General features: G+C 41.7%; 2 protein-coding genes across 4 annotated transcripts in view; both read right to left on the bottom strand.

Annotated features, from left to right (window-relative positions):
• Nucleotides 1-22,721, bottom strand: part of sycp2 (synaptonemal complex protein 2) — an 81,599-nt gene extending 58,878 nt beyond the window's left edge. For all 3 annotated transcript variants that reach the window (XM_014146033.1, XM_014146034.2, XM_014146032.2), the window contains exons 1-23: nt 22,650-22,721; nt 22,255-22,292; nt 22,003-22,137; nt 21,670-21,798; nt 20,565-20,669; nt 20,393-20,417; nt 20,156-20,241; nt 19,772-19,866; nt 19,463-19,497; nt 18,683-18,825; nt 17,012-17,064; nt 16,870-16,915; nt 16,638-16,742; nt 16,122-16,182; nt 15,687-15,832; nt 13,441-13,515; nt 10,093-10,194; nt 9,750-9,858; nt 8,249-8,406; nt 6,168-6,251; nt 4,072-4,138; nt 3,744-3,795; nt 3,522-3,604 (exon numbers count right to left, since the gene is read on the bottom strand). In XM_014146033.1, the coding sequence (XP_014001508.1) occupies nt 3,522-3,604; nt 3,744-3,795; nt 4,072-4,138; nt 6,168-6,251; nt 8,249-8,406; nt 9,750-9,858; nt 10,093-10,194; nt 13,441-13,515; nt 15,687-15,832; nt 16,122-16,182; nt 16,638-16,742; nt 16,870-16,915; nt 17,012-17,064; nt 18,683-18,825; nt 19,463-19,497; nt 19,772-19,866; nt 20,156-20,241; nt 20,393-20,417; nt 20,565-20,669; nt 21,670-21,798; nt 22,003-22,137; nt 22,255-22,281 (1,921 nt within the window). In that variant the 5' untranslated portion in view covers nt 22,282-22,292; nt 22,650-22,721. The remainder of the gene's footprint in view (nt 1-3,521; nt 3,605-3,743; nt 3,796-4,071; nt 4,139-6,167; nt 6,252-8,248; nt 8,407-9,749; nt 9,859-10,092; nt 10,195-13,440; nt 13,516-15,686; nt 15,833-16,121; nt 16,183-16,637; nt 16,743-16,869; nt 16,916-17,011; nt 17,065-18,682; nt 18,826-19,462; nt 19,498-19,771; nt 19,867-20,155; nt 20,242-20,392; nt 20,418-20,564; nt 20,670-21,669; nt 21,799-22,002; nt 22,138-22,254; nt 22,293-22,649) is intronic.
• Nucleotides 22,722-31,569: 8,848 nt separating this feature from the next.
• Nucleotides 31,570-60,533, bottom strand: LOC106572290 (NACHT, LRR and PYD domains-containing protein 12; the record flags this gene model as incomplete). The annotated part of the gene is made up of 11 exons (XM_045696100.1): nt 31,570-31,816; nt 34,115-34,186; nt 34,397-34,570; nt 34,833-35,006; nt 41,454-41,627; nt 46,903-47,076; nt 47,407-47,580; nt 47,783-47,956; nt 51,176-51,343; nt 52,440-54,222; nt 60,500-60,533. Coding segments are annotated over 11 exons (3,111 nt in total), but the record flags the coding sequence as incomplete, so codon positions are not given.
• Nucleotides 60,534-62,393: the final 1,860 nt, after the last annotated feature.

A 62,393-nucleotide genomic window follows, 5' to 3' on the forward strand; every position in this document is an offset into this window, starting at 1 on the left:
TCTCCCAAGAGAATTCTCATCGGTTATAGCCACGGCCGTGTATATCCCCCCTCAAGCTGATACCACGACAGCCCTCAAAGAACTCCACTGGACTTTATGCAAACTGGAAACAACATATCCTGAGGCTGCAATTATTGTAGCTGGGGATTTTAACAAAGCACATTTGAGAAAAGGGAAGCCAAAGTTCTATCAACATATTGACTGTAGTACACTGGCAATACTAAAGTGCCTATAAGAACATCCAATAGTCAAAGGTATATGAAATACAAATCGTATAGAGAGAAATAGTCCTATAATTCCTATAATAACTACAACCTAAAACATCTTACCTGGGAATATTGAAGACTCATGTTAAAAGGAACCACCAGCTTTCATATGTTCTCATGTTCTGAGCAAGGAACTTAAACGTTAGCTTTTTTACATGGCACATATTGCACTTTTACTTTCTTCTCCAACACTTTGTTTTTGCATTATTTAAATCAAATTGAACATGTTTCCTTATGATTTTATTGATGTATTATATTAAGTTAAAATAAGTGTTCATTCAGTATTGTTGTAATTGTCATTATTACAAATAAATAAATAAATCGGCCGATTTAATCGGTAGCGGCTTTTTTGGGCCTCCAATAATCGGTATCGGCGTTGAAAAATCCTAATCGGTCGACCTCTAATACATAGACTTGAAATCACTGGCCACTTAAAATAAATGGAACACTAGTGACTTTAATGTCTACATATCTTGCATTACCCATCTCATATGTATATACTGTATACTATTCTAATGTATCTTATTCCATGCCGCTCTGACATTGCTCGTCCATATATTTTTATATTCTTAATTCCACTCCTGTACTAGATGTGTGTATTGGGTATATGTTGTGTAATTATTAGATATTACTTCTTAGATATGACTGCACTGTTGGAGCTAGAAGCACAAGCATTTCGCTACACCCGCGATAACATCTGCTAAACACGTGTATGTGACCAATAAAATGTATTTGATTTGATAAAGCAAATATCTAACTTTTATTATTCAAAACATAAAATACTGTCATACCGTCCATATTTACTTTTTTAAATACCATAATATTATATTTGGGCTATACCGCCCAGCCCTAGTTCAAATCAAAAGGCCTGATTAACATGACATCAATAACGCAGCCACATCCAGAGTCCCCTGATATATATATATATATATATATATATATATATATACAGTCGTATGAAAAAGTTTGGGCACCCCTCTGAGGCGGCATAATAATTTACTCTGTCGTCACAGAAAATGATCACAGTGGCATGCCATTCATTTTCTAATAAAAGCTGAGTTCTGGGGTATTGTCCAGACAAAGATTTTTAGTGTAGCAATATTAAGTTGTATGAAATTAAATCAGATGTGAAAAATAGGCTATGCAAAAATTTGGGCACCCTTGTCATTCTGTTGATTTGAATACCTGTAACTACTTAGCACTGATTAATTGGAACACACAATTGGTTTGGTGAGCTCATTAAGCCTTGAACTTCATAGACAAGTGCATCCAATCATGAGAAAGGGTATTTAAGGTGGCCAATTGCAAGTTGTTGTTCTCTTTGACTCTCCTCTGAAGAGTGGCAACATGGGGGCCTCAAAACAACTCTCAAATGACCTGAAAACAAAGATTGTTCAACATTATGGTTTAGAGGAAGGCTACAAAAAGCTATCGCAGAGATGTAAACTGTCAGTGTCCACTGTGAGGAACATAGTGAGGAAATGGAAGGCCACAGGCACAGTTCTTGTTAAGGCCAGAAGTGGCAGGCCAAGTAAAATATTGGAGCGGCAAAGGCGAAGGATGGTGAGAACGGTCAAAAACAGCCCACAGACCACCTTCAAAGACCTACAACCTCATCTTGCTGCAGATGGTGTCACTGTGCATCGTTCAACAATTCAGCGCACTTTGCACAAGGAGAAGCTGTATGGGAGAGTGATGCGGAAGAAGCCTTTTCTGCACACACGCCATAAACAGAGTCGCTTGAGGTATGCAAATGCACATTTGGACAAGCCAGCTTCATTTTGGAATAAGGTGCTGTGGACTGATGAAACAAAGATTTAGTTATTTGGTCATAACAAGGGACGTTATGGATGGTGGCAAAAGAACACAGCGTTCCAAGAAAAACACTTGCTACCCACAGTAAAATTTGGTCGGGGTTCCATCATGCTGTGGGGCTGTGTGGCCAGTGCCAGTACTGGGAATCTTGTTAAAGTTGAGGGTCGCATGGATTCCACTCAATATCAGCAGATTCTTGGGAATAATGTTGAAGAATCAGTCACAAAGTTGAAGTTACGCCGGGGCTGGATATTTCAACAAGACAACGACCCACAACACTGCTCAAAATCTACCCGGGCATTTATGCAGAGGAACAAGTACAATGATCTGGAACGGCCATCCCAGTCCCCAGACCTGAATATCATTGAGAATCTGTGGGATGATTTGAAGCGGGCTGTCCATGCTCGGTTACCATCAAACCTAACTGAACTGGAGATGTTTTGTAAGGAGGAATGGTCCAAAATACCTTCATCCAGAATCCAGACACTCATTAGAGGCTATAGGAAGCGTCTAGAGGCTGTTATTTTAGAAAAAGGAGGCTCTACTAAATATTAATGTGATTTTTTTCTATTGGGGTGCCCAAATTTATGCACCTGTCTAATTTTGTTTTGATGCATATTGCACATTTTCTGTTAATCCAATAAACCTCATTTCACTACTGAAATATTACTGTGTCCATCAGTTATTTGATAGATCAAAATGAAATTGCTGATCCAAACACCCAATTATTTATAAATGGAAATCATGGAAATTGTCAGGGGTGCCCAAACTTTTTCATACGACTGTGTGTGTGTGTGTGTGTGTGTGTGTGTGTGTATGTTGAGTATATATATATATATATATATATATATATATATATATATATATTTTTTTTTTTTTATTTAGTTTAAAAGCTCTGACGAAGACCAAGAGAACAATAAACACTTTCAATGAGAAAACAGAAATCCACTTTGAGTAAAACATTTTTTTTTTCTGTTTTCAAAGATGTAGCATACGTACGATGCAATACTTGTGATAATTTTAAGGAGAACAAAAACGACTTAGCCTACATTTGAACACCACCGCAAAAGCTGAACATGGTCGGTCAATCAACAATGGCCGCAGAGTGAATAAGGTCTATTGGAGACACTGTGCATACATGGTTCTCATGAGACATTTCAGTAATAGCAGCAGCTGTTATGAGTCTTTTGATGAGTGTGGATTTAGTAAGGCGATTACTAAAGCTTACCTAACTACCTACTCATAAATGCTCATAAATCTAAATTCAGTTACATACTGTATTCCTACCAACATTTTTATAATTCTAAAAGTATTAATTTAAAGTCTAACTTAAAAAAAAAAAAAATTATTTTTTTTACTAAATAGGTCCTGTACATGTTGTGAAAATAACTCTAGAATACTGTAGGAGATTGGGAGGAGGAAGTTCTTGGGGAAGATTACCTGGTTTGGGCAGTGCCTTCTGGAAGCCTCTCTGTACCGGCAGCAGCATCTCAGATACAGACACTTTCCTCCAGTGGGAGAATCTGTTCGAACAAACAAAGATGCATGCACACGCACACACACACACACGTGGTCTAAAAGCTCCTCCATGTGTAAACATGTCTGATTCAAAATCAGATTTTAAATAAATTGTGATTTCAATGACAGAGACCATGTACTTACATAGTTCTCTCTGTTTTCATGGTAGGCTGGGTGTCAGGGACAATGCTGCTGTCTGTTAGATGGAATGAGGGTAAAGGGAAATAAATGGTGTGTTTACAGACTGTTAACAGTCATTACATTTATGTTACATCTATGGGAGATGTATTACAGAGAAAATGTGAATGCCCAAGTGACTGTCACAACCAATCTACATTCATTTTTAAATTACATGTTGTCATTAAGCAGACACTTATCTAGAGCAACTAAACAGTCAGTGCATTCAATTGAGTTAGGACAACCACATATCACAGTCATGGTATACAGTATATAAAGTGTGAAGGAACTGTACCAAGAAGCTCCTCTTTCTCCGCCTGGTCAGTTTGGACCATCTCCACCACTTTGTCCACTGGGATGTGCTGCAAGACGAGTACCGGTACAATAATTAAACTACTGCTACTACCTCCTGCTACTACTCCTCTTTAGTCAGCTACAACTAATAATGATAGACTATAGAATTACCACTACAGATGCTACTACTACAACCATAGCTATATATCAGGGTTTCCGTTAGGGAAATGTGGTGCCGGACAACTTGACCGGGAAGATTTTAATTTACAGGCCATTTGAGGAATTTACCAAACCCATATGCATTGGGTGCATAACTCATTATGGCATCCACCCACGGTGCTCCGAATGACAGAAATCTGATTTAGATGATAATGCATCTTAACAAAACAAGGAAGGAAGCAGCCACTAAATGCAATTTGCGGGAATTCAGCGCACCGATAGCGGTTCCATATGTGAGAGAGATGCAAATCTCTGTTAAACTTAGAAAGAGTGGGGTGTGAGTATAATTTTTTTAAATGTTAAGACAAGAAGGGGTGGGGTGTGTGGTGAAGATATAAGCAAGTCTCTCCAGAATGGCTCAGCTGTCTTCTGCCAATTCTTGCTCATTTATTGTTTCATTGTGTGAATCGCTTGCCCTTAGATATATATATATATTTTTTTTGCAATTCCCCATTACATGTCACCTGTAGTAAATGTACCCATCATTTGGTTATATACATTTCTGTTAGTGCATGTATTAATTACAGTCATGTATTGTTCTCACTCTCGGAGTGGAAACGTTGTTTGCAGAGTTCACAACCTGCTACACTTGTGAGAAAGAAGTTTTAGTTTATTTCATAACCATAATTTACGAGATCTTTTTTTTGTTTGTTTGGAGTGCTCCATGTAAGCAATGAGCATGTCTGGTTTCTCTGTCCTGATTATTTCGAGGGAGCGCAAGCGCCTGAGTACGCATAGAAGTACCTCGCCTGCTGCACAGAAATGTAGGATTTAGTATTTTATTTTTACATCCACTGCAAATTAAAATATATATATTTTTTATATATATACACAGTATATATTTTGGGGGGGTATTTTATCCCCTTTTCTCCCCAATTTTGTGATATCCAATTGCGATCTGGTCTTATCGCTGCAACTCCCTAACGGGCTCGGGAGAGGTGATGGTCGAGTCATGCGTCCTCCGAACCATGACCCGCCAAACTGCGCTTCTTAACACCCGCCCGCTTAACCCAGAAGCCAGCCGCACCAATGAGGAAACACCGTTCAACTGACGACCAAAGTCAGCCTGAAGGCGCCCGGCCCGCAACAAGGAGTCACTAGAGCGTGATGAACCAGGTAAAGCCCCCCTGCTAAACCCTCCCCTAACGACGCTGTGCGCAGCCCTACGGGACTACCGGTCACGGCCGGTTGTGACACAGCCTGGGATCGAGCCTCAAGCACTGCGATGTAGTGCCTTAAACCGCTACTTGGGAGGCAAATAATAATTTATTAAATCTATAGTTTCTCACCGTAATCTATTTGAAAAATCTTTCCAACAATCTCCCCCTTGATAATCACCAATCCTCAGTATGAAAGAGAAATTAAAGTTACAGAACTAATGCTCCATTGGCCTATAGGCTATGACTTCCATGCGCCCATTTCTTTAGCAGCCAATGGATCACAGTGTATTAATTTCCATTAATGAATAAAAAGCATTATTTTGCAATGGGATTTTCTTCCTCCCGGTCATTTTGCCCGGCAACAGTTCTATTTGTCGGCTTTTCATTTATTTTTTGGGGGCCAAAAGCCGGTAATTGCCGGCTAACAGAAACCCTGCTATAAATGTATAATAATTACTCCAATATTACTATTGGTGGAATATCACAATGTCACTACTATTAGGACAGTACTGTCCAGGCGGTGTACTTGTACATAAAGCTGACGCACGCTACAGAAACAGGAGATTGGCCCAGAGGACAGGAGCCTTTCTGGCACGGACAAGGCTACCTAGAACTTACTTACTACTACTATTGCTACAGCTACTAGTACGATTATCAATGAAAAACTGCTATCCGTTGTACTACCACTCCTATCAGTTAGGAGAAAGACCAGACCAACCCTGCGGTATTTCTCTGCCACAGGTCCAGCTCTGGTGTCCTGCTTAGTAGCTTTGCTCTGTGATAGAGCAACCACCGCATCCATCTGGGGAAAAAAAAAAAGTAACTCTTAGAAGCAAATCCTAACTTCCACTCTGTCATATATGAGATATTTCAACTGGTGTTGAAGTTAGGATTTCCCCCTCAGTGCTGCTGCCTATGCTACGGGAGGGTTTAGCTTCCATCTAGTCTCAAGTGCATTACTCTAAGGGACAAATCTTTACTTAAATTTAAGTTGAATTTTCACTTAGTCTCCCATTGGTATCAATGTGTTAGGGTTAGTCCCGAAGTGAGAATTGCATTATCTATGTAATGACAAAGTGCATCTGTAATTTTCACTCAAATCTCCCATTGACAGTGAGAGATTGACTGTCAGTTACACAAAATAGTTACACACATCTCCAGTTAGAATTGGGCCACTACTGAGTAATACAGTAAATACAATAAAATAGAAAGCGTACAGTGCATTCGAAAAGTATTTAGACCCCCTGACTTTTTCCACATTGTGTTACGTTACAGCCTTATTCTAAAATTGATTAAATTGTTATTTTTCCACATCAATCTACACAAAATACCCCATAATGACAAAGCAAAAATAAAAATATGAAATATCATATTTACAGAAGTATTCAGCACCTTGTTGCATTACCTTTGGCAGCGATTACAGCTTTGAGTCTTCTTGGGTATGACCCTACAAGCTTGGCACACCTGTCGTTGGGGAGTTTCTCCCATTGCTCTTTGCGGATCCTCTCAAGCTCTGTCAGGTTGGATGGGGAGCATTGCTACACAGCTATTTTCAGGCCACTCCAGAGATGCTCGATTGGCTTCAAGTCCAGGCTCTGGCTGGGCCACTCAAGGACATTCAGAGACTTGTCCCAAAGCCACTCCTGCGATGTCTTGGCTGTGTGCTTAGGGTTGTTGTCCTGTTGGAAGGTGAACCTTCGCTCCAGTCTGAGGTCCTGCGCAATCTGGAGCAGGTTATCAAGGATCTCTTCGTACTTTGCTCCATTCATCTTTGCCTCGATCCTGACAAGTCTCCAAGTCCATGCTGCTGAAAAACATCCCCACAGCAAGATGCTGCCACCACCATGATTCATCGTAGGGATGGTGCCAGGTTTCCTCCAGACGTGGTGCTTGGCATTGAGGCCAAAGAGTTCAATGTTGGTTTCATCAGACCAGAAAATCTTGTTTCTCTGAGTCTTTTGGTGCCTTTTGGCAAACTACAAGCGGAATGTCATGTGCCTTTTACTGAGGAGTGGCTCTGTCTGGCCACTCTACCATAAAGTGCTGCAGAGATGGTTGTCCTTCTGGAAGGTTCTCCCATCTCCACAGAGAAACTCTAGAGCTCTGTCAGGGTGACCATCGGGTTCTTGGTCACCTCCCAGACCAAGGCCCTTTTCCCCCTCGATTGCTCAGTTTGGCCGGGCGGCCAGCTCTACGAAGAGTCTTGGTGGTTCCAAACTTCTTCCATTTAAGAATGATGAAGGCCACTGAGTTCTTGGGAACCTTCAATGCTACAGATATTTTTTGGTACCCTTCCCCAGATCTGTGCCTCGACACAATCCTGTCTCCGAACTCTACGGACAATTCCTTCAACCTCATGGCTTGGTTTTTGCTCTGACATGCACTGTCAACTGTGGGACCGTATATAGACAGGTGTGCGCCTTTCCAAATCATGTCCAATCAATTGAATTTACCACAGATGGACTCCAATCAAGCTGTAGAAACATCTGAAGGATGATCATTGGAAACCGAATGCACCTGAGCTCAATTTCGAGTCTCATAGAAAAGGGTCTGAGTACTTATGTAAATAAGGTATTTCTGCTAAAATGTCTAAAAGCCAATTTTTGCTTTGTCATTATGGGCTATTGTGTGTAGATTGCTGAGGAAAAACATTAATTTAATCCATTTTAGAATAAGGCTGTAACGTAACAAAATGTGGAAAAAGTCAAGGGGTCTGAATACTTTCCGAAGGCACTGTATATCTGTAATGAATGCATGACTGTAAATGTAACTCCATTTCTATGGTAAGTCCTTCTGCACCTGCTCCCTCCTGCTGTGGCTCAGTGTAATGCCAGGGGCGGCGTTGTAGTAGGGTTTGGCCGTCCTCAGCTCCCCCAGGCCCGACTGGCCTTGTCTCTCACACGACCTGACCAGCTCCATTGCCGGCTTCACTTTGGACCTGCTGCCTCCGGGAGTGGCTAAAGTAGGAGAGGGGAATCCATCGAAGAGCAACATTAAAACACACAGAGACACGCACACACACACACCATTCAACAAAGAGAAAGCAAAAAGACAAATCACATTCAACAGAACTAAATAACAAAGTACTGTTCCATTCCACTCTATTTCGGTTGAGGCAGATATTCACTACAGGCCAAAAGTATGTGGACACATTCTCGTCTAACATCTCATTCCAAAATCATGGGCATTAATATGGAGTTGGTCCTCCTTTGCTGCTATAACAGCCTCCACTCTTCTGGGAAGGCTTTCCAGTAGATGTTGGAACATTGCTGCGGGGACTTGCCTCCATTCTGCCACAAGAACATTAGTGAGGCCGGGCAATTGGGCCTAGATTGCAGTCGGCATTCCAATTCATACCAAAGGTGTTCGATGGGGTTGAGGTCAGAGCTCTGTGCAGGCCAGTCAGGTTCTTCCAAACCGATCTTGACAAACTATTTCTGTATGGACCTTGCTTTGTGCACAGGGGCATTGTCATGCTGAAACAGGAAAGAGCCTTCCCCAAACTTTTGCCACAAAGTGGGAAGCACAGTATCGTCTGGAATGTCACGGTATGCTGTAGTGTTAATATTTCCCTTCACTGGAACTAAGGGGCCTAGCCCGAACCCTGAAAAACAGCCGCAGACCATTATTCCTCCTCCACCAAACTTTACAGTTGGCACCATGCATTTGGGCAGGTAGCATTCTCCTGGCATCCACCAACCCCTTATCGTCCATCAGACTGCCAGACGGTGTAGCGTGATTCCAGAGAACACATTTCCACTGCTCCAGAGTCCAATGGCGGCGAGCTTTACACCACTCCAGCCAACACTTGGTATTGAGCATAGTGATCTTAGGCTTGTGTGCGGCTGCTCAGCCATGGAAACCCATTTCATGAAGCTCCCGACGAACAGTTCTTGTGCTGACGTTTCTTCCAGAGGCAGTTTGGAACTCGGTAGTGAGTGTTGCAACTGAGGACAGACAATTTTTATGCACTTTGCGCTTCAGCACTCAGCGATGCCGTTCTGTGAGCTTGTGTGGCTTACCACTTTGAGGCTGAGCCGTTGTTGCTCCTAGACGTTTCCACTTCACAATAACAGCACTTACAGATGCAGGTCTTCTTGGGAAGATGGCATCCTATGACGGTGCCATGTTGAAAGTCACTGAGCTCTTCAGTACGGGCCATTCTACTGCCAATGTTTGTCTATGGAGATAGCATGGCCGTGTGCTCGATTTTATACACCTGTCAGCAACGGGTGAGGCTGAAATAATCAAATCCACTAATTTGAAGGAGTGTCTACATACTTTTGTGGGGGGTACCCACATGCTGCCATAACAACGCTAAAGGGGCTGGCTCCTGTCCCCCTCCCTCCTCCGCTGCTGGTGATGAACGTGCTGGACTCAGACACCCTCCTCTTGGCTGGAGTCACTATCTGGGATAAAAAAACAGTGTGTGTGTGTATGTGTGCATTTCATTATAAGACCATACTCAGTTAGAATATCACACAAGCCACCAATGGTATTTACTAACTGGTGTTCTGCGGTCTTTGTCCACTTACAGTAGTACACTGTGCCAAGCTTTACACGGCATTAAATACTCCACACCAGCAATGATTTATTGCTAACTCAGATAACGAACTAGTTGCTTCCCAGTGGTTATCAGTCACCTCTAAGGGTCCAGAGGGGCGAGGGGGTAGCAGACAAGGGACACTGTCCCTCTCTCTCTCCACGTCACCGTCGGGGGACATCTGACTCTCGGGAACAAGAGCCTGTTTGGATATGACTGTCTGTCAGTCTCACTTCCGAACATTTCCCAGGCAATGTAATCACAGAGGGCAAATACATTGATATTCGTGATGGTTGGAAGACATTTGCTGTGTGTTGGAACGCCAACACTGTTTTATATTCAAGGAATAACTCACTCAAAACCACGAATTCCTATGATTTACATTGTTAAATAACGCAAATATGCAACAACAAAAAAATCTGCATTTTGCTGTTATACGTTAGGAAGCAACACGAAAATGGTTGTGGAAATCTGCAAAGCTCAAGTCAAATACAAAAGCTCACAATTAATTGATCTCTCTAGAAGGCCTGGCTGGCCAGGTAGTTTTTAAACACCTGTAACTGCCATTTCATGCAATCTAGAGCTAAAACAAATACCCCATTAGGGTGTAGTGCTTAGGCAAGTAAAAAAACATACAGCACCAGTGAAAAGTTTGGACACACCTACTTGTTTATTTTTACTATTTTCTCCATTGTAGAATAACAGTGAAGACATTAAAACTATGAAATAACACATATGGAATCATGTAGTAACCAAAAAAGTGTTAAACATATCAAAATATATTTGATGACAGCTTTGCACACGCTTGGCATTCTCTCAACCAGCTTCACCTGGAATGCTTTTCCAATAGTCTTGAAGGAGTTCCCACATATGCTGAGCACTTGTTGGTTGCTTTTCTTTCACTCTGTGGTCCAACTCATCCAACACCATCTCATTTGGGTTGAGGTCGGGTGATTGTGGAGGCCAGGTCATCTGATGAAGCACTCCATCACTCTCCTTCTTGGTCAAATAGCCCTGACACAGCCTGTGTTCGCTGCAGAATGCTGTGGTAGCCATGCTGGTTAAGTGTGCCTTGAATTCTCCTTTAGTAATGGTTTTCTTGCAGCAATTTGACCATGAAGGCCTGATTCACGCAGTCTCCTCTGAACAGTTGGTGTGGAGATGTGTCTGTTACTTGAACTCTGAAGCATTTAACCTCTCTAGGGGAGGTGGGACGAAGTCGAACCCACACTATTCAACAGCCAGTGACAAATCAGAGCGCCAAATTTAAAACCACAAAATGTCATAATTCAAAGTTCTCAAACATAGGACTATTTAACACCATTTTATAGATACACTTCTCCTGAATCGAACCACGTTGTCCGATTTCCAAAAGGCTTTACAGCGAAAGCAAAACATTAGATTATGTTAGGAGAGTACATGGACACAAAAAACCACACAGCCATTTCCAAGCAACTAGCATGCATCACAAATACCCAAAACACAGTTAAATGCAGCACCAACCTTTGATGATCTTCATCAGATGACACTCCTAGGACATTATGTTATACAATACATGCATGTTTTGTTCAATCAAGTTCATATTTATATCAAAAACCAGCTTTTTACATTAGCATGTGATGTTCAGAACTAGCATACCCACCGAGAACTTCCGGTGAATTTACTAAATTACTCACGATAAACGTTGACAAAATACATAGCAATTATTTTAAGAATTATAGATACAGAACTCCTTTATGCAATCGCTATGTCCGATTTTAAAATAGCTTTTCGGCGAAAGCACATTTTGCAATATTCTGAGTACATAGCTCGGCCATCACGGCTAGCTAATTTGACACCCACCAAGTTTGGGACAACCTAAACTCAGAATTACTATTAGAAAAATTGGATTACCTGACCGCACTCCCAGGACTTCTACTTCAACAACAAATGTTGTTTTGGTTCCAAATAATCCATAGTTATATTCAAATAGCTCCGTTTTGTTCGTGCGTTCAGGTCACTATCCGAAGGGTGACGCGCGAGTGCATTTCGTGACAAAAAATTTAAAAATATTCCATTACCATACTTCGAAGAATGTCAAACGCTGTTTAAAATCAATTTTTACGCGATTTTTCTCGTAAAATAGCGATAATATTCCAACTGGGCAACGTTGTATTCATTCAAAGGCTGAAAGAAAAAAATGGAGTAGTCTCGTGAACGCACATCTCAGTCTCACTGTCCCCAGGCTGACCACTAACAAATTCTGCTGCTGTTCTTTGCCCAGAGACAGCAGACACCCCATTCCACTTTCTGGCGGCTTTAGAGATCCAATGGAAGCCTTAGAAAATGTCATGTTACAGCACAGATGCAGTATTTTCGATAGAGATGCAACAGAAGGACAACAAATTGTCAGACAGGGCTCTTCCTGTATGGAGTCTTCTCAGGTTTTGGCCTGCCATATGAGTTCTGTTATACTCACAGACACCATTCAAACAGTTTTAAAAACTTTAGAGTGTTTTCTATCCAAATCTACTAATTATATGCATATTCTAGTTTCTGGGCAGGAGCAGTAACCAGATTAAATCGGGTACGTTTTTTATCCGGCCGTGAAAATACTGCCCCCTATCCCAAAGAAGTTAAGTATTTATTTGGCCTGCAATTTCTGAGGCCGGCAACTCTAATGAACTTATCCTCTGCAGCAGAGGTAACTCTGGGTCTTCCTTTCCTGTGGCGGTCCTCATGAGAGCCAGTTTCATCATAGCGCTTGATGGTTTTTGCGACTGCACTTGAAGAAACGTTCAAAGTTCTTGAAATGATCTGGATTGACTGACCTTAATGTCTTAAAGTAATGATGGACTGTCGTTTCTCTTTGCCTACTTGAGCTGTCCTTGTCATAATATGGACTTGGTATTTTACCAAATAGGGCTATCTTCTGTATACCACCCCTACCTTGTCACTACACAACTGATTGGCTGAAACGCATTAAGGAGGAAAGAAATTCCACAAATTAACTTTTAACAAGTGTGCATTCCAGGTGACTACCTCATGAAGCTGGTTGAGAGAATGTCAAGGGTGGGAAACTCTCAAATATAAAATATATTTTGATTTCTTTCACACTGTTTTGGTTACTACATGATTCCATATGTGTTATTTCATAGTTTTGATGTCTTCACTATTATTCTACAATGCAGAAAATAGTAAAAATAAAGAAAAACCCTTGAATGAGTAGGCGTGTACAAACGTTTGACTGGTACTATATATATATATATATATATATATTTTATTTATTTTTTGTTTACATAGTGGCGCAGCCAGTCCACAAGGTAGGGCAGCGCCAATCTTAGTCTTTGGGGAGAACCCTGTATGAACTATCATTACAATCTGAGAGCGCAGATTTTTCTGCCTTTCCACTGTAAAATGTCTGTCTGATTGCAAGATGAACAGGGAGTAAACTACACAGGATCCTTACCTGGGAGCAGTTGTCATCCATAACAATCTTGACTGAGGTCTTCACGACAGAGGTTCTTCTCTTGCCCACAAACGACTGACAGGAAACAAGGAAACAGGCCTTTGTATCAGTATATCGCCCCCAAGATATGCAGTCCATTTGGAAAGTATTCAGAACCCTTGACTTTTTCCACTTTGTGTTACGTTACAGCCTTATTCTAAAATGGATTAAATACATGTTTTCCCGCTTCAATCTACACACAACACCCCATAATGACGAAGTGAAAACAGGTTTAGACATTTTTTCACATTTATTAAAAATAAAAAACTGAAATACCTTATTTACATAAGTATTCAGACCCTTTGATATGAGACTCGAAATTGAGCTCAGGTGCATCCTGTTTCCATTGATCATCCTTGAGATGTTTCTACAACTTGATTGGAGTCCACCTGTGGTAAATTCAATTGACTAGACATGATTTGGAAAGGCACACAAGGTCCCACAGTTGACAGTGCATGTCAGAGCAAAAACCAAGCCATGAGGTTGAAGGAATTGTCCGTAGAGCTCCGAAACAGGATTGTGTCGAGGCACAGATCTGGGGAAGGGTACCAAAACAACGCTGCAGCATTGAAGGTCCCCAAGAACACAGTGGGCTCCATCATTCTTAAATGGAAGAAGTTTGGAACCACCAAGACTCTTCATAAAGCTGGCCGCCTGGGCAAACTGAGCAATCGGGGGAGATGGGCCTTGGTCAGGGAGGTGACAAAGAACCCGATGGTCACTCTGACAAAGTTCCTCTATGGAGTTCCTCTGTGGAGATGGGAGAGTCTTCCAGAAGTACAACAATCAATTCAGCACTCCACCAGTAAAAGGCACATGACATTCCGCTTGGAGTTTGCTAAAAGGCACCAAAAGACTCAGAGAAACAAGATTTTCTGGTCTGATGAAACCAACATTGAACTCTTTGGCCTCAATGCCAAGCACCACGTCTGGAGGAAACCTGGCACCACCCCTACGGTGAATCATGGTGGTGGCAGCATGGAGGGAAAGACGAACTAGTCAGGATCGAGGGAAAGATGAACGGAGCAAAGTACAGAGAGATCCTTGATGAAAACCTGCTCCTGAGCGCTCAGGCCCTCAGACTGGAGCGAAGGTTCACCTTCCAATAGGACAAAGGCCCTAAGCACACATCCAAGACAACGCAGGTCTCTCATGTCCTTGAGTGGCCCAGCCAGACCCCGGACTTGAACCCGATCAAACATCTCTGGAGAGACATGAAAATGTGCAGCGACGCTCCCCATCCAACCTGACAGAGCTTGAGAGGATCTGCAGAGAAGAATGGGAGAAACTCCCCAAATACAGGTGTGCCAAGCTTGTAGCGTCATACCCAAGAAGACTCGAGGCTGTAATCGCCGCCAAAGGTGCTTCAACAAAGTACTGAGTAAAGGGTCTGAATACTTACGTAAATGTGATATTTCTGGTTTTTATTTTTAATAAATTAGCAAAAATGTTTAAAAAAATGTTTTTGCTTTGTTATTATGGGGTATTGTGTGTAGAGTGATGAGGGGGAAAAAAACAAATTAATCAATTTTAGAATAAAGCTGTAACATAACAAAATGTGGAAAAAGTCAAGGGGTCTGAATACTTTCCGAATGCACTTTAAGCCTCCAACAGTTAGGCCAAAAAACACATTCATTATCATGGATTGATTTGTGAAGTCTGCAGGGAAAAAGCATGTGATATTGATTCTTTGGAACACCGTGAAATTGAATTTTGTTTCACCATTTATTTCAAATGTAATATTAGTTAATGATCCATTTAAGATGGCTACAGATTTTGAAAGTTCACTAATATCACTATAAGGCTGTCACTCAAACTTGGATGTCATTCAGAACTTCTGCTAAAGGACGAAGAGAATACTGATCCAAGACCACGGGACATAGGTGTCAGAGTAGGAGTGATCAGTTTTGTCTTGTAGTTCACAAAGAATAAGATTACATGGACAGGCTGATCCTAGACCTGCACTCCTACTGCGAGACATTACATAGGGCACCAGTTCTCAGGCTTGGGGGCAATCTTGTCTCCTGTTAGCAGGGTAGTATTCACTAGAAACCAAATAGAACACAACTTCCCGAACCAGGGAAAGACCTACCTGAACTTGTCCAATAAGAAACTGTCATTTGTGTTGGAAAACGTTCTTCGTTGCAAAATGTTTTCCTACGGTTCGCACTAATGAATACACTGCGGTAGATATAAACGCTACCTACTTTGTTCTTGTTTCCGTAGACGCTCCTAGCTGCCTGCATGATGTCCAGGGAGGAGCTGAAGTGGATGGTGAGGTGGGAGCCCTCCACCCCGCTAACACACAGCGGCTCTGTCAGCTTTAGCTTCAGCACCCTCCTCCTACCCTCCTCTGGACAGAGAGCACATGAAAGTACACAGCAGGGTGTTTTCCCAAACACACACACAAGGGAGTTTTCAGTACACACCTGGGGATTTTTAGTAATATGAAATGTGCAGAAACTTTTCAGATAGAAATGTATTGAATATAGTTGACACCATTCCCTATTTCTACAAGGCGGACAATCATATCTGTTCTATGCAACACATTCTTTCCACCCTACTAGACGAGCATTAGACGGCTAGCTTTGACTTGTGGGCTGAGAGAAAAGGTGAGTGTATGTCCATATACGTTTGGTTACCTGTGACTATGTAACTGTGGACTTCATTCTCAGGGATGCAGGCTGTGTCCCACTGACCCTCCTGTGGAAAAATTAAAATACAAATGTTTTGCTGACCTGCCAGGGTAACCAGTCCTACTACTGATTCCCCTAATTCTGAATCTATCCTATCCACCTAACACGGACTCCAGACTCTGAGGGAAAGTCAATTCCAAATATAGCATGTAACGCTGCCAATGGTAGAGTGAGGAATTGATGCATATATTATACAAGATAGAAAAAGTAAGCCATGTGGCTATGGCAACTAGATTTGATCAACATTTAGATTAGGACTCATTTCACTTTGTGCATTAGTGTACGTCAAATAAACCTTGGTGACGGTCAGTAAGGGGTGGTTTCCTGGATCCATATTAAGCTTAGCTCGGGACTTTAATCGAGATTCTCCATTGAAAATGATTTAAAATCCAGGACTAGGCTTAATCTAGGTCCGGGAAACCACCCATTAGTGTTCACAGTCATGTCAAGTGTCAGCGGTACCTGTGCATCCTCATCGGCGAGAGAGAAGTAGAAGGAGACGCTCTGACTTCCCAGGTTGAAGTCAATCCAGAACTCCTCCAGTTTCTCATCAGCGGGCATCAGCAACTAGGGGCACACATCACAGTTGACTCAATCGGCCAAATTGAACATCTCTTAAGCAACTGAAAAACATCACACTTACGCAAAAGATTTGGTTTGCATGTATTAACTGTGTGTGTATGTTGGGACTGACCTCATGTTTGTCCAGAAACACCTCCAGACAAGGGTAGGAGAACACTCTGGGGGCAGAAAAACAACAGGCATATGTTGTGATATAGCAGTAGAGCCATGTGAGTTTTACAGTGTGATCACTAATCAAATGTGTGTCTTTGTACCTTCTCCCATCTCCCTGCATCCCATTCAAAAGGTTTAGAAACTTGCGACAGTCCTGCAAAAAGACACGTTGCACATTGTCCCATTAAGCATTATAGAATAAAACGTACATAACTGAGGCAAAATTCATACAGCAACATAGACGGAATTGGCAAACACTGGGGCCTGGATTTAAACCATCTATCAGGCAGCGACAAATTGCTTTGCGTTGCTGTCAATCACTGCTCAATCATATTTTTGTTCTTGAATTAAAATTTAAAGTTGCTGTTCAATGAGTATACCAAACATTAGGAACACATTACATTACATTACATACAGGAACACCTTCCAAATATTGAGTTGCACCCCCCCCTTTGCCCTCAGAACAGCCTCAATTTGTTAGGACATTTTTATTTTAATTTTTTATTTTACCTTTATTTAACTAGGCAAGTCAGTTAGGAACAAATACTTATTTTCAATGATGGCCTAGGAACAGTGGGTTAGATGCCTTGTTCAGGGGCAGAACGACAGATTTTTACCTTGTCAGCTCGGGGAGTCAATCTTGCAACCTTTCGGTTACTAGTCCAATGCTCTAACCACTAGGCTACCTGCCGCCCAGGACTCTACAAGGTGTCGAAAGCGTTCCACAGGGATGCTGGTCATGCTGACTCCAATGTTTGCCACAGTTGTGTCAAGTTGGCTGAACGTCCTTTGGGTGGTGGACCATTCTTGATACACACAGGAAACTGGCAAGTGTTCTTAATGTTTTATATACTCAGTGTATATGGTCATTTCAATCATATGGCATTGTCTTTCACTAATTTAGACTAATTCTACCTAGTAACAAGCCTGCGGTTAAACTGCCGAATCACAGCGGCACAATGCAAAGTCAATTCAAGTGCAATCGAACTTGGCACAGATGTCAATTCAACCAGTTGTGTAAATTACTTAAGTAAAAATACTTTCAAGTACTACTTAAGTCGTTTTTTGAGTATCTGTACTTTACTTTACTATTCATATTTTTGACAGCTTTTACATTTACATCACTACATTCCTAAAGAAAATAATGTACGTTTTACTGCATACATTTTCACTGACACCCAAAAGTACTAGTTACATTTCCAATACTTAGCAGGACATGAAAATGGTCCAATTCACACACTTATCAAGAGAACATCCCTTGTCATCCCTACTGCCTCTGATCTGGCGGACTCACTAAACACAAATGCTTAGTTTGTAAATTATGTCTGAGTGTTGGAGTGTGCCCCTGGCTATCCATAAATTAAAAAATAAAATGGTGTCATCTGATTTGCTTAATATAAATATAAGAAATTTGAAATTATTTACACTTTTACTTTTGATACCTAAGTATATTTTAGCAATTAAATGTACTTTTGATACTTAAGTACATTGAAAACCAAAATACTTTTAGACGTTTACTCAAGTAGTATTTTACTGGGTGACTTTCACTTTTACTTGAGTCATTTTCTATTAAGGTATCTTTACTTGTTTTTACTTTTACTTAAGTATGCCAATTGGGTACTTTTTCCACCATTGAATTCAACATCTATTCCACGTTGGTTCAATGTAATTCAATTGAAATGACGTGGAAACAACGTTGATTCAACCAGTGTGGCCAGGTGGGATGTTGTTTGAATCCCGGCCTGGGTTTTGCTATAATGGCCAGGCTTTACCGTCTCAAACTCAGAGTCCTGAATTTTGCTGAAGGTGCTAGCAACAAACTCCATGGAGAACCAGTCATGAGCCAGCTCCTTCCTCTGGGCACGGGTGGTCATCCTGCACAGGGCTTCCATCAAGGCTATCTGCAAGTCGTAATCTACAGAGAAGAGAAAGAGAGAGAAAAGAGGGGGTGGGGGGGTAGAGAAAGTGAGCGAGAAAAAGAGAGAGTGGGCAAGAGAAAGTGTTTGTATATGTGTGTGGCCTCTAATGTAAGCATCCCACTGGGCAAACACTGTTTGAATCAATGTTGTTTCCATGTAATTTCAACAAAATAATTCAATGTGATGACGTTAAATCAGCGTGGAAAACTGATTGGATTTGCAAAAAGTAATCAACGTAAAGGAATTTAGTATTTTTTTTCACCCAACTTTTAAACTAAATGTATTTTTTATTTTTATTTAACCTTTAACTAGGCAAGTCAGTTAAGAACAAATTCTTATTTACAATGACGGCCTACCCTGGCAAAATCCTCCCCTAACCCGGACGACGCTGGGCCAATTGTGCGCCTCCCTATCACAGCCGGTTGTGATACAGCCCAGGATCAAACCAGGGTCTGTAGTGACGCCTCTAGCACTGCGATGCAGTGCCCTAGAACGCTGCGCCACGCAGGAGCCCAAAATGACATGGCCCAATGACATGGTGAAATGTTTTGCTGATTTCACATTGAATTGCTCAACATAGATTATGGTTGAAATCTAACGCATGCCAGAACAGGGCACTGGAGGGGCAATTACCTCCACCCTCTACAATTCGATTGGCCAGGTTGTTCCTGTGGAATGAAGCAGACAAACCAGTCAACCAATCAATCAACCAACAAACCAATCAATAGAATTCAATGGTTAAACGATGTCACGACATGCCTCGCTCATATCAATATCATATTGAATTATTGATATAGGTGCCCACCACTTGCTATCACCTACTGTGGGGTTCTGTTGACACAGGGCATTACAGATGGCCACAGTGAGATGATAAATAGAATACACCCATCATTTGAAGTAAAGAATTTAATGTATCAGGATACAGCCCTCTGCGTCACATACATGACATCTGAGGCCTCTTGAGACGATAAAATCTTCTTCTCCTTCTTGAGCTCCGCTGGGATCTTATCCAGAATGATGTTCAGTTTCCGAATAGCCTATGAAAAATGACATGGACTCAAGTCAATGTACCTGAAAAGCACGTTTTAAATGTCATTCAAAAATGATCTTGAAGTATAAAACCATGTCATTGAGCTACACTATCCCGTTCAGAGACTTGGGCAATGAGACCCAAGTTGGTTCATTTGCCTCAATAATGCAAACAATGATATAATCCATTATAGTAGTAACTTATACAACTGAACCCATGTAGATCACTTTATAGGACATATTCTTTCTACACTTCAGAAATGTATTTTGGTCTCCATTGAAATAACTCTCCCTCACCTCTTTTTGGATCATTATGTGGACTCTTGGGTCTGCAGCCAGCTGGCCAATGAGATGTAAAAAGCATTCAGTGACCTGATATGTTCCTAAAAAAAATTATCAGTCATAAATTTAGTTAATTTAATGTATTGGACAAGTTATCAGTTAAACACAGACATGCTTGTGTCCTAGCATGTTTTATGATAAGACAATAGGAGCAAAAACTTCAGGATAAGTTTTTAAAAAGTGCACACATACCCTCTTGACTTGATTCATGAACAACCTATTGGAGGAAAAACAAAGCTGCAGATAATGGTAGCTAAAGTGCCAAAAAATTGCTAGAAAATAAACTACTTAAGTTGTTTAACTATTTTATAAACAGCAATTGTCTGGTCAAGCACATTTGACTACTTCCACATTCAATACTCACCATTACAGAGTCAAATAAGTCTTCAGCTAGGTTCAGCAAGGTCTCATTCCTCTGTGTGCATGCCTCGATCCACAACAGCCTTGCTTTCTCAAACCACTGCACCATGTGCACACAGACAGATACTCACTCAATCCACCACTCAATATAAATATATTCACATAATGTATAGCTCATACAACAAACATTAGCCTATAAGCCTGATATAATATGGTTATAAATGTACGTTGGCCAGTTTATTAGGTACACCTACCTAGTACCGGGTTAGACCCCCCCCCCCCATTTGCATCTAAAACAGCCTGAATTCTTCAGGGCATGGAAATATTGTTCAATTGGTATCAAGGGACCTAACGTGTGCCAGGAAAACATTCCCCACACCTCTACACCACCACCAGCCTGTACCGTTGACACCAGGCAGGATGGGGCCATGGACTCATGCTACTTACGCCAAATCCTGACTCTGTCATCAGCATGACTCAACAGCAACCAGGATTAGTCGGACCAGGCTATGTTTTTCCACTCCTCAATTGTGTTGAGGATCACGTGCCCACTGGAGCTGCTTCTTCTTGTTTTAGCTGACAGGAGGCGAACCCCACTCCTGGTGTGGTCGTCTGCTGAAATCTGTGACAAGGACTGACGAGTTGCTGTTCTGGACAACCACTGTTGTACTGTGCCGTTATTTGCCTGTTTGTGGCCTGCCCATTACTTGCACGATTCTTGCCATTCTCCTTCGACCTCTAATCAACAAGCTGTTTTTCGCTCACAGTACTGCTGCTGACTGGATGTTTTTTGTTTGCAGCACCATTCTCAGTAAACCCTAGACACTGTCGTGCGTGAAAAGCCCATCAGGCTGACTGTTTCTGAGATACTGGAACCAGCACGTCTGGCACCGACGATCATACTACGCTCAAAGTTGCTTAGGTCACTCGTTTTGTCCATTCTAATGTTAAATCGAACAGTAACTGAATGAACGATGCCTATCTGCCTGCGTTATATAGCAAACAACTGCCACGTGACTCAGTGTCTGTAGGAGCAAACTGTTTTCGTAAATGGGGTGGTATACCTAATATACTGGCAACTGGGTGTATAATAGGGTTGAAATACTTATCTTTTTGACAAGACCTTGGAGTACCATCCCAGATAAGCCTTGACCCCCAGGTAAAGCCAGGTTTTTCCCAAATTTGTGCAGGATCGTGAGTCCCAAACAAGCATGCTTGACATTTCTGTGATCTAATTCCTAAACAAGGTAAGAAAATATGAACCACATAAAACACTAAACCAAAACAGGGAGGAATGTGAATAGACTGTCCTTAGCTAGCTACTTGCAAATAAAGTACATTTACTCACAAGTAACAAGTGGGATTACTCCTGGGCAAAAGCATCCAAAGAAACAGAAAGAGTGAGTTGAGCAGAAGAATGTAATGTTACAGTCCATCCTTACCCTACTAACAAGTTTGTCCAATTTGGCGAGGAATTGTTTGGAACATTTCCAAGTTGTCCCCTCATCATCTTGCAAGAAGTCACCCAATGCCTGAAAATTGCGGTTCTTAAGCACCTCATCAACCAGCTTCTCCAACTGCAAGAACAGGGTTAGCAGATAAATGTCATAGCTAGCTAGCAGATACCAAGTTTAAGTTAATAGAGCTAACGTTACAATTTTCACATACTAGACATAGTTTCAAGTTTTTTTTACCTGTGGGTCCTGAGGTGGTGCCATCATACATTCACCCACTGTGAAAGATCATTAAATTAAAGTGGATCTTCTTTACATAAGTGTAATTTTTAGCTAAAGCTGGCTAGCTTACAATAAGTGTCATGTTGTGTTGTCACTCAGATATAAGATAGTTAACGTTAGCTAGCGACGTTAGCCACCTAACGTTAACAGTTAACGTTACAGTCGTTAGTTAACGTTGACAATTCAAAACATAACGTTAGCGTGTTCATTTTCCTGTACGTTGAACATAACAACATTACACACTTCATTTGGTAAATACACAATGGTGATCGTAAATAGTGTGACTGAATACATTTAGTTTTTGAGAAAATAGATGTTATTCTAGCTTGCAGACTATCAACGTTGCTAGCTACCTGTCAGTTTTCCTCAGTGAAGTTGTGAGTCGAGTGATGGATGCTGGAGCGCGCGAAAATAATGGTAAACCCGCATGCGCACCGTGTGTCTAGTGCGCAGATACTGCACACAAGTGCGTCTCCTTTCCTTCGAAGTGTACACTCGTTCACTACTTCCCACAAATCTAAAAGCACTGGATTAGTGGAGGCATTGGCTAGCTAAACGGAGTTTCCAACATCACTATACCAGTCAAATCAGTTAAGTATCAAAAGTAAAAGTGTAATTCATTTTAAATTGCTTATATTAAGAAAACCAGACGGCCCAATTTTCCTGTCTTTATTTTATTTACGGATAGCCAGGGGCACACTCCAACACTCAGACATAACAAACAAAACATTTGGGTTTAGGGAGTCTGTCAGAGCAGAGGCAGTAGGGATGACAAGGGATGTTCTCTTGATAAGTGCGTGAATTGGACCATTTTCCTGTCCTGCTAAGCATTCAAAATGTAACAGGTACTTTTGGATGTCAAGGAAAATGTATGGAGTAAAAATTACATTATTTTCTTTAGGAATGTAGTAAAGTAAAAGTTGTCATAAATATAAATAGTAAAGTAAAGTACAGATACCCCCAAAAAACACTTAAGTAGTACTTTAAAGTATTTTTACTTAAGTACTTTATACCACTGGTGAGCAGCTTGCTCTGGCCAGTGATAGTCTGGACGTTTTAAAGTTGTTTTGGTGTTGGTAGCATTTACGGTTTTGGCGCTACAGGTGCCAGCGCAGTAGAATAATAATAAGTATGAACAGTTTCTAAAGTTGTGCTTTGCTTTCCGCAAGATCACCTAAATATTGAATGCTGATGACTCCAGGTGAGCAATCAGAGCTTTTGAGGATGACTGGGTGAGAAATAGCTATATGGGTAGTTGAGTGAGAGGGGTCATTCCACCAATTCGGTGCATTTTGAGAAGTGTAACTTGGTCAAAGAATACTTTATTTCAACTAATTTTAACAGTCTGACATAAAGAGCACATGTTCAACTTGATAAAAAAAAATGTTTTCCCTATTAAGAGATTAAATAAAATAATGATGATAGTAAGTGCCTATTAAGTGCCAAAACAAAGTAACAGGGTTGACGATTTCATCTTAAATCAGCCATAAATCCCCTTGTGACAGGGGGATGGAAGCTTGTTGTGTGCATCAGGAAGTGGCAGTTGAATGTGTAACCGATGTGAAATGGCTAGTTAGTTAGCGGTGGTGCGCGCTAATAGCGTTTCAATCGGTGATGTCACTCTCTCTGAGACTTGAAGTAGGGGTTCCCCTTGCGTTGCAAGGGCTGCGGCTTTTGTGGCGCGATGGGTAACGATGCTTCGTGGGTGTCAGTTGTTGATGTGTGCAAGGGTCCCTGGTTCGAGCCCAGGTTGGGGCGAAGAGAGGGACGGAACCTGTTACACTGTTACAAATGCAAGCTTCACCCCAAAAAATTAATTGTTAAAACATTTATTGCCTGTCTACCTATGGGTAACAGGGTTGACCTGTTATGCTCAACCTGTTCAGTTTTCCACCACAAATCACTGAAAAATGGCCAAAAAGAGTATAACCGGTCTTTGAAATGTTCTGAGAACAGAAGAGAACATTTTGCCTGTTCTAAGAACATTCATTTTTAGGTTGCAGGGAGGTTCTGAGAACGTTTTTCTATGGTTCCCTGAATGTTTTCCTGGGAGTTTTTATTAATGTTCGGAGAATGGAAATTATAGGTTATTTGAAGGTAATTCAATAATGTTCTGAGAACATTTCAATAAGACTACTAGCTTAGCTGTTTAGAACTCCAAGCAAAGGAAGGACACATGGAATTTCATTTGCTTAGGCATTAATTATCCAAACACATTGACACAGCATCAGTGAGATTTGAACCTATAATCTTCTGTTCTCATTCCATGGAATTAGTCCACTCCGCCACCAGGATATCATGTTTTTTAAATCATACAAAGCTGTTCATTTTAGTCTATTAAAACAGACCACATTTCAAAGGAAACAAGCACTCATTAAGATCAGGTGGGTGCAATTAGTGTGCACGGCCAACACACCTGAACACACGTGCAATGCCATCAGGGGTACGACAAATAAAAATGTGATTCACATTAGAAAAAATATATTATTTATTTTTATATTTTGTAAAAATAAAAAAAAATTCTTCACATTTTCAAACAGTCCATTTATATTTTCCAATGTATTTGGGTTAGTTTTTTTCTCTCGACTGAGCTGCCTCGTTTCACTGCCAAAAATAAAATTAAACCCTCTAGTGTTCAGCGAAATAACAACACAATGTCAAATACAAATAGCCAAGTCAAATAATTAACATCAAATCACATTAACTGTTACTCCAAAGGGGGAGGTGTTGCAATCTACTGCAGAGATAGTAAGATATAACTCTGCAGGCTATCTAGGTCTGTACCAAAACAATTCAAGCTTCTACTTCTAAAAATGCACCTTTCCAGAAACAAGTCTCTCACTGTTGTCGCTTGCTATAGACCACCCTCTGCCCCCAGCTGTGCCCTGGACACCATATGTGAATTGATTGCCCCCATCTATCTTCTGAGCTCGTGCTGCTAGGTGACCTAAACTGGGACATGGTTAACATCCCGGCCATCCTACAATCTAAGCTTGATGCCCTCAATCTCACACAAATGATCTAGGAACCTACCAGGTACAACCCCAAATCCGTAAACACGGGCACACTCATAGATATCATCCTAACTAACTCGCCCTCCAAATACACCTCTGCTGTTTTCAACCAAGATCTCAGCGATCACTGCCTCATTGCCTGCATCCGTAATGGGTCTGCGGTCAAACGACCACCCCTCATCACTGTCAAATGCTCCCTAAAACACTTCAGCGAACAGGCCTTTCTAATCGACCTGGCCGGGGTATCCTGGAATGACATTGACCTCATCCCGTCAGTAGAGGATGCCTGGTTATTCTTTAAAAGTGCCTTCCTCATCTTAAATAAGCATGTTCCATTCAAAAATTTAGATCCAGGAATAGATATAGCCCTTGGTTCACTCCAGACCTGTCTGCCCTTGACCAGCACAAAAACATCCTGTGGCGTTCTGCGTTAGCATCGAATAGCCCCCGTGAAATGCAACTTTTCAGGGAAGTTAGGAACCAATATACACAGGCAGTTAGGAAAGCTAAGGCTAGCTTTTTCAAACAGAAATTTGCATCCTGTAGTACAAACTCAAAAAAATTCTGGGACACTGTAAAGTCCATCGGAGAGTAAGAGCACCTCCTCCCAGCTGCCCACTGCACTGAGGCTAGGAAACACTGTCACTACCGATAACTCCACAATAATTGAGAATTTCAATATGCATTTTTCTACGGTTGGCTATGCTTTCCACCTGGCTACCCCTAACTTTGTCAACAGCCCTGCGCTCCCCACAGCAACTTGCCCAAACTTCCCCCACCCAAATCCAGATAGCGGATGTTCTGAAAGAGCTGCAAAATCTGGACCCCTACAAATCACCCGGGCTAGACAATCTGGACCCTCTCTTTCTAAACTTAGCTGCCGAAATTGTTGCAACCCCTATTACTAGCCTGTTCAACCTCTCTTTCGTATCGTCTGAGATTCCCATAGATTGGAAAGCTGCCGCAGTCATCCCCCTCTTCAAAGGGGAGACACTCTAGACCCAAACTGCTACAGACCTATATCTATTCTACCCTGCCTTTCTAAAGGTCGTTGAAAGCCAAGTTAACAAACAGATTACCGAATCATTTCGAATCTTACCGTACCTTCTCCGCTATACAATCTGGTTTCAAAGCTGGTCATGGGTGCACCTCAGCCACGCTCAAGGTCCTAAACGATATCATAACCGCCATCAATAAGAGACATTACTGTGCAGCCGTATTCATCAACCTGGCTAAGGTTTTCGACTCTGTCAATCACAACATTCTTATTGGCAGACTCAACAGCCTTGGTTTCTCAAATGATTGCCTCGCTTGGTTCACCAACTACTTCTCCGATAGAGTTCAGTATGTCAAATCGGAGGGCCTGTTGTCCGGACCTCTGGCAGTCTCTATGGGGGTGCCACAGGGTTCAATTCTCGGGCCGACTCTCTTCTCTGTATACATCAATGATGTCGCTCTCGCTGCTGGTGATTCTTTGATCCACCTCTATGCAGACGATACCATTCTGTATACCTCTGGCCCTTCGTTGGACACTGTGTTAACTAACCTCCAGATGAGCTTCAATGCCATACAACTCTCCTTCCATGGCCTCCAACTGCTCTTAAATGCAAGTAAAACTAAATGCATGCTCTTCAACCGATCGATCGGGGTCAAATACTCATTTCCCTCATTAAAATGCAAATCAATTTAGAACATTTTTGACATGCGTTTTTCTGGATTTTTGTTGTTGTTATTCTGTCTCTCACTGTTCAAATAAACCTACCATTAAAATTATTGACTGATCATTTCTTTGTCAGTGAGCAAACGTACAAAATCAGCAGGGGATCAAATACTTTTTTCCCTAACTGTAGTTCATCTGTAAATAGCCCATCCAATCTACCTCATCCCCATACTGTATTTATTTATTTATCTTGCTCCTTTGCACCCCAATATCTCAACTTGCACATTCATCCTCTGCACATCCTACCATTCCAGTGTTTAATTGCTATATTGTAATTACTTTGCCACCATGGCCTATTTATTGCCTTACCTCTCTTATCCTACCTCATTTTCACATGCTGTATATAGATTTTCCCACTGTATTATTGATTGTATGTTTGTTTATTCCATGTGTAACTCTGTGTTGTTGTATGTGTCGAACTGCTTTGCTTTATCTTGGCCAGGTCGCAGTGGCAAATGAGAACTTGTTCTCAACTAGCCTACCTGGTTAAACTCTCGCGGGAATTCCACGAATGGTCCGTATGTAGCCAAACGTAGCTGCCGATCATGTTGGTATCTTTACTGATGGCGCAAAAGCCATGACAGGGAGACGTAGTGGAGTGGTAACGCGCGTGCAAGCAGTTGCTCCCGACACCACTGCGGTACACTGCAGGATCCACCGAGAGGCTCTTGCTGCCAAGGGAATGCCAGACAGCTTGAAAGACGTTTTGGACACTACAGTGAAAATTGTTAACTTTGTTAAAGCAAGGTCCCTGAACTGTCGTGTATTTTCTTCACTATACAATGATATGGGCAGCCACCATGTACTGCTTTTACAACATACATATGTGCGCTGGTTATCAAGGGGCAAAGTATTGACTCATTTTGTTGAATTGAGAGACGAGCTTAAAGTTTTCTTTACTGACCATCATTTTCACTTGTCTGACTGCTTGCATGATGACGAGTTTCTCACACAACTGGACTATCTGGGGTATGTTTTTTTTCGCCTGAATGTTCTGAATCTAGGATTACAGGGACTCTCCGCAACTATATTCAATGTGCGGAACAAAATTGAGGCTATGATTAAGAAGTTGGAGCTTTTCTCTGTATGCATTAACAAGGACAACACACAGGTCTTTCCATCATTGTATGATTTTATTGTGTGCAAATTAATTCAAGCTTACGGACAATGTCAAATGTGATATTGCAAAGCACCTGAGTGAGTTGGGTGCGCAATTACGCAGGTACTTTCCCGAAACAGATGACACAAACAACTGGATTCGTTATCACTTTCATGCCCTGCCTCCAGTCCACTTACCGATATCTGAACAAGAGAGCCTCATCGAAATTCCAACAAGCAGTTCTGTGAAAATTTAATTTAATCAGAAGCCACTGCCAGATTTCTGGATTGGGCTGTGCTCATAGTATCCTGCCTTGGCAAATCACGCTGTTAAGACACTGATGGCCTTTGCAACCACATACCTGCAATATGTGATAGTGGATTCTCAGCCCTCACTAGCATGAAACCTAAATACAGGCACAGACTGTGTGTAGAAAATTATTTAAGACTGAGACGCTCTTCAATACAACCCAACATTGCAGAGTTATGTGCATCCTTTCAAGCACACCCTTCTCATTAACCTGTGGTGAGTTATTCACAATTTTTGATGAACAAATAAGGTTTTATATGTAAGATGGTTAAATCAAGAGCAAAATTATTGATTATTATTATATTATTATTTGTGCCCTGGTCCTATAATGAGCCGGGTTGTGACAAAAACTCACTCGTTCTTATGTTTAATAAATGTATCGTATAGTGTGTGTGTGTGGCAGGCTTACAATGATGGCAAAAAACAACGACCCTGGTGCTAGAGAGGGTACACAGCTGGAGGTTGAATGTTCGAAAGGGTACGAGACTATAAAAAGTTTGGGAACCACTGAGATATAGGATAGAGAGAGTTTTGTTGATGCTGAGAACAGAATGTATATGTTTTAAAATAACATTCGTAGAACATTCTCTGAACGTTACTAAAGTTTTCTTGTTGTTTTTATGGAACGTTTTCTTAATGTTCCGTGAACAATTTAAGAACATGGCTTTAAATAGAACCATGAAAAAACCTGTAGGAAACGTTACACCAAAGTACTGAAATTTCCACAGAAGAATTCTGTTTCTCAACATTCTCTGAACTATTTGAGAACATCCCCAATGTCAAACCAGTTGGAGAACGTTCCTAGAACATTAACAAAATTGAAATGAAATGTAACTATGCTTGAACTTTTAGAAAACATGATGTTAAAGTAATGAAATACCAAGAAAATTACTTTAGCAAGTCTTTATATTCAGATTGATTCAATTCTCCATGTGGTCTTTATTAAAGGACACTTCATTTAATATAACATGCTTTTAAAGTTCAGTATTGGTGCACAATTTCTACTTAAAATATCAAAGGGACGCAAAGGCACTCTTTTCGTGGAACAACCCAGAGATAGTTTTATGGATAGTTGGAGAAAGCCGAATCTACAACTATAAGTTGTCCTTTCCATCATATAATGAAAAATATCAGACAGTTCCCATTCTGAAGGTCTCGTGGGTAGCTCTGCATTCACCAAACATAATAAGAACCAAACCTCTTTACTTTCACCAAAATAATTTGATTAGTAGGCCTACACCTCCTTCAGTTCATTTCATAATTACAGAAACATTTCATTCAGTTTAATTTAGCTGATATAGACAAAAATAGTTGTTTTGACTACAATTTGACAGAAACATTTGTGACCTAGGCTACGGTTGTGAATAATGCCCACAACACTGTGTAATAAAACATACACAAAGACCACAAACATCTAAGTCTAGGGAAATAACACCCATTAACAAAAGTTACATTAACAGATAAGTTTTTCTTGCACTTTTATGCAAAACACAATAAAGGTTAAGGCACAAATTAAAACTGAGCACATACAAAAACGTTAATGTATTTAAAGAGAGGCAATTTGAACCATAAACACATGTAAAAAAAAAAACAATTTCTGATTTTCAAATTAATATATTTTTTGCAATCAGTGTGTGATGATTCACTCTTGATTAATTAAGTCTAGTTTACAATGTTTGTGAACCAGTTTAGGAATATTCCATCAATATTTACAAAATCATGTACATGACTAGAGTGTATCAATGTCAGAGTGTTCATTGTGTGTGTCTTGTGGCACATACCCAGAAGCTAGCTCTACAGTACAAGCCACCCTCACAGCAGCTGTGAAAACATACAGCAAAATGAAGGCCTGTCTGATAACATTCCAAAAACAGAGATCCTATGTCAGTAGTCATCTGATCCTACACCTGAATCATCCGCTTTCTCCATTGCAGGCTCCTCACTGGCCATTGCACCTTCAAATACCTTGGAAGCATTCTCTTGGAAGACAGCAACATCGACCAGAATATCCAAGAACTGTTTCAGACAGGCCTCATCCTCCTTTGGATGGCTAAGGAAGAGTTTTCAACAACAGCAACCTGCACAGCAAAGTGAAGTCTTAGTCTACACTCCACACTCCTCCATGGATGTGAAACATGGACAGTCTACAGCTGCCACTTAATAAAACAACTGGAGTCCTTTCAATGCCTCCAACTCATTTTCAAAGTGACCTGGCAGAACCGTGTACTACACTCAAAGATCCTGAAGAGATTCAACTGCAGGATCATTGAGGCGACCATCATTCACCACAAACTCAGATGGCTCGGCCTTGCCACCCGGATCGATGCCAGAGGACCGCCTGCTGCAAAATATCTTGTACGGACAGCTATAACTGGGCCATCACTAGGCAGGTGAACAGAAAAGGTGTGTAAAGAACCACTTGAAGATCCCACATAAGGCAGTGTGGGATAAACCCTGCCTCCCTTGAGACTTGCTGTGGACCGTTCCGCCTGGCGCGGGCTCTGTGACCAAGGAGTGCAGTTGGCTGAGGTGAAAAGGACTGAACGTCACCTGACGAAACAACAAAGACGAAACATGACCATGGCTGCGCCGGCCTCAACGGGACAGGATTTTGTGTGCTCTGTCTGTGGCAGACAGTGTGCATCCCAAATCGGATTATACAGCCATCAGCGAACCCACAAGTGGTGGTGGAAGTCATCATCATAGTTTAAAACATCCAATCATGTCACACAGTTGTCTTCATAGGAGAGTGATTTATCTGAAGCCTCAGGTTTTCCTCCAGGACAGTAGGAGGCTAGCTGTTACAGGGACAATGACGTGACATCACCAATATTTAGTTTCAACGTTTAACCTTGCATAAAAATACAGAGGAGCCATAATCCCAAACCCCAAACCCTGGGTAGAGAGGCTCAGTGAATGTGGTGTTAAATGTGTGCAGTTGGGTCAGACTGCCAGGAGATGCTGTAGAAGGATAGATGGCCATGCAGACAGTCCAGATACACTCTTACTCTGTTGGAGCGGGAGGAGCAGACAGGTACGATAGCGCTCTTATTGCTGTGCCAGGCAGTGTAATTGTCATTGGAGCACTCCAGACCCCATGACTTGTCATTGAATCCACTTTACACAAAGAATTAGCCACTCCATGTTTGTTTATTCCTCTATATGCCACTCCTATATAAGCTTTTCCACTCCACTCTGTCTCCCAGTAACATTGCCCAGTCAGACCCTCTCTACGTAGCACCTGGGGGCAGTCCCTGAATCTCTCTGGGTGATCAGGACACAGCTGCTTCACCAATAACCGTGTCACCCTTTTGATCCTCTCAGACAGAGAGGGGTCTCTGTGTGCTGTGTTTGGGTTCAGTGTGAGCTCACATGCATCTGTTGGAGGAGAACACAATACAATGTATTACAAATCAATCATCATCCTGTAATGTATAACTTTTCACCTCAGCAAGTTTGAGTGTGTAGATTGAATGCGCCTTACAATCTATTAATGAAGAATGAATAGACAATATTTTTTGACAAAATTGATGAAAGGCAGTAATCGAAGAGCTCATATTATGTTGTTTTAGCAATAAATAACATGCATAAACCTGAATAAATATATATTAGTCCTATGTTTCATGAGCTGAAATAAAAGATTCAAGAAATGTTCCATACGCACAAAAAGCTTATTTCTCTCCAATTTTGTGCACAAATTTGTTTACATTCCTGTTAGTGAGCATTTGTCCTTTGTCAAGATAATCCATCCACCTGACAGGTGTGACATTTCAAGAAGCTGATTAAACAGCATGATCATTACACAGGTGCACCTTGTGCTGGGGATAATAAAAGGCCACTAAAATGTGCAGTTTTGTCACACAACACAATGCCATAGACGTCTCAAGTTTTGAGGGAGCGTACAATTGGCATGCTGACTTCAGGAATGTCCACCAGAGCTGTTGCCAGAGAATTGAATGTTAATTTCTCTACCATAAGCCACCTCCAACGTCGTTTTAGAGAATTTGGCAGAACGTCCAACCGGCCTCACAACCGCAGACCACGTGTAACCAAGCCTGCCCAGGACCTCCACATCTGGCTTCTTCACCTGCGGGACTGTCTGAGATCAGCCACCTGGACAGTTGATAAAACTGAGGAGTATTTCTGTCTGTAATAAAGCCCTTTTGTGACAAAAAACTCATTCTGATTCGCTGGGCCTGGCTCCCCAATGGGTGGGCCTATGCCCTCCCAGGCCCACTCATGGCTGCACCCCTGCACAGTCATGTGAAATTCATAGTTTAGGGCCTAATGAATTTATTTCAATTAACTGATTTCATTATATGACCTGTAATTCAGTAAAATCCATTGAAATTGTTGCATGTTGCGTTTATATTTTTACCATATACTGTATGCCTTTTTAATGTCTGGGTCAAGGTATTTGAAGCTGCTAGACATCAGGACTGTAGATGGTACTCGTGAAGGATTAGCTAGTTTAGTCTTGTTACGGTAAGTAGCTAGTAGTCCACTATAGTTACACCTCGGCTGCTAATGCTAGCTCCGATTATGATTCCAGCTGCTTTGCCTGCTTTGCCTAATTATAAATATGGTGGATATAACAATACAAGAAAAACAATGAATGAATCATTCTTCTAGGCATTTTTGTAGGATATGGGTTGCCCCACTTTCTGCTTTCCTTTGATAGTGATAGTGTTGAAATAGTGTTTGAATTGTATTGTGTGATGTCTTTTAAATTACAGACTTATTCTTCACAGCAGTCAACACTCACATCTCTTTTTCCAAGTATGATAATGTACACTATAAATACACACACAACTGTGGATTCTGCTATTTCAGCCACAACCGTTGCTGTCAAATCAAGCACACAGCCATGCAATCTCCATAGACAAACATTGGCAGTAGAATGGCCTTACTGAAGAGTTCAGTGACATTCAACGTGGCACTGTCATAGGAGTATGTTCGTCAAATGTCTTCCCTGCTAGAGCTGCCCCTGTCGACTGTAAGTGCTGTTATTGGGAAGTGGAAATGCCTAGAAGCAACAACTGCTCTGCCGCAAAGTGGTAGGCAACACAAGCTCACAGAACAGGACCGCCGAGTGCTGTCTGTCCTCGGTTTTAACACTCACTACCGAGTTCCAAACTGCTTAAGGAAGCAGCGTCAGCACAATAACTGTTCATCGCGAGCTTCATGAAATGGGTTTCCATGGCCGAGCAGCTGCACACAAGCCTAAGATCACTAGGCCCCTTAGTTACAGTGAAGGGAAATCTTAAAGCTACAGCATACAATGACATTCTAGCCAATTCTGTGCTTCCAACTTTGTGGCAACAGTTTGGGGAAGGCCCTTTCCTGTTTCAGCATGACAATGCCGCCGTGCACAAAGCGAGATCCATACAGAAATGGTTAGTCGAGATCAGTGTGGAAGAACTTGACTGGACTGCACCGAGCCCTGACCTCAACCCCATCGAACACCTTTGGGATGAAATGGAACGCTGCTTAATCGCCCAACATCAGTGCCCGACCTCACTAATGCTCTTGTGGCTGAATGGAAGCAAGTCCCAGCAGCAATGTTACAACATCTAGTGGAAAGCCTTCCCAGAAGAGTGGAGGCAGTTATACGTAGCAGCAAAGGGGTAACCAACTCCCTATTAATGCCCATGATTTTGGTATGTGTCCACATACTTTTGTTGTGTCATGTTGTGTACGTAGTCTTCATTCTCATCACTAGACACCGTATGTGTATGGCAGAAAAAGCTGAAAAACATACACTGTTTGATTAATACACAGGCACACGCACAAGCAACAAAACAAATACAATAAGGCACAAATGTATCAAGTGCATATTTAGTTTCCCAGAGAGCTGAAAAATATAAGTCCAGTGCAGAAGGGATGGGTGTGAGAAGGGGGTTGGATACATGTTTTGCTCATGAATACTGTGTGTTTATATGAATATTGTGTCTGTACTTCAGTTTCTCCAGTCTCCAGAGAGGATCGGCCAGTTGATCAGAGAGCAGCTTCACTGCTGAATAATGCAGGTCATTCCAACTCAGGTCCAGCTCTCTCAGGTATGAGGGGTTTAAGATTAGAGCAGAGGCCAGAGAAGCATAGCCTTTATCTCCGATTTTACATGATGAAAGCCTGCAGAGTTTATCATGATTTCATTAATACTGCTACACTTGTGAAAATGAACAATGGCAGCGGTATAATTCTGCCTTTGTCAGGAACAATGTGAACTACACTATCAATTATATTTTGAAACTTGGTAAGTATCATTGAATTGTATAAATATAAATTCTATGGGTGGTGTTAATTTACTATGTTAATAATGAAAGTTCTACAGCATATAAAACATAATGTAGATCTGATTAACAACTTATTCAACAATTATAAGAATACTGACCTCAGTGTCTCCAGTTTACAGTGTGGACTCCCCAGTCCATCAGAGAGCAGCTTCAGTCCGGAGTCTTCTAGGTCATTGACACTCAGGTCCAGCTCTCTCAGGTGTGAGTGGTTTAACATCAGAGCAGAGGCCAGAGAAGAACAGCCTTCGTCTCTGACTCCACACCATCGTAGCCTGCACAGAATTGAATGTGATTTTGGTAAACACACTGCTACCCTCCAGGGGTGAAATAGTTATCCACTTGTCAGACATTATGGGATGTACTCAGTGCTTGACTTGGGCAGGAGCTACTGCTACTGCTTGAGTTCCTGCACCACTTATAGAATTTTTGCTCAAAAGTATTGCAGAGTTCCAAGTAAACAGTACCTATTTCTGACCAAGTACTACACCGGATGTACTACACTATACCAATTATATATTTTTTACTAATACCAGTAACATAATCCCCATTAGCTGCTGCCAATGCAACATCTACTCTTCCTGGGGTCCTGCAACATTAAGGCAATTACATACAATTCAAAATATTACATGACAATCCATTTCATAACACTTTACCCAATACATTTAGTGTGTTCCCTCAGGCCACTACTCCACTATCACATATTTACAATACAACCTCCATGTGTACGTGTGTGTAGAGTGCGTGTCTTATCAGGTGTATGTGTACAGTACATTATGTGTGTCTGTGCCTGTGTGTGTCTCTCCACAGTCCCCGTTGTTCCATAAGGTGTATTTCTATCTGTTTTTTATTCTGATTCTACTGCTTGCATCAGTTATTTGATGTGGAATAGACTTCCAGGTAGCCATGCCTCTATGTAGTACTGTGCGCATCCCATAGTCTGTTCTTGACTTGGGGATTGTGAAGAGACCTTTGGTGGCATGTCTTGTGGGGTATGCATGGGTGTCCGAGCTATGTGCTAGTAGTTTTAACAGACACCTCGGTGCATTCAGCATGTCAACACTTCTTACAAATACAAGTTGTGATGAAGTCAATCTCTCTTCCACTATGAGCCATGCATATTATCAATGTTATCTCTCTGTTTACATTTAACGGCCAGCCGTGCTGCCCTGTTCTGAGCCTATTGTAATTTTCAGAGGTCTTTCTTTGTGGCACCTGACAACACGATTGAACAGTAGTCCAGGTGCGACAAAACTAGAGCCTGTAGGACCTGCCTTGTTGATAGTGTTGTTAAAAAGTCAGAGCAATGATTTATTATGGACAGACTTCTCCCCATCTTAGCTACTGTGGTATCAACATGTTTTGACATTGACAGTTTACAATCCAGGGTTACTCCAAGCAGTTTAGTCACCTCAATTTGCTCAATTTCCACATTACTTATTACAAGATTTAGTTTAAGTTTATGGTTTAGTGAATAATTTGTCCCAAATACAATGCTTTTAGTTTTTGAAATATTTAGGACTAACTTATTCCTTGCCACCCATTCTGAAACTAACTGCAGCTCTTTGTGAAGTGTTGCAGTGATTTCACTCGCTGTAGTAGCTGGTGTGTATAGTGTTGAGTCATCCGTATACAAAGACACACTGGCTTTACTCAAGACCAGTGGCATGTCATTAGCAAAAAATATAATTAATAAATAAATAAATAAGGGGCCTAGACAGTTGCCCTGGGGAATTCCTGATTCTACCTGGATTATGTTGGAGAGGCTTCCATTAAAGAACACCCTTTTGTTTTGTTAGACAGGTAACTCTTTATCCACAATATAGCAGGGGGTGTAATGCAATAACACATGTTTTTTTTCCATCAGCAGACTATGATCGATAATGTCAAAAGCCACACTGAAGTCTAACAAAACAGCTCCCACAACCTTATCATCAATTTCTCTCAGCCAATCATCAGTCATTTGTGTAAGTGCCGTGCTTGTTGAATATCCTTCCCTATAAGCGCGATGATGTTGTCAATTTGTTTACAGTAAAATAGCATTGTATCTGGTCGAACACCATTTTTTCCAAAAGTTTACTAAAGGCTGGTAACAGGCTGATTGATTACCAGCTATTTGAGCCAGTAAAGGGGGGCTTTATTATTCTTAGGTAGCAGAATTACTTTTGCTTCCCCCCAGGCCTGAAGGCACACCCTTTCTAGTAGGCCTAGATTGAAGATATGGCAAATAGGAGTGGCAATATCGTCCGCTATTATCCTCAGTCATTTTCCATCCAAGTTGTCAGACCAAAAAAAAATTCACTTCTTCCACACTCACTTTACAGAATTCAAAATTACAATGCTTGTCTTTCATAATTTGATCATAATTTGATCAGTTATACTTGGATGTGTAGTGTCAGCGTTTGTTGCTGGCATGTCATTCCTAAGTTTGCTAATCTTGCCAATAAAAAAAATAATGAAAGAAATTGGCAAAATCTGTGGGTTGTGTGATGAGTGAGCAATCTTATTCAATGAATGATGGAGCTCAGTTTGCCTTCTTGCTCAAAATTTCATTTAAGGTGCTCCAAAGCTTTTTACTATCATTCCTTATGTAATTTATCTATGTTTCATAGTATAGTTTCTTTTTCTTTTTATTCAGTTCAGTCATATGATTTCTCAATTTGCGGTACATTTGCCAATCGGTTGTGCAGCCAGACTTTTGTCTCATCCCTGTCAACCATACAATTGTTCAATTCCTCATCAATCCACGGGGATTTAACTGTTTTTACAGTCATTTTGTTAATGGGTGCATGCTTATTAGTAACTGGAATAAGTGTCTGGTAGCTCCTCATTACACACCACAGACCAACAAATATTATTTACATCAACAACATAGGAATCACTACACTACTTCTTGTATGACCTCTTACACACTACATTAAGCCCAGCCTTTGGAACTCTGGTTTTCCTAGATATGGCTACTATATTGTGATCACTACATCCGATGGATTTGGATACTGCTCTAAAGCACATTTCTGCAGCATTAGTAAATATGTGATCAATACATGTTGATGATTTAATTCCTGTGCTGTTTGTAACTACTCTGGTAGATTAACTGATAACCTGAACCAGGTTGCAGGCAATAGTTATAGTTTGAAGCTTTTTCTTGAGTGGGCAGCTTGATGAAAGCCAGTGAATATTTAAATCATCCAGAAAACATACCTCTGTTGCAATCACATACAGTATCAGTCAAAACTTTCGAACACGCCTACTCGTGGGGCTTTTCTTTATTTTTACTATTTTCTACATTGTAGAAAAATAGTGAAAACATCAAAACTATGAAATAACACATGGAATCATGTAGCAACTAAAAAAAGTGTTAAACAAATCAAAATATATTTTCGATTTGAGATTCTTCAAAGTAGCCAGGCTTTGCCTTGATGACAGCTTTGCACACCTCTTGGCATTCTCTCAACCAGCTTCATGAGGAATGCTTGTCCAACAGTCTTGAATGAGTTCCCACATATGGTGAGCACTTGTTGGCTGCTTTTCCTTCACGCTGAGGTCCAAATCATCCCAAACAATCTCAATTGGGTTGAGGTTGGGCAATTGTGGAGGCCAGGCCATCTGATGTAGCACTCCATCACTCTCCTTTATCAAATAGCCCTTAGAAAACCTGGAGGTGTGTTTTGGGTCATTGTCCTGTTGAAAAACAAATGATAGTCCCACTAAGCGCAAACCAGATGGGATGGCGTATCGCTGCAGAATGCTGTGGTAGCTATGCTGGTTAAGTGTGCATTGAATTCTAAATAAGCACCCCCACACCATCACACCTCCTCTTCCATGCTTCAAGGTGGGAATCACACATGCGGAGATAATCTGTTCACATACTGTGCATCTCACAAAGACACTGTGGTTGGAACCAAAAATCAAAATTTTGGACAAATCAGACAAAAGGACAGATTTCCACCAGTCTAATGCCCACTGCTCATGTTTCTTGGCCAAAGAAAGTATCTTCTTCTTATTGGTGTCCTTTAGTAGTGGTTGCTTTGCAGCAATTCGACCATGAAGGCTTGATTCACGTAGTCTCCTCTGAACAGTTGATGTTGAGATGCGTCGTTTACTTCAACTCTGTGAAGCATTTATTTGGGCTGCAATTTCTGAGGCAGGTAACTCTAATGAACTTATCCTCTGCAGCAGAGGTAATTCTGGGTCTTCCGTTCCTGTGGCGGTCCTCATGAGAGCCAGTTTCATCATAGCACTTGATGGTTTTTGCGACAGCACTTGAAGAAACTTTCAAAGTTCTTGAAATGTTCCGGATTGACAGACCCTAATGTCTTAAAGTAATGATGGACTGTCATTTCTCTTTGCTTATTTGAGCTGTTCTTGCCATAATATGGACTTGGTCTTTTACCAAATAGGGCTATCTTCTGTGTACCACCCCTACCTTGTCACAACACAACTTATTGGCTCAAACGCATTAAGAAGTTAACAAATTAACAAGGCACTCCTGTTAATTGAAATACATTCTAGGTGACTACCTCATGAATCTGGTTGAGAGAATGCCAAAAGTGTGCAAAGCTGTCATCATGGCAAAGGGTGGCTACTTTGAAGAATCTCAAATATATTTTGATTTGTTTAACACTTTTTGAGTTACTACAAGATTTCATATGTGTTATTTCATAGTTGTGATGTCTTCACTATTATTCTACAATGTAGAAAATAGTAAAATAAAGAAAAACCCTTGAATGAGTAGGTGAGTCCAAACTTTTGACTGGTACTGTACATTATAAAGCATTTCACAAGTTATCCAGATACTGACTGTTAGCACTTGGTCGTCTATAGCAGCTTCCCACCAGAAAGGGCTTTAGGTGAGGCAGATGAACCTGTAGCCATATTACTACAACAGTATTTAACATTAGATTCTCTCTAAGCTTTACAGGAATGTGGTTCTGAATATAAACGGCAACACCTCCACCTTTGTCATTTCTGTAGATGTTATAACCATGGATTGCTACTGTATCAAGAAAAAGGTATTATCAAAGTGAGTTTCAGAGATTGTCAGAATATGAATGTCATCTGTTACGAGCAAATTATTGATTTCATTAACCTTGTTTCTTAAGCTACATATAGTGCATTCGGAAAGTATTCAGACCCCTTGACTTGTTCCCCATTGTAAGTAACCTAATGAATGTCCCTCTAACTGCCACGAATGCCTCTGCTGGTCCTATAGCGATTGTATGCAGTAATCATTTGCCTGTATACAATAATCAAAATGGAAACATAGTCCCGTGAAAAAATGTGCCAGGCTATGGAAATCAAATGTCCGTCCAACTGATTCGTTCTGACTCCAGAGATGTGACTATATGGACTACAGATAACATAGGCCTGTATGATTTGAGGTTCAAAAATGTCTAAAAACCTGTTTTTGCTTTGTCATTATGGGGCATTTTGTGTACAGTGATGAGGAACATGTTTTATTTAATCAATTTTAGAATAATGCTGTAATGTAACAAAATGTGGAAAAGGTCAAGGTGTCTGAATACTTCCCGAATGCACTGTACATTATCATGGACTATTTTGAACACTTTTCTGGGATGTTTGATTGTTTTCATTGCTTTACTGGGAAGCTTAGCAGAAGTAGACATGCTCATGTTATTTATGTTAGTGCAGGGTGAGCTTCACACAGTGGACTTCCTACTAGGGCACACCACCTCAGTGCTAACAGTATCACTTTGGTTCATAGGCAAATTATTACTGCATACAACAGCTATAGGATCAGCAGAGGCATTCAGGGCAGTTCGAGGGACTTACATTAGGTTACTTACATTGTGTCTTCCAACGCCCCTGGGATAATGTACATTTGCTGAAGCATTATGGAAACTCAGTGACACAATGGTAGCGATTAAATGAGCTGGGCTTGGGTCATTGATAAGTCATTGTCTCAACGCAGCCTTATAATGCTGTGAAAGGATCCAGGAACCCAAATGATTTGGGTGGATCCCATCCACCTTATAAATCGAGGTTTGTTTCCAGAAGTTATCAAAAATGTTTTACTTACAGAACTACAATAGTCTCGTAGCCAGTTATGGAGGGCTAAAAGTCCGCTGAAACGTTCAATGCCACGATTTAGGAAGGGTATAGGGCCAGATATTATGGGGCGTTTGTTGGTGTCAAGCAGAGACCCAATCAGTTCTTTAAAATCCATCTTCAGCTGTTCTGAGCTGCCCTTCATAATGTCATTGAATCCCACATGAACTATGATGGACAACATTTCCTGATGCAGGTTTTTGCTCCTGGGACCGAGACTTTCTCACCATTGAACTGCCCAATACAACGGCCGGAGAAAGGGATGAAGAAATCCGCCCATCCCTTCCCCCTCACACAATTCGTTGAACCTTTCATGGGCCCACGAGAACATAACATTTTCATTATATGGATAGTGTTTATTTAATCTAGAGCTGATGCATATTTACCCCTTATTCAACAATTATAGGAATACTGACCTCAGTGTCTCCAGTTTACAGTGTGGATTCCCCAGTGCATCAGAGAGCAGCTTCACTCCTGAGCCTTGTAGGTAATTGCCACTCAGGTCCAGCTGTCTCAGATGTGAGGGGTGTAACATCAGAGCAGAGACCAGAGAAGAACAGCCTTCCTCTCTGACCTTACAGTGTGACACTTATATTGGCCTCTATAAACACAGGGACAATTATTACTTGTTGAACAATTACAGGAATACTGACCTCAGTGTATCCAGTTTACAGTGTGGACTCCCCAGTCCATCAGAGAGCAGCTTCAGTCCTGAGTCTTCTAGTTCATTGTGGCTCAGGTCCAGCTCTCTCAGGGCTGAGGGGTTTAACATCAGAGCTGAGGCCAGAGAAGCACAGCCTTCCCTTCGGACTCCACAGCATGACAGCCTGAAGAGTTTATTGTGATTTTAGTTAACACACTGCTACTCTCTGGTGGTGAAAACAGAGAATGCCAGCTGTATAATTCTCCCTTTCACTGACATGATGGGGTGTACTGTATGTGCATTCACATCACCCCAATGTTTTCTTAAGAATATGCGCTATATAACCATAGGCAGTACATTTACAGCTGACCTAGACTGATTTTGGGTGATAGTCCGTAATGTTTAGCTTTTTAGTTGGAGAGGCCTCACTTCCAAGCATTGAATATTGAAGTCAGAACCTCAAATCATACAGGCATATGTTATATGTAGTCCATTTAGTCACATATCTGGCTCCATATGTTGGACCGGCATTTGATTTCCATAGGCGGGCACGTTTTTTCATGAGACTATGTGGGCATTTTTTTTATAGGTGTTACAGTAAAGACCATAGGCATGATTTTCAAGTTTTAGGAAGCTTACAATTTATCCTACTGATCTGCGTGCCATTTATGATTTTCATATGTGCATTTTCGTGAACAGTTTAATTTCAATAATAACGTTTTTGTTTCTCAAAATAATTGCCACGTGGTTAATCATAAAACATCTGAATTGACATGATAAAAATATAAAAGTTTAAATTCAACTAATGCCAGAGCACCAGCCTCTGCCATATTGATCCCCCGGGATCCATTGGCAGCTAAAGAAATGAGTGCATGGAACTCAGGGAATGCCCCAGAAGGCTTATAATTTCCATTGTCAACTAAGTAAAATATATAGGCCTAGGCCAAAAGCCAACAAACAAAAACAGTAGAAAATATCCTGACAAAAATTCAGGTTCTTTCAATCACATTCATCTCTCTACTCTGCCGGTCTGCCTCACTTTCTATATGTCTTGACTTGAGCTATCGCTAGTGAAGTGCAACAATGTATCAAATCAGTCAACTGGGTCTGGCCAGAAGCTGTTGCTAGCAATGCGTACAGACAGCTGTTTTTGCTCAAGGGAACATTTTATGACGTTTCCAGTGGATATATGGGATGATCATGAAATGTTGCTCTTTCACACCAAGGCCTGGTGATTATCGGAAAGATTTTTCAAATAGTCTACTGTGAGGCTAATAATTCGCAATGGACGTTAAAAACCAGACTTCGTTGACTTAGGATACTGTGTGATGTGAAGAAGAAACTCATCTTATTAGTGGTGGACGTGGTGAGTTAAGACAATCAAATCAGGTTACTGAAGGCAAAAACGAAAGGAGGGTGGTTGGTTGGGGTGGATAGGTGGGCTTATAACACGAACGTGTTCAAATCTCATCACGGACAACTTTAGCATTTTAGCTAATTAGTAACTTTTCAACTACTTACTACTTTTGAGCTACTTTGCAACTACTTAGCATGTTAGCTAACTCCTCCCCTAACCTTAACCCTTTAACCTAACCTATCTCCAAACCTTAACCCCTAGTCTAGATAACTTTAGCCAGCTAGCTAACTTTAACATATCATACGAAATAGATTATGTAAATTCACAAATTCATACATACCATACGAAACGTAACATATCATACTAAATAAAGTGTCTTTGGATTTATGTACAGAATAATACAAAATGCTCTGAGACCAGGTTGTGCTCAGGCATGCACACTCCCTCAACATTATCAGGACAGAGAAACCAGACATTCTCATTGCTCACATGGAGCCCTCCAAACAAAAGACAATGACAACATTTCGAAAACTTGAAATTATGGTTAGGAAATAAATCAAAACTTGTGTGGCAGGTTGTGAACTCCGTAAAAAAATGTTACCACTCCGAGAATGAGAACAGTAAATGACTGCAATAAAAACATGTATTAACAGAAATGAATGTAACCAACTGACAGGGATTAACGGTACATTTACTAGGCCTACTGCTGATATACAGTACATTCGGAAAGTATTCAGACACTTGACTTTTCCACATTTTGATGTGTTACAGCCTTATTCTAAAATGGATTGAACTGTTTGTTTTTCTCATCAATCTACACACAATACTCCATAATGACAAAGCAAAAACAGGTTTTTAGATTTTTCTGCAAAGGTATTAAAAATAAAAAACTGAAATATCACATTGAAATAAGTATTCAGACATTTTCCTCAGTACTTTGTTGAAGCACCTTTGGCAGCGATTACAGCCTCAAGTCTTCTTTGGTATGACGCTACAAGGTTGGCACACCTGTATTTGGGGAGTTTCTGATATTTTTCTCTGCAGATCCTCTCAAGCTCTGTCAGGTAGGATAGGGAGCATCGCTGCACAGCTATTTTCATGTCTCTCAAGATATGTTTGATCGGGTTCAAGTCTGGGCTCTGGCTGGGCCACTCAAGAACATTGAGAGACTTGTCCCAAAGCCACTCCTGCGTTGTCTTGGCTGTGTGCTTAGGGTCATTGTCCTGTTGGAAGGTGAACCTTCGCCCCAGTCTGAGGTCCTGAGCAGGTTTTCATCAAGGATCTCTCTGTACTTTGCTCTGTTCATCTTTCCCTCAATCCTGACTAGTCTCCCAGTCCCTGCCGCTGAAAACATTGCCATGGCATGATGCTGCCACCACCATGCTTCACCGTAGGGGTGGTGCCAGGTTTCCTCCTGATGTGACGCTTGGCATTCAGGCCAAAGAGTTTCATCTTGTTTTCATCAGACCAGAGAATCTTGTTCAGGTGCCTTTTGACAAACTCCAAGTGGGCTGCAATGTGCCTTTTACTGAGGAGTGGCTTCCGTCTGGCCACTCTACCATAAAGGCATAATTGGTGGAGTGCTGCAGAGATGGTTGTCCTTCTGGAAGGTTCTCCCATCTCCACAGAGGAACTCTGGAGCTCTTTCAGAGTGACCATTGGGTTCTTGGTCACCTCCCTGACCAAGGCCCTTCTCCCCTGATTGCTCAGTTTGGCCGGGCGGCCAGCTCTAGGAAGAGTCTTGGTGTTTCCAAATTTCTTCCATTTAAGAATGATGGAGTCCACTGTGTTCTTGGGGACCTTCAATGCTGCAGAAATGTTTTAGTACCCTTCCTCAGATCTGTGCTTCGACACTATCCTGTCTCGGAGCTCTAAGGACAATTGCTTCAACCTTATGGCTTGGTTTTTGCTCTAACATGCACTGTCAACTGTGGGACCTTATATAGACAAGTGTGTGCCTTTCCAAATAATATCCAATCAATTGAATGTATCACAGGTTTATCTCCAATCAAGTTGTAGAAACATCTCAAGGATGATCAATGGAAACAGGATGCACCTGAGCTCAATTTTGAGTCTCATATCAAAGGGTCTGAATACTTATAAATAAGGTATTTCTGTTTTTATTTTTCATAAATTTGAATAATAAAAAAAACCTTTTCACTTTGTCATTATGGGGAATTGTATGTAGATTGATAAGGAAAACAATGTATTTAATCCATTTTAGAATAAGGCTGTAACGTAACATAATGTTGAAAAAGTCAAGGGGTCTGAATAGTTTCCGAATGCACTGTATCTGATGGGGAATTGATAAAAAAGAAAGTCAAAGGCCAAACAATTCCCACAATTAAATAATGACACCGCATTCTGGAGAGAGACGCGCCATATCTTAAACCCACATCCCTCCCCTTCTTCTTGTCTCAACATTTACAATTACTCTCAAGACACATTGTCTTCACACATATTTTAGATGCTTTTCACTGACAGCCGCAACTCAATAATCAGCTAGGCATATTACCACACACGCTGCCCAAATTGCTGGCTTCCTAAATAGTCCTACGCCCGGGGTTCTCAAACTTTTTGTCCCGCGACCACATTTTGATATCAAAAAAACGTTTGCGACTCCACCGTATAAAGAAAGTGATGTATTCAAAGGCCAATGTTGAGTTTTTTTTATTTGGGCTGTGACGGTCTATTACAAAACGGTCTGACAGTACTTTTGACAGTATTTAAATCTGAAGGAAGTCTGGTTTGAAGTGACTGAAATGCATCAGAAAGGTATTGGAAAGTTCTGAAGATGATCAGGCAATAATTTTGTATGCTCTTCTGTGTAGAAAAGAACATCATCATTGATATGTCCTTTTCCCCCAGTCTGATTTAATGCTGGGGTTGTCCACTCTGTTCTAAAAAGTCCTGCGCGGCCTGTGGGCATTGTAGAGGGAAACAGAAAATACGTTCCAGAAACTCTTCTCTTTCAGTGATGGGGTCATATAATAATTTCTAACTTAAACGGTTCAAAAGATAGAGCCACATTTGTAGGAAGAAAACAGAAACCACTCTTTTTTATTACAACCACATCTAGCGGCTACCGGAGGTTACTAACGTAACCCCGGTTTTAAGAACCAAGCACGATTTTATTTATTTTATTTCAGTTTCTCTCGCAACCCCATTTTCAAATCACCACATGGGTCCACGACCCCTAGTTTGGGAACCGCTGGCCTACACGCTTGGGATTTGAAACAATTCAGTTATTTTTTTAAAGAAGCCAATGATCCTCTGTGGCTAAGTCATGCTCTTTGATGAAGTATTTCGAATGATTTTATTTAGACAGCATTAATTATATAATTTTGGCAAAACATCAATTTACTTTAGGGGACGCCAGCATCCGAACAGTGCACTGTGCACCCGTCAACTGTCCTTTCCAATTCGCAAGTGGCTACCTGAAACCAGAGATCTGTATATTCTGACGAGATGCTCATGTTTCACCCTAACAATGGGAGTCATTGTCCCATAGGTGGGAATGCAGGCAACAAGCTTAGGTCTGCATATTAAGCCCATAGAAACGAATTGGGCTCATTCCGAACAGATTTTGGCGAGAATGAGCCCTCTCGCTTAGCCTCTTCCTCTCTGCTGAAACTATCTCACCGGATAAAGCATCCGAGTGAGCGAAAGAGCGCCCATCTGTCTTACTATATGTAGCTCATGTATCTGATGCTGTCTGGTCAAAAAGAGTATGGCATGTAATATACTTTTGATCCAGACACCATCAGATACATGGTGTACACATACTGAGACAGAGTGGCGCTGTTTCGCTCGCAGGGATGCTTCATCTGAGATTGATGCGTCTTTCTGTCGCTGCGTGTCTCGGTCAAATAGATTATCTATATTTTATTTGGACGGGCAAGGAGGTATGGTAGGGCGGGCCATAACGCTGGCCCTGATATGCAGTCAGTCTAAATGACAGGGGTGAGTGTTAATTCCCAATCAGGACTTTTCTTTCAAAATATTTTTTGGCTGTTTTCAAATGAACAAAGGACTAACCTTCTATAAACACATTGGATCTGTAGAAAATTATCACCTGTTGAACAATTACAGGAATACTGACCTCAGTGTCTCCAGTTTACAGTGTGGACTCCCCAGTGCATCAGAGAGCAGCTTCACTCCTGAGTCTTCTAGGTGATTGAAGTTCAGCTCCAGCTCTCTCAGGGCTGAGGGGGTTAACATCAGAGCAGAGGCCAGAGCAGCACAGCCTTTCTCTCTGACTTTACAGCCTGACAGCCTGCAGAGTTGATCATGATTTTAGTGAACATACTACTACCCTCTGGTGGTGTAAGGGAGAAATGCTAGCTATGTTCTCCCCATCATTATGAGCTCATACCAGTACCACATGCAGTTCACCTCTGTGATCTTACCTGTTCAACTGATATTAATGTCATCACATTTAGAAAATGTTCATGTCATAAATTATGTTTATTCTAATTAGAAGTTTATAATCCATTTGTTTAGGGTGGTTGAACAGACATCACAGGCTTTGGGTGATGTTTACTATATTATATACTCAGTTACTATAAGTTCAACTGTACATTGCAGGAACATTTAGCTTACTGACCTCAGTGTCTCCAGTTTACAGTGTGAACTCCCCAATCCATCAGAGAGCAGCTTCACTCCTGAGTCTTCTAGGTCATTGCCATGCAGGTCCAGCTTTTTCAGGTGTGACGGGTGTAACCTCAGAGCAGAGACCAGAGAAGCACAGCCTTCCTCTCTGACTTCACAGCTTGACAGCCTGCAGAGAGTTGATCATGATTTTAGTGAACACACTACTATCCTCTGTTGTATGTTACCCAGCCATAGTTATTAAAGTACATGTTTTTGGTCTTCAATATGCAGATAACTGATACACAATTGTTACACAATGCATAACATACTGATATTGGCACTTTATAAACACAGTTATACATTTTTTTGACAATTACAGGAATACTGACCTAAGTGTCTCCAGTTTACAGTGTGGACTCCCCAGTGCATCAGAGAGCAGCTTCACTCCTGAGTCTTCTAAGGGGTTGTTACTCAGGTCCAGCTCTCTCAGATGTGAGGGCTTTAACATCAGAGCAGAGGCCAGAGAAGCACAGCCTTCCTTTCTGACTTTACAGTCTGACAGCCTGCAGAGTTTATCATAATTTCATTAAACACACTATTACCATTTGGTGGGAGAATGTTAGTTGTATAGTTCTCCCTCTTACCAACATGATGGACTGCATATGTAGTTATTTCACCCCTGTTACGTGTATGATATAAAGACAGGTAACCATATGTCGTACATCTCTGTGAGCTAGACTGTTAATTACACTTTTAACCTCACTGAGTATCCTCACATTGTATTTACATGAATGATGTTCTGTCTATAGAAAACAAAATATGTGCCTGGAACGTTAGAACAATGATAGGAAAAGATTTTGTCCCACATCCTGAGGCTAATGAAAATCAGGATTCCTCTCAACAAGACTAGGCATGCCACAATAATCAGTGCCTACGCAGCTACATTACCAAGCCCTGACAAAGTGAAAGAGCAGTTCTACTCAGAGCTAGACAACATACCCAATCAACTCCCCAGAATGACAAACTAATCATTGCTGGAGACTTCAATGCCGGGGTGGGCAAAGACATCGCCAACACCAACTGGCAAGGAGTGATTGACAAAAATGTGGGGAGTGGGGACCATGAATGGAAATTAGATCCTACTCCTGAGTAAATTATCAGATAATAGCCTCGTCATCACGAACACCATCTTCAGGAAAGCAGACAAGTACAAAACTACATGGATGCACCCAAGATCCAAGCACAGGCACCTGATGGATGATATCATTGTGTGTCAGCGAGACAATAAGGACGTCAAGATTACAAGAGCCAGCTCCAATCGATGCAAGATCAATGGTGGGAGGGACTAGCAGAGCTCACACAAATGTATGCAGACACACTACATCAAACAGTTATTTGAAGGCCTCAAAACCATACACCGACCAGTGAAGTCTGGCACGTCACCTCTGAGATCAGCAAATGGGAAAACCTTCCTCAGAGATAAGTATTGCAGAGAAGTGGGTGGGACACTTTAGTAAACTCCTGAACAGACCATCCATTGCCGACTACTTAGCCATAAACCTGATGCCCCAAAAGGCCATCCAACATCACCTGTGCATGCGCACAGCTCCAGTGCTCCACATCCTTTCCAACCACTCCACTAAAAAAAGATCATTAAGGCACAGCTCCAATGGACCGGCCATACCATCAGGATGCCCCAACACTGTCTCCCAAGAAGGATCTTCTTTTGTGAACTATACTGAACAAAAATATAAACGCAAAGTGCAACAATTTCAACGATTTTACTGAGTTACAGTTCATATAAGGAAATCAGTCAATTGAAATAAATAAATTAGGCCCTAATCTATGGATTTCACATGACTGGGCTGGGGCGCAGCCATGGGTGGGCCTGGGAGGGCATAGGCCCACCCATTTGGAAGCCAGGCTCAACAACAGCTCTGTGTGTGCACAAAATCTGTGAGAAATAATCATTTTGTGCGCATGGAACATTTTTGGGATCTTTTATTTCAGCTCATAAAACATGGGACTAACACTTTACATGTTGCATTTATATTTTTGTTCAGTGTATATCACACGCACTGGATGACAGGCCGACCCATAAGCATTTTAAACACAACCTCAAGTTCTGCAATATGCAGCCCAGTCAACTCACAAATGTCGGCTCCTCCTGATCCACCTGGAACTCCAAAACCCTCACAGCAGTAGACAACTGTTCAGAGTCCGCGCTTCAAAACTCAAACTACTGAGCCATTGAAGAACCCACAATAAACAGAAGTTACTGCACCAGTCGTCATCATTAAAACCGACCGACTACCAAAGAGAGCGAGAGAGAGATTTAGATAATCACTACGGGCATCATTTCCAAGCATTTAAATCTAACATTAAAGTACAGAACCTCAAATCATGTGAGTTAATGTACACTCATATAGTAACATCTGGCTCCATATGCTCTATGGACACTGTGTTAACAAACCTCCAGACAAGCTCAATGCCATACAGCACTCCTTCCGTGGCCTCCAACTGCTCTTAAATGCTAGTAAAACTAAATGCATGCTCGTCAACTGATTTCTGTCCGCCCGACTAGCATCACCACTCTAGACGGTTCTGACTTAGAATATGTGGACAACTACAAATACCTAGGTGTCTGGTTAGACTGTAAACTCTCCTTCCAGACTCACATTAAGCATCTCCAATCCAAAATTAAATCTAGAATCGGCTTCCTATTTCACAACAAAGCCTCCTTCACTCATGCTGCCAAACATACCCTCGTAAAACTGACTATCCTACCGATCCTTGACTTTGGCGATGTCACTTACAAAATAGCCTCCAACCCTCTACTCAGCAAATTGGATGTAGTCTATCACAGTGCCATCCGTTTTGTCACCAAAGCCCCATTTACTACCCACCACTGCGACCTGTATGCTCTCGTTGGCTGGCCCTCGCTCCATATTCGTTGCCAAACCCACTGGCTCCAGGTCACCTATAAGTCTTTGCTAGGTAAAGCCCCGCCTTATCTCAGCTTACTGGTCACCATAGCAACACCCACCCGTAGCACGCGCTCCAGCAGGTATATTTCACTGGTCATCCAAAGCCAAAACCCCGTTTGGCCGCCTCTCCTTCCAGTTCTCTGCTGCCAATGACTGGAATGAATTGCAAAAATCACTGAAGCTGGAGACTTATATCTCCCTCACTAACTTTAAGCATCAGCTGTCAGAGCAGCTTACCACTGCACCTGTACACAGCCCACCCAACTACCTCATCCCCATATTGCTATTTATTTATTTTTGCTCTTTTGCACCCCAGTATCTCTACTTGCACATCATCATCTGCACATCTATCACTCCAGTGTTAATGCTAAATTGTAATTATTTCGCCACTATGGCCTATTTATTGCCTTACCTCCCTAATCTTACTACATTTGCACAAACTGTACATAGATTGTTTTCCTATTGTGTTATTGACTGTACGTTTGTTTATCCCATGTGTAACTCTGTGTTGTTGTTTTTGTCGCACTGCTTTGCATTATCTTGGCCAGGTCGCAGTTGTAATTGAGAACTTGTTCTCAACTGGCCTACCTGGTTAAATAAAGGTGAAACACATTTTTTTATAAAAAATAATATATGCATTAAGTCTGAAGGACAGGGGTGAGTATGTTTTTACGTTTTGATCCACAGTCAGAACTTTTCTTTCAATGTATTGTTTAGCTGTTATCAAATGCAAATAAACATGTGGATCTATTGAACAATTGCTAACCCTTATTTAAAAATGACAGAAATATTGACCTCAGTTTCTCCAGTTTACAGTGTGGACTCCCTAGTCCATCAGAGAGCAGCTTTACTCCTGAGTCTTTTAGAGGATTGCAGCTCAGGTCCAGCTCTCTCAGGTGTGAGGAGTTTAAAGCGGATGCCAAAGCTTTACAGCATTTCTCTGTGAGGTCACAACTTTCCAACCTATTTGAAAAGTCAAATGTCATGTCACTTAAGAGAAAAGATGAATGACACTTTGTTTCATGTTATATATACAGTGTGGTCTGAAATTATTGACACCCTTGATAAAGATGAGCAAATATAAATAAAATAAATAATTACATTTCTGAGCTATATTGTATGCAAAAAAAAATGGAAATTATATTATTTTATTATACAATTGCTCAGAGAAAAATATTTTGTTTAACATGTAATAAGCACTTGCATTGGAACTGGTGTTTTGGTCAGAGGACATGAAAATAGAGCTCTTTGGCCACGCACACCAGTGGTGGGTTTGGCGTTGAAATGAGAATGCATGAGCAGAAAAGAACCCCATACCTACTGTAAAATATCATGGTAGACCTGATGTTATGGGTCTATTTTGCTTCCATTGGTCATTGGACCCATGTTAAGGTTAACGGCATCATGAACTTTAATCAGTACTCGGATATTTTAGCCAAAAACATTGCTGCCTCTGCTACGCTGCAAGTGGATCTTCCAGCAAGACAATAACCCCAAGCGTACATTAAAATCCACAAAGAAATGGTTAATTCGCCACAAAATCAACATTTTGCAATGGCCATCTCAGTCTCCGGACTTGAAACCCATTGAAAACCTTTGGTTTGAATTGAAGAAGGTAGTCCATAAGCACAGATAAAGGATATGAAGGATCTGGAAGGATTCTGCATGAATGAATAGTCTAAGATCCCTTCCAATGTGTTCTCCAACTCATACAACATTTTAGAAAAAGGCTCAGTGCCGTTATCCTTGCAAAGTGAGGTATTGAAAACAGGGCTGTCAAAAATGTTGACCCCTACCTTTTTGAGAAAAAAAAATGGACTTGTTAATTAAGCAAAATCTCTTTCTCTGAGCAATTGTATTAGTATACAATAATATATATATATATAATTTCCCCATTTTTTTTTGTTGCATACAATATAGCTCAGTATTTGAATGTTGTATTTTATACAGTCATTTTTACTCATCTTTATCAAGGGTGTCAATAATTTCAGACCCCACTGTACATACATATGTTTTTTTGTTATGACTATAAATTTGAATACCTATGTACTGTACTTACTGAGCTGTTCTGGAGGCTTTGACCACTGGCAACAGCCTCAAAAGACCTTCATCTGACCTGGAGTATTTTCTCAAGTCAAACACATCCAGCTCCTTTTCTGATGTAAGCAACACAAAGACCAGAGCGGACCACTGTTCAGGAGACAGTTCTTCTCTGGAGACACTGCCTGAGCTCAGGTAGCTTTGGATCTCCTCCACTAGAGAATGGTCATTGAGTTCATTCAAACAGTGGAACAGATTGATACACCTTCCTGGAGAGAGATTCTCCCTAATCTTCCACTTGATGTACTTGACTGTTTCAGCATTGGTTTGTGAGCTGATTTTCGTCTGTGTCAGTAGGCCTCGTAGGAGAGTATGATTGGACTCCAGTGTGAGGCCGAGAAGAAAACGGAGGAACAGGTCCAGGTGTCCATTCTCACTCTGTAAAGCCATCTCCACTGCACTTACATTGAGGCAAAATGTAGGATTGTTTTTGAATGGCATAAGTACTTCAGAGGTTGATTCGGGTTGAACCATAAGATTCACACCACTGTTATTGAATGTGAGAAACACGTATACAGCAGCCAGAAACTCCTGAATGCTCAGATGCACAAAGCAGTACACCTTCTGCTGGTACAGCCCACTCTCTTCTTTAAAGATCTGTGTGCACACTCCAGAGTACACAGACTCCTCGCTGACGTCAACGCCACACTCTCGCAGGTGTTCCTCATAGAAAATCAGATTTCCTTTTTCCAGCTGTTGAAATGCCAGCTTTCCCAATGACAGAATGCTCTCTTCATTCCAGTGTGGCTGTGTCTCATCGTTCCTATGACATTTCTCAATCATCAGGACTACCAGCAAGAGTGTGTACATCTCAGTCAAAGTCTTTGGCATCTCCCCTCTCTTTCCTGTTTTCAACATGTGCTCAAGAACTGTACCAGAAATCCAACAGAAGACTGGTATGTGGCACATGATGTAGAGGCTCCTTGATGATTTTATATGTGAAATGATTCTACTGGCCATATTCTCATCACTGATTCTCTTCCTGAAGAACTCTTCCTTCTGTGGGTCATTGAACCCTCGTACCTCTGTCACCTGGTCAACACACTCAGGAGGGATCTGATTGGCTGCTGCAGGTCGAGAGGTTATCCAGAGGAGAGCAGAGGGAAGCAGATTCCCCTTGATGAGGTTTGTCAGCAGCACATCCACTGAGGTTGACTCTGTGATGTCACACCAGCTTTCATTGTTCTGGAAGTCCAGGGGAAGTTGGAACTCATCCAGTCCATCAAAGACAAACAGAATTTTGTAGCTTTCATAGTTTGAGATTCCTGATTCTTTGGTTTCCACAAAAAAGTGATGAAGAAGTTCTAGCAAACTGTGTTTCTTGTATTTCATTAAATAAAGCTCCCGAGAAGAAAATGGAAATATGAATTGGACATCCTGATTTGCTTTTCCTTCAGCCCAGTCCATAATGAACTTCTGCACAGAGACTGTTTTTCCAATGCCAGCGATTCCCTTTGTCAGCACTGTTCTGATAGGTTTGTCTTGTCCAGGTAAGGGTTTGAAGATGTCATTGCATTTGATTGATATCTCTTGTGTTGCTGGTCTCCTGAATGCGGCCTCTATCTGTCTCACTTCATGTTCATTATTGACCTCTCCACTTCCACCTTCTGTGATGTAGAGCTCAGTGTAGATCTTATTGAGAAGTGTTGGGTTTCCTTGTTTAGCTATGCCCACAAACACACACTGAAACTTATTCTTCAGATTAGATTTTAGTTTACGTTGGCACTTCACAGCAAGCTCATCTGAAAGACAGAAAATACAGATTGTAAAACATATTTGAATTAGTGTTGCACACGTTTGGAGATAGACAGCCTGCATGTGAACTAAGGATAATATCTGTGCAGGTCCTTCATTTACATAGAGGCATCTATTGACATACTGTAATATACAATATGTCAATAGATGCCTCTAGGTCAGTAGTTCCCAAACTTGTTATAGTCCTGTACCCCTTCAAACATTCAACCTCCAGCTGCATACCCCCTCTAGCACCAGGGTCAGCGCACTCTCAAATGTTGTTTTTTGCCATCATTGTAAGCCTGCCACACACACACACACTATACGATATATTTATTAAACATAAGCACGAGTTAGTTTTTGTCACAACCCGGCTCGTGGGAAGTGACAAAGAGCTCTTATAGGACCAGGGCACAAGTAATAATATAATAATAATCAATCATTTTGCTCTTTATTTAGCCATGTTACATATAAAACCTTATTTGTTCATCAAAAATGGTGAATAACTCACCACAGGTTAATGAGAAGTGTGTGCTTGAAAGGATGCACATAACTCTGCAATGTTGGGTTGTATTGGAGAGAGTCTCAGTCTTAAATCATTTTCCACACACAGTCTGTGCCTGTATTTAGTTTTCATGCTAGTGAGGGCCGAGAATTCACTCTCACATAGGTACGTGGTTGCAAAGGGCATCAGTGTCTTAACAGCGCGATTTGCCAACGCAGGATACTCTGAGCACAGCCCAATCCAGAAATCTGGCAGTGGCTTCAAATTAAATTCCATTTTCACAGAACCGCTTGTTGCAATTTCGGCTCTCTTGTTCAGATATTGGTAAGTGGACTGGAGGCAGGGCATGAAAGGGATAATGAATCCAGTTGTTTGTGTCATCCGTTTCGGGAAAGTACCTGCGTAATTACGCACCCAACTCACTCTGGTGCTTCGCTATATCACATTTGACATTGTCCGTAAGCTTGAGTTCATTTGCACACAAAAAATCATACAATGATGGATAGACCTATGTGTTGTCCTGCACATTGGTCATCCAAGATGGCGTAGCAGTTCAGACGTCCTTTACCCTCCTCTTGTCGTGTCCCGTGTATATATATATATATTTTTACATATTTTTCTTCGCATATCTTTTTACATTTTTTCTTATAAAAACTCAACCTCAAAGCACTCTCCTGCAACCCGCCTCACCAATCTAAAAAATAAAGTATTATTTACCTCAAATCTGAAATCCACAACAGAAGCTAGCCAGAGGTTAGCCATTTTCACTGGCTAACGTTGGAGTTCAGCTAGCCACGGTTAGCTGTCCTCAGCTATCCATTAGCTCGAAAAGCTATCGCCAGTTTTTGTACAGCGCGACTCAGACCAGAGCATACCGGACCTATTCTCTCTCCTTTCCCCGGATTTCTACCGCAGGCTCTGGACATTTACACCTGGATCTTGCAGCTAACTAGCTGCTACCTGAGTGACTATTGGCAACGTCGGTCCCGGAATTAACACACATTATTCCGGAGCTAGCCAGCTGAAGAGTTCCGTCAGCCACTCCTGGGCTATTCCTGAGCTAGCCAGCTGAAGTGTCTCCTGGGCTACAATCACCTATCCTGACCCGTTTTACTGCCGATGCGGAGCCCCATCGGGCCTTCACGAATGGACCACCGACGTTATCTGCCCGAGGGAGTTATCCAACTGGCCACTCCGTCGCGACGTAACCTGATCGCCCATCTGCGGCCCGCTAATCGTTAGCTGTCTTATCGGCTGCGATCTGAATAGGTCTATCGGACACTTTTCTTGGGCCACTATAACTAACTATTTTGCCAACTTGGACTGGTCCCCCCTTCCACACGGAACCCCACTAACCCACAGACGGAAACGCACGAGGTGGCTAAAAACAGACCTCCCTCCATCTTCCACCAGCTTGCTACCTATGGCCCGGCTAGCTGTCTGAATCTCACTGGACCCTTTGATCACTCGGCTAAGCATGCCTCTCCTTAATGTCAATATGCCATGTCCATTGCTGCTCTGTTTAGTGTTTATTGGCTTATTTCACTGTAGAGCCTCTAGCCCTGCTCATTATACCTTATCCAACCTCTCAGTTCCTCCACCCACACATGCTATGACATCTTCTGGTTTCAATGATGTTTCTAGAGACAATATCTCTCTCATCATCACTAAATGCCTAGGTTTACCTCCTCTGTATTCACATCCCACCATACCTTTGTCTGTACATTATACCTTGAAGCTATTTTATCGCCCCCAGAAACCTGCTCCTTTTTCTCTCTATTCTGGACGTCACAGACGACCAATTCTTATAGCTTTTAGCCGTACCCTCATACTCATTCTTCTCTGCTCCTCTGGGGATGTAGAGGTGAATCCAGGCCCTGCAGTGCCTGGCTCCACTCCTACTCCCCAGGCGCTCTCTTTTGATGACTTCTGTAACCGTAATAGCCTTGGTTTCATGCATGTTAACATTAGAAGCCTCCTCCCTAAGTTTGCTTTATTCACTGCTTTAGCACACTCTGCCAACCCGGATGTCCTAGCTGTGTCTGAATCTTGGCTTAGGAAGTCCACCAAAAAATCTTCATCCCTACTACAACGTTTTCAGACAAGATAGAACGACCAAAGGGGGCGGTGTTGCAATCTACTGCAGAGATAGCCTGCAGAGTTCTGTCCTGCTATCCAGGTCCAAACAATTTGAACTTATACTTTTAAAAATCCACCTCTCCAAAAACAAGTCTTTCACCGTTGCCGCCTGCTATAGACCCCCCTCGACCCCTAGCTGTGCTCTGGACAGCATATGTGAACTGATTGCCCCCCATCTATCTTCAGAGCTCGTGCTACTAGGTGACCTAAACTGGGACATGCTTAACACCCCAGCCATCCTACAATCCAAGCTTGATGCCCTCAATCTCACACAAATTATTAATGAACCCACCAGGTACAACCCCAAAGCCGCAAACACTGGCACCCTCATAGATATCATCCTAACCAACGTGCCCTCTAAATACACCTCTGCTGTTTTCAACCAAGATCTCAGCGATCACTGCCTCATTGCCTGCACCCGTAATGGGTCAGCGGTCAAACGACCTCCACTCATCACTGTCAAACGCTCCCTGAAACATTTCAACGAGCAAGCCTTTCTAATCGACCTGGCCCTGGTATCCTTGAAGGATATTGACCTCATCCCGTCAGTAGAGGATGCCTGGTTATTTTTTTTAAATGCCTTCCTCACCATCTTAAATAAGCATGCCCCTTTCAAGAAATTTAGAACCAGGAACAGATATAGCCCTTGGTTCTCCCCAGACCTGACTGCCCTTAACCAACACAAAAATATCCTGTGGCGTTCTGCATTAGCATCGAACTGCCCCCGCGATATGCAACTTTTCAGGGAAGTTAGAAACCAATACACACAGGCAGTTAGAAACGCCAAGGCTAGCTTTTTCAAACAGAAATTTGCTTCCTGCAACTCAAACTCTAAAAGGTTCTGGGACATTGTAAAGTCCATGGAGAATAAGAACACCTCCTCCCAACTGCCCACTGCACTGAGGATAGGAAACTCTGTCACCACCGATAAGCCCACTATAATTGAGAATTTCAATAAGCATTTTTCTACGGCTGGCCATGCTTTCCACCTAACTACCCCTACTGCATTCAACAGCACTGCACCCCCCACAGCTACTCGCCCAAGCCTCCCCCATTTCTCCTTCTCCCAAATCCATTCAGCTAATGTTCTGAAAGAGCTGCAAAATCTGGACCCCTACAAATCAGCTGGGCTTGACAATCTGGACCCTTTCTTTCTAAAATTATCTGCCGAAATTATTGCAACCCCTATTACTAGCCTGTTCAACCTCTCGTGTCGTCTGAGATTCCCATAGATTGGAAAGCAGCTGCTGTCATCCCCCTCTTCAAAGGAGGTGACACTCTTGACCCAAATTGCTACAGACCTATATCCATCCTACCCTGCCTTTCTAAGGTCTTCGAAAGCCAAGTCAACAAACAGATTACCGACCATTTCGAATCCCACCGCACACTCTCCGCTATGCAATCTGGTTTCAGAGCTGGTCATGGGTGCACCTCAGCCACGCTCAAGGTCCTAAACGACATCGTAACCGCCATCGATAAGAAACAATACTGTGCTGCCGTATTCATTGACCTGGCCAAAGCTTTTGACTCTGTTAATCACCACATCCTCATCGGCAGACTCAGTAGCCTTGGTTTCTCAAACGATTGCGTCGCCTGGTTCACCAACTACTTCTCTGATAGAGTTCAGTGTGTCAAATCGGAGGGCCTGCTGTCCGGACCTCTGGCAGTCTCTATGGGGGTACCACAGGGTTCAATTCTTGGGCCAACTCTTTTCTCTGTATACATCAATGATGTCGCTCTTGCTGCTGGTGAATCTCTGATCCACCTCTACGCAGACGACACCATTCTGTATACTTCTGGCCCTTCTTTGGACACGGTGTTAACAACCCTCCAGACGAGCTTCAATGCCATACAACTCTCCTTCCGTGGTCTCCAACTACTCCTAAATACAAGTAAAACTAAATGCATGCTCTTCAACCGATCGCTGCCTGCACCTGCCCGCCTGTCCAGCATCACTTCTCTGGATGGTTCTGATTTAGAATTTGTGGACAACTACAAATACCTAGGTGTCTGGTTAGACTGTAAACTCTCCTTCCAGACTCACATCAATCATCTCCAATCCAAAGTTAAATCTAGAATTGGCTTCCTATTTCGCAACAAAGCATCCTTCACTCATGCTGCCAAACATACCCTCGTAAAACTGACCATCCTACCAATCCTCGACTTCGGCGATGTCATTTACAAAATAGCCTCCAATACCCTACTCAACAAGCTGGATGCAGTCTATCACAGTGCCATCCGTTTTGTCACCAAAGCCCCATATACTACCCACCACTGCGACCTGTACGCTCTCGTTGGCTGGCATTCGCTTCATAATCGTCGCCAAACACATTGGCTCCAGGTCATCTACAAGACCCTGCTAGGTAAAGCCCCCCCTTATCTCCGCTCACTGGTCACCATAGCAGCACCCACCTGTAGCACGCGCTCCAGCAGGTATATCTCTCTGGTCACCCCTAAAGCCAACTCCTCCTTTGGTCGTCTCTCCTTCCAGTTCTCTGCTGCCAATGACTGGAACGAACTACAAAAATCTCTGAAACTGGAAACACTTACCTCCCTCACTAGCTTTAAGCACCAGCTATCAGAGCAGCTCCCAGATCACTGCACCTGTACATAGCCCATCTATAATTTAGCCCAAACTACTACCTCTTCCCCTACTGTATTTATTTATTTTATTTATTTTGCTCCTTTGCACCATATTATTTATATTTTAACTTTGAACTTTCTTCAAATAACAAATCTACCATTCCGGTGTTTTACTTGCTATACTTTATTTACTTTGCCACCATGGCCTTTTTTTGCCTTTACCTCCCTTATCTCACATCATTTGCTCACATTGTATATAGTCTTATTTTTTTCTACTGTACCATTGATTGTATGTTGTTTTACTCCATGTGTAACTCTGTGTTTTTGTATGTTGTCGAACTGCTTTGCTTTATCTTGGCCAGGTCGCAATTGTAAATGAGAACCTGTTCTCAACTTGCCTACCTGGTTAAATAAAGGTGAAATAAATTTAAAAAAAAAAAAAAAACATTGAATATAGTTGCGGAGAGTCCCTGTAATCCTAGATTCAGATCATTCAGGTGAGAAAAAAACATCACCCAGATAGGCCAGTTGTGTGAGAAAGTCATCATCATGCAAGCGGTCAGACAAGTGAAAATTATGGTCAGTAAAGAAAACTTTAAGCTCGTCTCTCAATTCAAAAAAACATGTCAATACTTTGCCCCTTGATAACCAGCGCACTTCTGTATGTTGTAAAAGTGTTACATGGTCGCTGCCCATATCAATGCATAGTGCAGAAAATACACGAGAGTTCAGGGGCCTTGCTTTAACAAAGTTAACCATTTTCACTGTAGTGTCCAAAACGTCTTTCAAGCTGTCAGGCATTCCCTTTGCAGCAAGAGCCTCTCGGTGGATGCTGCAGTGTCCCGAAGTGGCGTCGGGAGCAACTGCTTGCACGCGCGTTACCACTCCACTATTTATTTGACCAGGTGCTGATGTCCTCTTTTACTGAACATAGCACTGCCTCTATACACACACAAAGTCATTTCCATTACCAACAGTCTACAAGGAAACAGCCTACATACCATACACACAGCACTGTGTACAGACAGTTCTCTAATGACATAATGCAGAGTTCTTACCTCTGTTTAGAAGCAGAATTTTTCTCTCCGAATGTGATTGGAGCCATCATAGACTGGTTACTCTTCATGGACACACAGCTGGGTACAGGTGAGACTGGTCTCTCCTGTTGGATTGGGCTTCAACACAACAGAACAGGCCTTCAGTCTCATTTAGGGCCTGATTCAATCCGTATTGCAGAAATTCTGCGGTATAGAACGATTGAAGTGCAAAGGTAATATTTGATTGAGCCGACATATGCAGCGTTTACTGTGAATAGAGTCTATGTGAATGCTGGAACATTGCTGAATTGAATCAAGCCCTTATTCTCCCTAATGATTAAATAATATCACTGCTGAGCTCAGACTCAGACACACACACACACACACACGCACTCTACTCCCACCTTTCAACTTTGTGGTCTATGTCATCCTTAACATAGGGTGACATTTTAAAGGCAGTAGCACCCTCCTCTCTCCCCCCAGAGAGACTCATTTTAAAGACAGTGCTCCCTCAGGGGTGTCCCAGATCAGCAGACCTGTGAACACAAATAATGGCATCAGGCTCTCTCTAAAAACCCAATATATAATAAAAGGGCTATGATAGCGTGACACTCTTTCAGGCAGAACCACAGCCTACAACTGTAGCCTACATCCCACCTACTGCCACACAACCAGGATCAAACACATTAGTGGTGCATACATCGCTGGATTAAACACAATAGGATAACCATCACTCGATTCAACACTAGTCATGTATTAGCACACATCCTCCATTTTAACATCCATTTCACAGATCACCATGATTCACTTCCTCTTTGAAAACGTGTTGTCCTTCAGTGCTAAGAAGTGATGTCGCTTTCAAACACTAGTAATCCGTTACACCATTCTTTATAACACTGTTAATTCCTTAGACTGCATCAGGTAGTCACTCTCCCTCTCAACTTTGGTACTTACTTTACTTCTTTTCCCTCTCCAGTTTAGGGTGAATTCTGTAGGTCTGTCATCTCAAAATGGATTCTGTAGCAACTTTCACTTTCAGCTTCCATGCCCAAATATGGAACAGGGAGTGGAGCTAACACTAGCGACTATAGGATGTATAATTCACCGTGTCATTCTGAGGGGGATCACATTGTTATGGATCTGGAGGTTTTATTGCAATAATCTGAGCACATGGACAATTAATTGGGACTGCACCTTTAACCCTGGACATGGTGCTAATCAGGTAGTCTTTTTCTGAACTCTATCGCTTCCCATCCTGTCATTGCCACCCCCACCCCTCTGGTCTTACTGTAACCTTGATTGTGCATCAGGCTTACAATAATCGATTAATTAAAGCTCAAGCAGGAATTATAGCTACAGTGAACATGAAGCTCCCAGAGCTTAAAAAGGTCCAATGCAGTCGTTTTTAGCTCAATATAAAAAAAAATTCACGAGTAACAATTAAGTAGCTTACTGTGATTGTTTTAAATTCAAATGGTAAAAAATAGTTTCTTAACAAAGAGCAATTTATCAAGTAAGAATTTTGCTGGGACTGTCTGGGAGTGGTCTGAGTGGGGAGGGGAAAACAGAAAACTAGCTCTTGGTAGAGAGGCTTTGAACTCTTTCTTATTGGTCTATTAACACATTTACTGCCTGGCAGGCCAAAACTCCATCGAACCAAAACAGGCTGAAATTTTAGGCTGTCTTTTGAGACAGCTCTTACACTAAAAGGTCATTATCATATTTTTTTTTTCTTCACAGTATTATTCCAAACCTCAATGTGGAAATATATATAAAACACAGGACATTTAGTTATTGAGTGTACTGGGCCTTTAAGGTAGTGCAGCCAGGAGGTGGATACCTGCTGGAACCTATCATATGGTGGAGGGATTCCTTATATACAAGGTCCCCATCTCTGCAGCCATGTTATCTGTGG

Source organism: Salmo salar, chromosome ssa15 (assembly GCF_905237065.1).
Source record: "Salmo salar chromosome ssa15, Ssal_v3.1, whole genome shotgun sequence".
Taxonomy (NCBI): Eukaryota; Metazoa; Chordata; class Actinopteri; order Salmoniformes; family Salmonidae; genus Salmo; species Salmo salar.